General features: G+C 40.9%; 4 protein-coding genes across 7 annotated transcripts; all 4 read left to right on the forward strand.

Annotated features, from left to right (window-relative positions):
- Positions 1-150: 150 nt before the first annotated feature.
- LOC111224688 (solute carrier organic anion transporter family member 1C1-like) lies at positions 151-11,417 on the forward strand. Of its 3 annotated transcripts, none has more exons than XM_022749273.1 (17): positions 151-269; positions 449-573; positions 1,257-1,418; positions 2,201-2,342; positions 2,478-2,610; positions 2,699-2,826; positions 4,659-4,805; positions 5,002-5,100; positions 6,092-6,325; positions 6,443-6,607; positions 7,489-7,684; positions 7,865-8,030; positions 8,388-8,572; positions 8,769-8,833; positions 9,049-9,166; positions 9,328-9,902; positions 10,056-11,417. In XM_022749273.1, exons 3-16 carry the CDS (start codon positions 1,317-1,319, stop codon positions 9,899-9,901), a joined length of 2,454 nt encoding a protein of 817 aa, XP_022604994.1. In that variant the 5' UTR covers positions 151-269; positions 449-573; positions 1,257-1,316; the 3' UTR covers position 9,902; positions 10,056-11,417. The 3 variants fall into 3 exon arrangements, with proteins under 3 accessions (XP_022604994.1, XP_022604995.1, XP_022604996.1); XM_022749274.1 differs by having other exon boundaries at positions 9,328-9,553; XM_022749275.1 differs by lacking the exon at positions 10,056-11,417 and having other exon boundaries at positions 9,049-9,228; positions 9,328-9,415.
- A 3,794-nt stretch (positions 11,418-15,211) lies between these two features.
- Positions 15,212-16,162, forward strand: iapp (islet amyloid polypeptide). The gene is made up of 3 exons (XM_022749772.1): positions 15,212-15,291; positions 15,750-15,890; positions 15,988-16,162. Exons 1-3 carry the CDS (start codon positions 15,212-15,214, stop codon positions 16,160-16,162), a joined length of 396 nt encoding a protein of 131 aa, XP_022605493.1.
- Positions 16,163-20,020: 3,858 nt separating this feature from the next.
- Positions 20,021-27,191, forward strand: pyroxd1 (pyridine nucleotide-disulphide oxidoreductase domain 1). 2 transcript variants are annotated; one of them, XM_022749430.1, is made up of 13 exons: positions 20,021-20,354; positions 20,489-20,569; positions 20,829-20,948; positions 21,432-21,560; positions 22,451-22,524; positions 22,783-22,979; positions 23,107-23,204; positions 23,361-23,463; positions 23,580-23,692; positions 24,129-24,251; positions 24,953-25,090; positions 25,286-25,375; positions 25,874-27,191. In XM_022749430.1, the coding sequence occupies exons 1-13, from the start codon at positions 20,277-20,279 to the stop codon at positions 26,030-26,032; spliced, it is 1,503 nt and encodes a 500-aa protein (XP_022605151.1). In that variant the 5' UTR covers positions 20,021-20,276; the 3' UTR covers positions 26,033-27,191. The 2 variants fall into 2 exon arrangements, with proteins under 2 accessions (XP_022605151.1, XP_022605150.1); XM_022749429.1 differs by having other exon boundaries at positions 23,577-23,692; positions 25,874-27,189.
- A 1,155-nt stretch (positions 27,192-28,346) lies between these two features.
- etnk1 (ethanolamine kinase 1) lies at positions 28,347-43,958 on the forward strand. The gene is made up of 8 exons (XM_022749145.1): positions 28,347-28,615; positions 30,145-30,404; positions 31,073-31,213; positions 33,023-33,165; positions 39,364-39,447; positions 39,539-39,699; positions 40,587-40,660; positions 40,924-43,958. The coding sequence occupies exons 1-8, from the start codon at positions 28,469-28,471 to the stop codon at positions 40,994-40,996; spliced, it is 1,083 nt and encodes a 360-aa protein (XP_022604866.1). The 5' UTR covers positions 28,347-28,468; the 3' UTR covers positions 40,997-43,958.
- The last annotated feature ends 27,326 nt before the right edge of the window (positions 43,959-71,284 follow it).

Consider the following 71,284-nt stretch of genomic DNA (forward strand, 5'->3'; position numbering starts at 1 on the left):
AAAACCAAAGGGCCTAGTTTAGAGTTACTAATCTGTCTCCCCCTCAGCCCCTCAGCCCTCCCCCCTGCTCTGTTGTTGCTGTCCCCCTTCTGGCTGGCATGTGTGTGGAATAAAAATGTGCGAGGCCTTTTGTCCCGCTGGTTCCAAGTAACAGCTCTGCCCTCGCACAGGAGAAAAGGAGTGTGGGGAGAACAGGTCTGTCTCCCGCTAAAAGAGGAGCAGAAGAGGAGAGGGGAGACTCCAGCCCCCTCGGCCTGGAGATGCACTAGGTATTTTATTAAACTTCCTCAGTAGTTGTTTTGCAATAGATTTTTCTATCTAGGCCAAATCTCTTGTTTACATGATGTATGCCACTGGCTTTGGCGGGGAGTATTAACCAGGCTAAACCTGATGTGGATAGTTGTAATTAGGAGGTGAAAATGTCTTTCTGTTGCCGCCTCCAACCCAGGACAAATGAAAACAGAGCTGTCATTGGAAGCCGGTTTTCTCTGTGATATGGACTCAACCTGAAGCTCGTCACGTTTCCTGAGCTGAGAGGACTGTGAAGAGAGGGCGCTGGTGGAGTTTACACAGGTGATGTCTGGTTCTGTAGGTCCCCTGTTTTCACTCACTTCACACACATGTGAGTCTGAACTGACAGGATTGGCTTTGCACTTGAGGAAAAGTGTTTTCAATGACTGAATGAGTACAAGAAAAACAAGTCGACGCATCATAATGTTTTTCTCATTTTTAATCATTACTGAAAATCTGAGGTTTAGGCTGTGATAGTTTACCAGGGTTATATTACGGATTGTGATAATTGTAAATATAGATGTCTGTTAGAAGTTAATCATTAATCAAATAACTGCCAATTCACATAAAAATAAATATATTTTCAAAAAGCAAAAAAAAAAAAATTGTTTGATGTATAGCACACTGTAAAAAACACTACATTACAAATAAAAGCCCTGCATTGAAAGAATCAAAAGTTAAATTAATCATTACTGTTATAGTGTTAAATATCATATTAATGAATAATTATGTGCTTATATAATAGTAGTTGGTCAAGGTGGTGCTAGGTATTTTAATTTCTAACAATGTTTACGTATATTCATCATATGTTTTGTACTGTAATATCTTTATCTAAAAAGTAACAAGTAACTCTAGCTGTGCTGAGGTAGAAGTATATGGTAGTGTAAAATGGAAATAAAAAAAAGAAAGTACAAGTAACTCAAAACTCTTTTGACTACATACTGTATTGTTTTACCTGCTTGCAGTGCCCTGGGGGGCTGGTACCTGTAGATACACCTGCACACAAACACTGAGGGAACAGCAGGATGGAAGAAGCAGCAGAGGACAGGGGCAAGATGACCAGCCAGCAGGCTCTGTGTGCCCCGGACCAGAAGACCAGCAAACGTGCTGGCATCTCCACTCTCAAAGTACTAAAGCCACCTGTATAGTCAACACTTCTCTGCTGGTTATGTGGATCTGTTTTTCCTCATTGGCTGAAATTCATTCTGAATTGTAAATTGCAATTGATGAACCCATCAGTTAAAAGCCTAAAAGGCAGCGTGGTGGTGCAGTTGTCAGCACTCTCTCCTGACGGCAGGAAGGTCCTGGGTTCAAACTTTGGCCCTGCTTGCGTTCGGTTATGGAGGTTTTAGTTTCTAGGTTAATCGGTGATTCTAAATGACCCATACTACTGTGTATACTGTGTATATGTGTCAGCCTTATGTTAGACTGAAAACCTGCCTACTTCTCACCAATGTGGGATTGATAGGCGCCAGTGCCCCCTTTGACCCTGCAGGCTGAGCTGGTAAAGGTGATGGATGTGTATTTGCTTAAAATATGAGACTCACATCTGTTTTGGGGGCAATTTGTAGAGATATGCTTTCCCAAAAAGTAGTCAGAATCAAGCCAAAATATATTGTTTATTATGTCCTTACGAATCAAAGCCATACAATGTAATACATCAAACTGTACATAGCAAAACCTGCAGGAGAACTGCAATAATCCCTGATGGGAATGAATTTAGTTATAAAGAACCTCCAGGGTGCCCACACGCACAGCAGTAAAGCAGTGGAGGCTGCAATGTAATAACATCTGTACCCACAGTCAGAGCTTTGAAGTAAAATCAGACCTTGTATAGTGCATAGTAGATTTACAGTGTAGTATTCAGGTGACAGTATGCTAATATTTCTCCTTCCTATTTGTTTTCTAGTTGTTTATTGTGGCGCTCTCCTTCGCCTATTTCTCCAAGGCCCTGACAGGAACCTACATGAAGAGCTCCATCACTCAGATTGAGAGACGTTTCGACCTCTCCAGCACCCACATTGGACTCATAGATGGCAGTTTTGAGATGGGTACCATGTAACTCTAACTCTAATCTTTGCTCACTTTTGTTCTCCACCTCCTTTTTTCAGTTTGACTCTGTAGCTGATGATTTTCTAAATGTTTTTTTTTCTCCCGTTCTTTTTGGGTCACCTTTTTGGAGGTAGGCAACTTGTTGTTCCTCGCTGTGGTCAGCCATTTTGGTGCAAAGCTGCATCGGCCCAGGCTCATTGCCATTGGCTGTTTCCTCATGGCGGTGGGGGCCTTTCTCACTGGCCTGACCCACTTCTTCATGGGACGGTACACTTAAACAAACACTCGACTCAAACAATAATGCTGAAAAAAAAAAATCCAATTGTTTAATTGTGGCACCGCTGTTTTTTCACAGCTATAAGTATGACACGATCATTCAGGTTTTCCAGAATGACAGCGTGAACATCGCTGCCTGTGTGGACCCTCTGAAAACACTGGAAGTACCGGAAATTCAGATAGAGCCTTCTTTAGAGGACAACAAAGGTAAGACTGTGGGCTAAATGTTGGGATAAAGTGAAGGCCTTCATCATGATTTCCAATAATTCTAATTGCTGTTTAATTATCTACATCTAATGCAAGAAAATACTCTCACACACTTATTTCTGTGCCATTTGGTGCAACTTTAGCTACCACAATCAGTTTGTAGTCTTGAAGGCATTTCTCAGTAGCAATGTTGGTCTGCTAGTCGGTCGACCACTTTGGTCTGTTTCAAATACTATTGGATAGATTACCATGAAATTTTGTGCCGACATTCATGGTCCCCAGAGGATGGATTATTTACTTTGGTTATCCCCTGACTTTCCCTCTAGTCAACAGGGACATACATACAAAGAGTCTTGGTTAAAACCCTTAACAACAGGCTTTGTTTAAACCATCCCTGGAATGCACTGATCCTGGTCTGACCTTCAAAGCCGTTCACCTCCTGTGCAGTGTACATACTGCTCGACAACTGGAACCGTTGAACGTAACAACCGCAAAGCAACACTCCCTGGGTGGCTGAGAAGTCAAAACTTCCAGAATTCAGCGTATTCACGGCCTCATGTCAATAGCGCTAGTGATCAGTCTGCAGAGCAAGCCAACAAGGGCTCATTTGGAAAAGAGAAAGAGAAAGGGAGAATAATATGTGAATATGTGTTATCATCAGGTCTTACAACGTCAAGGAGAAAGCAGACATCTCTAATATATATGGTAATAAATCCAACTTGGATGCACATCTGTTCAGAACTGTTTTGCTCCCATTAATTGTTCTTCCCTGAGATGAGCTTCAGTTGAAATGGTACTTCAGCCTGTCTGCTGCTGAGCCATAATTAATTCTTATTCTCACAAAAACATCTGAAAAGATGACTTCTTGTGACCGAGAGATGGAAAAGTGTACAAATCAGACCCACAAGTTAACACTTCAATTTGGTTGGATTATTCGTGCACGGAGGACAGATCTGGTGCTGGGTACACCAAGTCTCTCACTGAATGACAGAACTTGAGCTGCTTATATCCTAACTTGATCTGGGCACGGTAACTATCATCCGTTAACCTCAAGACCTTTCTCTTACTGTTTCACTTTTATTGCTTATATCCTCCTAGAAGTGAATGCATCACTGAATCTCTGCAGGGATGTAGATAAACTCATAAACACCAATATAACCATAAAACTTAGATGTATGACAGACTCCTTGGTATCCTGCTCCCCCAAAGGTCAGCAGCCTACCTAAGGTTCACATTCTTAACGTCCTTAAACCAAAGTTGCCAACATGCAATACAAATACAACCTTACAACATCTCATGCACCCACAGAATGCAACGTATTGATCCAGTTCAGCCATTCAAATGAGATGCATTTACAAAGAAATACAATATGGAAGTTGCATACAATTCGGTGGGATTCAATCCTAAAACCACGTCCTCTTAAAACGAATCAACACCAAACTGTATACCTGTATACTTCATACCTCTGGTTTAAGTTAGCCGGCATCATTTCCTCTTTCTGAAGGACACATGAGGGGAATAAAGAAAGTGGTCCTCTAAGTTTGATGTAGTTTTCTTTTTTTTAATTAAACCTTTAGATAAACATGCAACAAACATGCAGAATTTCCATATGAATCTGTGAATAATGCAGTCCACACACACTGAAGTGGTGGTTTGAAACAACTACATGTATAATATAAAAGCTTATGTGATGACAGAAGATTTCCCTGTTGGTATGTGACAGTTTAAGATTAAACATTGTTATTGATTAAATGACCACAACAATCGTAATTCACTAGATCTGTGTAACAGAACAAATATCATGAATCCTTAGTGTATGTGTCACTATGCAGCTTGTGTGAAAGAGTCTGGTTCCAATATGTGGATCTACGTGTTCCTGGGGAACGCTCTGCGGGGGATTGGAGAGACCCCAGTCACACCTCTGGGCATCGCCTACATCGATGACTTTGCTAAAGCTGAAAACTCACCATTCTACATAGGTAAGACATTATTGCTTATTAGGGGTTTCCAGTGGGATTTTGAAAGGGTCTGATATGTACAATATTCCCTCAACAAACTGATCATTCCTTAAAAATGACACATTAATGATATAAAAAGTTGCTATCAGACAAAGGTAAAGGTATTTTCTAGACCACATTGTACCAAATATTAATCTGATTGTTTTGTGATTGGCAGCATGTCTCCAGACCATTACTCTCCTGGGCCCCATGTTTGGTTTCCTCCTGGGCTCCTATTGTGCCAAACTATATGTTGACATTGGATATGTTGATATGGGTGAGTGTAATGTGTTTGTTACTTGAGATGAAAGAGAGGTGAGGTCTTGATGGCGCTAGCTTTTTTCTTCTGTAAACTGATGTCATTTAACATTTATTTCAGCACCAGCTGCTGTAGTGGATGTCGCTGTAAGAAATTGAAACTTTGTGATTTTAACAAAGTAAAATAACATTAACTGTGTGAGCACAGAAATAACTACAGTTCCCATAAAAAAACCTTCTAGCATAGCAGCACAGGTGCTTAATTCATTGCAAGCTTGGTTTCGTGACGTCCGGACTTCTGGTTAGCTGTAAAAGCTAACATAAGATTGATTAGCTAGCTAGCTGACCGACAGTCATCAGCTATAAAGGAGAAGCCTTCGGGACACTGAAAAGAAGGCCTAGTTACAAAAATAACTAAAGATTCATAGCGGTAAATGTGCCACCATTGTTGATTTAAGCCAGTATGCTCTATGCAAGAATGGAAAGCTTGACAAGTGTAGCAACAGTAACAAAGAGGGTAGTTCAATGGTTTTGTATTCAACATTGGTGTACTGGTTTGGACACCAAAGAACGCTTTTTGCCTCAAAAGTGTTTTTGACAGAAGAGACATGGTGACCCTGGCTGGAGCTTTGGTTCAGCCTAATTTAGACCAAGCCTACTGCTTATTGCGCAAAGGTTCGACATACTACCATAAACATTGGCTGCACACCTGTAAGAACCGGTTACACAGACCTCCCTGAGTGTCCTTGTGAGGAACTGTCTGGACTCTCATGGGTAGATAAGGTAAAATCTGTAATTTAGTTGTCACACAAGCTCAATCAGTCCACCTTAAATGCGCAGTGTGGCTACCAGACAGTGTCCCATCCCTACTAATTAAGACGAAATTACTCTTTCCCAAATAAATGTCTGGTGTCCAATATGGTCACTGAAGTGGCAGATTGAAATTACAACACATACACACACATGGGGCTTCCTGCTGCACTCACTTGAAAATTTTTCTTTTCTTGCAGAAAGTGTGACCATCACTCCTAAAGATGCCCGCTGGGTGGGTGCCTGGTGGATGGGCTTCCTGGTGTCCTCTGCTCTCCTGCTCATCTCCAGCATCCCATTCTGGTTCCTGCCCCGCTCACTGCCCAAGCAGGGGGGAGATGAGGGCAAACCAACACTAGTACAGGAGACCCTGGATGGGACAGATGATGCCCTCAACAACAACCACAACCTCAAGTTTACTGAAATTGCAAAAGGTGCAGTAGAGACAGTCTTCCTCTTCATGACAGAACACTGTTGACACATTTCCCTCTCAGTTTTAGAACAGATTTTTTTTTACTTTGCTTGTATTTTGACTGGATGTCTGTTTACAGGGTTCCTTCCGTCGCTGAAACGCCTGTTGGGAACTCCTGCCTACTTCTTGCTCCTGTGTGGCAGCGTCCTGAAGTTCAACTCCTTCATCGGCCTGTTCACCTTCAAAGCCAAATACATGGAACAACAGTTTGGACAGTCTGCATCCAGAGCCAACTTCCTTATAGGTGAGAAAAATGCACGTGTTGTTCCAACTGTGCTCTTCTCACACTTTGAGGTATACTGCACAATCATACATGGTCAGCTAATGGTAGGTAGAACTGTAACTGCATGTAGACTAGTTAAACTATCAGAACAGAAGAAAAATACAACATAATGGATAAAAAAGGAAACATGGATTTCTCATTTGATTCAAACCACAAAATTGTAACCCCAGACATGCGCCATCATTAAAAGTCTAAAACAATTGGGTGTTTGCCTAATTACTGTTATTACAGTGATAATTATGGTGGATTTACCACTTGTAATTCTTTGTAATCTTAGAAGCTATGGATTCTCCAGCTTGGGAATCAAAAACTCAAAGACATTACACAAGTTTGATTATGGTAAATATTCATGTGCATGCTAATACAGTGACTTCCTATTGGTGGATTACAGTGGATCAGGACTCAAACCAATCAAAAATGTGTTTTGGGATGTTAAGAAAGGGTGAACACTTCTCACTGGAGAGCCAAGAACTCATTAATTCACTCGAGGCTAAATGTCTGATTGTATTTAAAGCTCCCATATGTTACACATATACTCTATATATTTACCAAATCTGTGGCAGTGACTGTATAGTTGTGATGTCACAAAGTTACATCCCATGACGGCTCATTTTAAAAGTCCCATGTTTTACATTTTCCAGTGTTTTATTCATTGATATCCATAAAAAAAGATATTTGTGGTTTTAATACCAAAAACCATCTTTTTGATGAAGTTATAAAGGTCAAAAGTCATCTGAGAACTTGAGTCGGCCATGCCTGATGGCTCATGATGCTGTCAGACCTCATACACTCACATACAAACAGCCTCCCAGTGTCCAGACCCCTGTGAGTTTTTCTTCTAGGTGTGTTGAACCTGCCAGCGGTGGCAGTGGGGATCTTCCTGGGAGGGCTGCTGATGAAGAGGTACAAACTGAGTGTGGTGTCAGGAGCTCAGCTCTCCTTTGCCACGTCCTTCATGGCATACCTCCTCCTGCTGCTGCAGTTTGGCACCAAGTGTGACAACATTCCCGTGGCTGGCCTCACCATTTCATACAATGGGTGAGTGCTGAGACATGAGGGGTATATGGAGATGACTACAGCTTTAACAAACCAAAATAATGTAACATATGAATCTTCTAGCTTCAAAATAAATGTGCATTTATATTTTCTTCAATTGTTCTTTACTGTCAACCCTTTTTATTATTCTAATATGAAATGTAAATGATCTTCGGCCTGCAGGACGCCGAGTACATCATACGAAAGTGAAATGCTCTTCTCAGAGTGTAACAGAGACTGCTCATGTTCGGCAGAGGAGTGGGACCCTGTGTGCTCAGACAGCGGCATCACCTACATCTCTCCGTGTATGGCTGGCTGCCTCAGCTCCAGTGGATACGGCAAGAACACAGTAAGGCCACACACAAGAACGTACAAACATCGTGTCCACTGTAAACGTGCTATTCAGCGAGGTGTTGGAAGATATTTGGGACTGATGAGTTACTTGGTCACTCAGTATTTAGGGGTTTTACTTTACTTTATTTACTACATTCCAGTAAAGACTTCAATTTAATGACTGGGCACATCTATTATTTTATTGTATTTCTTTCTGTAAAGTGTACGAAATCAGTGAAAGGGAAAACAACTCTTCTAGTGTTATCCAAATGATGGTATAAGGTATATTGCTGGATGGTACTTTACTGAAGTGATTTTGTAGTGTTCTCCCACTACATTGCATTGCATTGTTTGTCCTTTTTTATTTTACCAGGTCTTTCACAACTGCAGCTGCGTGTCTGCCTCCTACCCAGCGGGCAGCAGCACATCAGTGAAGCTGGGCCAGTGTCCCCATGCCAAGGACTGCAGCCGCAGTTTCACTTCCTACATGGCTGTATCTGTCCTCAGCTCCTTCATCAACTCTCTGGGAGCCACACCTGGATACATGGTCATCATACGGTCTGTGTGCCTGAGAGGGAAATAATGACAGTTTTAAATAATTTTCTTATAATTTCAACCTCAGATCATTGTTTTGATGGGATTACAGTGACATAACAAATTCAATGCATATTGAAGACTCTTATTGTCGAAGGGAAAAAATAGTTTTCTATATAATGATTGATATAAGTGACCTTGTGTTGTTGTGTAATCGCAGGTGCATCTCACCAGAGCTCAAATCGCTCGCGCTGGGTATGCAGGCCTTGGTAACCAGGACTCTTGGTGAGCCTCACTATGCTCAGTTGCATGAAAAGTGCAATTCTTTGGTTTTAAACTGTGGATTTATTTTGGTTTTCAGTGTCAGTACTGCCTCTGTCACCTTTATTCTTGTGTGAGTGCAAAGTTTTGTATTAGTTTGGTATGTGTTTGAGGAACACAATATTTGTCTGTACTTCAGTGTTGTAACAGTACACATCTGGGTGATACTTTGTCTGTAGGTGGAATTCCTGCACCAGTGTATTTTGGGGCCCTGATTGATTCAACTTGCCTGAAGTGGTCGATCAAGAAGTGTGGGGGCAGGGGCGCATGTCGCATTTATGACTCTGAAATGTACAGGTACACCACGGACTACAAATGTGGAAATAGAACGTGATTGCTAATATGACTTTTGCTCAAAGGTGTGTGGTATTATTACTATTTCCACCACTTAAGTCACCATAACAATAAAGATTTCTGCCCTTTATTGCCTTCTGTTCATCTTTTGTCTCTATTTTCAGGATCATCTTCCTGGGTCTGATCACTTGTCTCAGCGGTTCCTCCTATTTCTTCATCATTGCCGTCATCGTTCTCCTCAGAAAACAGTTTCGAAAGCCAGAGCAGGAAACAGAGTCACAGCAACCGAAAGCTTCAAAGGAAATCGAACTTAAGGCCCCATCGAACCCCACTAAGGACCAGCCCAGCGCTCCTAAAACTCCCAAAGTGCCTCACGCCCCAAATGTTCAGGTAAGGACTGCGACAGAACTGGAGGAGGGGAGGGAGGTTTGTAAAAGAGAGCAGCCCGCCGAAGATGGCAAACTCATCTCCACAAGTAACACACAAGAGAAGCAACAGTCCGGTTCCCTGACACAGATCACTGTTGAGCTCTCTCCACCTCCTGCTGATGGAGCAACGTCAGAGCTGCACGAGCTGACGACAGAGGAGGAGGAGGAGGAGGAGGAGGAGGAGGAGGAGAGGAAAGATGAAGTCTGCACGGAGTCGAACGCGCAGGTGGATAAAGAGAAGCCGGACCCTCAGAACGAGCTAAAGGAGGAAACACATCACAGCAAAGAAACTGACGGCCAACAAAACTGAGGTGTTCATGTCAAACAAGGCCTCACGGGACTGCTGTAGAAATGTTTGGCCAAAAGTTGCATTTGCTTGGATTGTCGGGAGGGATTGCTTCTTCCTCTGGACTATGGCGTGCTCTATTCTCTAACAGTATTTTCTTTTTCTTCTTTCATTACAGGATAGAGCTGTTGCATCTTAAACCTATCACTTAGTCATGAAGAGACATTTTCCACAATTCAAAAATACTGACTCATGTGTGCACTGATTACACAGCATCACTGCAAGTCATAGAACATTAGTGTCAACCTATTGGCCAAAATAAATGTTTCCCTTTTTATGTCAGTAAATGATTCCTTGAATGTGTCATGCTACTGTTACATTAAATTTTACAGATCAGATGTGTGCACAGTCTCCTCTCAAAAACATTAATCAAATCAATGTTAACACAACATCATGCTATGGACAAAGTTTCTGTTTGGTCTCTTCCTCACAAGTGGCTTATGTGCTAAAAGTGAAAATTGAGAACAGAATTTTCAAATGTGTTATTTAAACCAGCAGTAATTCAGTTTTTTGGCCACTTGGTGGCAGCGGAACAAGATGCAAATACAATCCTGCAATATTCTCCCCTTATAAAGTTGAGGGGCAAACATGCTAGCAAAGAGTGGCTTATTTAAACCTTGAGCAGACACAGAGCAGCATTAGCATTCATTTGGAGTCGTGTTTCTTGGCACCTGATGATCACAAGTCAAATATTCACTCTCCTTTTAGCTCCTGAGTTTTAATCCCCAACAAACCCTGAAGAAAATATCTAGTCCTTTAGCTGCTAAATCCTGCACTATGTTCACCAGCTAGTTGTTAACTTTGTTTTTCTGCTGTTGGACAAGCAGTGTACAGTTTTATTGTTTGTTTATTTTTTTTGCTGAAAGCAGCTGCCTTTGAAAAGACACTGATTAGAGCTGTGAGAGTGAACCAAAACAGTACAGTTGTACGCTGTAAGACCAGAACAATGATATAAAAGGTGATATAAATCTCTGTAGAATGGACAGGAACTGCAGAGTTAGGTGATAATTCTCTGTGTGTTTGACACCTTTCACATCACACATGCTGTAATGTGAAAGGTGGAGCTTTCGCTCCTTTGTTGACATAAAAAAATATTGATTATAGCAGCTTTAAGTTTTGGTAAAAGGTTGTTTGTCTAGTTTGGAGATGGTATTAAAATTGACATTTATGTATACAATATCAAAGATTACTTTCATTTCTCTCTATTTGAATGCTTTCTTTCAACCAGTACTGTTACTGTGTGCACATATATGTATTCACATATATATATCTCATGAATATTACGCTGGAGGAAAAACTACATCACTTTTCACACACAACAATGAAACAAACCTCCAACCTTGATGGGCAAAGAGCTGTTCATTTCCATGCATTAATTAAACAACTGATATCTGTTTTCCCAGTACAGGTAGGTGTTGGTAATATTAACAGTTTATTTCTGTGTACTGTATTGATGCATTATGAGCCTGAGACAGTACAAAGTGGGTGTGTGTGTGAGTTCTTGTTTGGAGCTGGACACGTTCATAGTTCACTACAAACACTGTAAACCTCCAGGTGTGGATGCTCTCAATATGAACAGTAATCATTAGAGGCCACATCACCATTACCTTTACTGGCACTGGCTATTTATCTACTAACCATTCCCTGGTGACTTTTGATCCCTCTCATGTCCACTGCTAGAGGAATACTAATAAAGCCATGTTAAGCTTGTGTATTGGACCTTACAGCAGCACTGAATGCCAAAATGTGAACGGTAGCAAAGCCGCACCTGAAGTTCGAAACAAGAAAGTAACACAGTGTTTCTGATACTATAAAGATCACGTACATTCATTCAGATTTCTGTAAATTGAGGATAATTTGTGGTACATTGGAATGATTTGAACGACATGTTCCCCTTGACTATGACATACAAAAATAGATTATGTCCTACACGTCACCACCCACATTCTTCTTTCTCTTTTCTCCCCCTTACTTTCCTTTTTCTTCTCTTTCTTTGCACCTTGTCCTATTTTTCAAGATAACAATTCTAAACACCGCCCTCACATCCACTGGAGTTAAATATTTATATGTTGATTTCGTTTCTTTAAGTTAACCAGCATTTGCCAATGACATAAGTGCATTGATAAATCTGTGGCAAAAATTGATCATTTTTTGCCTGCAATAGTTGTTTGTTACGTGTTCATCAGCCTTGGAATAACTAATAACTAATAATCCTTGTAAAAGTAAAGAAGAATATCCTGTCAGCCTGTCTCCGTCTGTCTGTCATCTGAAGCTTACAGGAAACACAAGGAGGTGTTCACAGGACCTTGGTGGTTTTGGGGGTGTTGCATGTCCATTAGGACTGCACTGCATCTCTGCTAGCTCAAAGCTGTGGTGAAAACCACCTGCACTTACCAGCAGCCTGCAGTGGGATGATCTCTATGGGCACAGATCGTCAGAAACAATAATCACGACATTAAGAATCATACAATGTGATACATACATTATGAAAGTGATGGTTATGGTAGTCAATTTGAATACAGTGTGGTGGGGTTTTTTTTTCCTCGCACTCTCTAATTATTACATTTTTATGAGCACTTCTCTTTCCATGGTGATACATCTGCAGTATATCTCAAGTAAACAGTTCATTTTCTATTCAGTCCTGACAAAGCTCCGTTTCTGTTAAAAACACTTTACAGCAGAAGATTCTTCGAGCTAGAAACCAAGAGTTAAAGACCCTGGACCTATTTTGTCACTCAGCTTCTTAGTGTGAGTGATGAGGTTTCTGTGTTTGAGTTTTCGTCCTTGCCTTTCTCACAGATATAAAGTAGATGAGGCTTGGAAAGAGGTGACGCCATGTTTTTCAGTCAGAGTTTGGCAGCCTTTGAAGCAACGTCTGCTTACAGTCATGGGGTTGTTCGTTTTGTTCTTGAATATTTAAACCTGTGGTAACTCATTTTTCAGCCAATTGAGGGAAGACATATCTTTTATGTTGCTATGGCTTGTTAGCTGACAGCTGCCTATTTTTTTTTTACCTCCAGCAGATATGGAGCAACTTTAGCTTTTATCTGGAATTTGTTCACGACGACCTGTTGATTTTAAATCCAATATTCACTCTTTTTGGTCACTGCTAACTCCTGAGGGCCTGGTCATTTAGCTGCTAAACGCTCCACTATGTTCATCGCTTAGCCGCAAACTTTGTCTGTCCGATTTTAGCGGACAGCTGGTTTTTTAGAGCGTGTGACCTAAAATAGCAATAATGAGAGCGGTGAGAGTGAACTAAAACAGTAAAGTTGCAGACCTGAAAACCAAAACAATGAATTGAAAGACACTAGTTGTGAATCTCTGTAAGTTTGTCGCTATAAGTGACACCTTTTACATTATACATAGCCATTTGATCCATTGTTAATATAAAAATATTGATTATAGCAGCTTTAATGTTACAGAAAAATAATAAATATTTCAAATTAAGTTTTCAGGAAACTATTGCTGAGAGATATGATTGCTAATCCACATTTAAATTCACATTCCCAGGTCACATGCTCGTAAAGTGTTAAACTTCATTAATTAGTACTTTCTCAGTTATTTGTGACATGTCCCGTCAAAATGATGAGACCGCATTCATTATTAATGATAATTAATCTTCAAATTTATTATTCATCATTGATGAGGTCCAGAGGGAGGCACCAAGGCCAGAGCCTGATGACCTAAAACTTCATTATGTGTCTCAAGGTACATACGAAGACAGCTTCCCACTTTGACAGTGTTCCTCTCCCGGGTGTGGGTTTATGGCGGGTCAGTCCCATCACGGACAGTGATGACAATGATGACGAAGGTGATGATGAGGGAGGTGACGTACAGACGTGTGTATGTTTATGTGTGTCTTTTCTGTGAGTGTGCATGAGTTTAAGAGCACACATGGTACAGCGGAGGGTGTGTATGACATACATAAGATCCTCCGGGTCTTCCTTACACACCCCCACCCTTCCCATTCTGTGTAAATGAAAATGCAAAGCTATATTTGGAGAGAGATGATGTCACAAGTGGTTTGAGCGGAGAGCCTATAACTGTTGGAGTCGGTTTGTGTGACAGCGAGACAAACCCTGGACTGCTCCATTGACAGACTGGGATCTGCTGGCTACTGGCTAACACAGCACAAAGTAAGTACTCTTTCCCTTAAGGGCTTAGGTGTCTATCTCGCAGGACCTGTATCTGAGTCTTACATATACTATAAAAAATGGGGTGCTACAACAAAATGGACAGTGTTTCTAGTTTGGATAATAATAGTTGTCTTGTAGGTTTGAATGGAATATTTTCCTAGAGGTTTACCAAACCAATTATGTCTTCATCAAATGTCTGCATCACAGGGAAATGTTCACAACATGATGCAGAAGTAATTTGGGATTTTCTAATTAATCCATTAAAAAGGGGTTGTTATTCAGAAGTATGATGTGCAGAAACGTCAATAAATGCTGACAATTAGCATAATGGAGTGGAAAAAATATATGCATGGCTGCAATGCCAACTAACAGAAAATCATCTGGTAATTTTAAACACAAATGACCAAATATTCTCTGATTCCAGCTTCTCACTTGTGAGTATTTGCTGTTTCTCTTTGTCTTATATGATAATGAAGTAAAAATCTCTGGATTTGGGACTGTTGGATGGATAAAACAAGCATTTTGAAGATATCCCCTTGGCTTCTGAGGAATTGTGATTTTCATTTCATTTTATGACATTTTATAGACTTAAAGATTAAGTGATAAATTGCAAACATAAACAGCCAATTAATTGTTAATGAAAATAATAATCAGTTACAACCCTAGCTGTAACTTTTCAGCCATGCAACAGGAAATTAAAAAATGAACTGGTTAATGTTTGGTAGATGCTTGTATATTACTGCCACTGAATCACTGAGCATGGCTTCAAATTAGACTGTAGGTGAAATATAGGTTGTATAGATTTAACAATACATTTCTTTTTTTCTCACAATGGTGACTTGAAATACAGAATTTCTTCAAATAAGAACTAACTAATATCTTACTCTCTCATTATGTTTTAACCTTTGTATTTTATGCTTGGTTTTATGTGTTAATTCTAACATTAGGTATTGATTATGTACTGATGATGAGTTTCTGTGCTGCTGTTGTTTTGGTCAGATCTTTCTAGCTGAATAAAGGTTCATAAGGACTAACTGAAAAATACTGCATTCACTGTCTTGCCTTATAGTTCTCCGTAACAATAATTCAAACTTTGTTGCATCAACTGTGTTGATCCAGGTAATCGCCCTACACTATGTATCACCTGAAGGTGCCTGTGCTTCTTCTCATGCTGCTTGTGTTGCTGCACTGTGTCACCACTGCCCCAAGCAACAGGTAAATGAATATATTACAAGAAGCAATGATCTCTTTGGTGTAACTGGCGATATTTACAGTACATATATGTATTAAATTTTGCAAGTTTGATTAATAGTTGAACTACTGATCATGTCAGATCAGACACCAGTAGAATTTGTAGTTGCTCAAATGGTATTGTAACAACCAGAAAACCAATATAGCAGTTTAACCTGAGTTCAGCAGAAAAGCATCTGAATATTATGGATAGTGTGCGAGTAATAAGGGCTGTTCTGTATGAGGAGCAGTAGGTCACTGATGTATAACTCTGGAGGTGGAGGCCGATTGTGCTTGTCTGTATGAAAGTGCTTCATTGTGCATCTCGTGGGGAGCTAAGTGGCCACTTCTCCTTCTTGCTCTTGGCACTAGAGGATGTTCTGAAGAGGGTATCATCAGCTATCAGTGTGAAATGGTTGGGGCCTTTTCTCTCTGTGATTCAGGTACTTCAGTCCCAGCTCATCCAGCGAGCAGGAAAGTGCTCTCTTAGACAGCGAGGGCTGGTTAGCACCCGGGCTAGTCTCTAACCCATTCCTCAACCTCATGGGTACACGGCTGCAACGGGGGCTCACACCTATGGACAGGTAGCAGAACTTACATGACATGCAAAACATGCTATCATGGCTATGAATAGAGTGTCTAACATTGCTCACTTTGCGTGCTTTTCTCTTGTCTTCCCAGCCACAACATACAGAAGAGAAAGTGCAACACAGCCACCTGTGTCACCCAAAGGCTAGCAGACTTCTTGGTCCGCTCCAGTAACACTATTGGTACTGTCTACGCACCGACCAACGTGGGATCTGCCACCTACGGCAAGAGGGACCTACTGCAGCCTTCCAGCTATCTGCCTCTCTAGTACCGACTGTGGCAACTCCACCAGCACTCCCAGTGCTCTGATGATATAACCAGTCATCTTATGTAACAATGATTGTGAGATTGACGTTAATAATGACGACAGTGATGGTGATGATTAAGAAAAGAGTCTTCTTGTTCATTTTAAGAAACAGTGCCTTTAATTTAAACCATCAAAGTCAGTGTATGTTTTTCTGGATCTGTGTGTGCTGTGGCTCTGTTAATAATGTTCCACAATGTCATGATGTGAATATAGAAATACATAAAAGTAATTAATCAAACAATAAATAAATAAAAGAAAAACAGATGTAAAGCCATATGAAATAAATGTCATCATCTGTTGCTTTGATAATAAAATTGTAAAGAAAAAATATCCATGTGTTTTAAGCCACGTTATTGCATATCATGACAGCTGCATGTGGGAGCTGTGAGCTATTAACATCTGTTTGACGAGTTACATCACATGTAATACTTAAGGAGTTGTCCATTAAAACAATCACAAGTATTTTACTTTCGGTATCAGCTCCAAACTTGCTTATCCCTGTCCCACACATAGTTGAAAATAAAATGGTGATTCTTTTCAATCACTCTTTGTTTCACACAGCTTTACACAGCTTCATAATTTGTCTCTAAACATCCACTGAATCAGATTTAGAAGCTACGGTCAGTAACCAGATACTATAATGTCAATTGCAGGGAGTTGCCACGGCGCAGTAAAACTACATGTTTAGTGCTAGAAACCATTACTGAATGCTTGAGTCATTGCCTGGGAACGTACGACATTAATATTATTTCAAAGGGATAAGTTAGGGAAATATGCCTATGAGCAGTTGGTTAGCTTAGGTTAGCATAACAGCGGGAAACAGCTAGCCAGGAAGTTACAGGCGCCAGTCTGACACACGTTCAGCTCCTTTTTGTACAGCTTAAACAAAAGATAAAGGCTATAATGTGTGAGTTTAAGCGGTTGATTCTTTAAAGCAGCTATTTGTACATTTTGATATTACTACGTAGCCAGTATTAGCATTAACAGCTGTTTATTTACCAGTCTTGCCAAGAGCTTCAGCCAGTGTTGCGTGTACAACACAAGAGGTTATAATATGCTCTCTGAGAAGCACTATACTTCATGGTAGACTGGATGCTACACCATGGATGTATTATAATAATGTATAAAGATATAATGATACGTCCATGATGCTACACTCACTTGCTCATCAAATAATGTTCCTGTTCTCAAATTTTCCCCACCTGTATTGGCATACAGCAAAATACCTCCTATCTCTGTTTCGAATATTTTACTTTCCTCAGTAATAACTTTTACAGGATTCCCTTTAGACTGAAAGTGTGTGATTTATAGTCCCTAAAACTGCAAATCTTTTAGGGTTTCTTTATAAATGGCTGAATAATTAGTACTCAAAAATACCCTTATTCAATATCATTTACTATATAATCTCCTTCACCAGGACTGGGTAGGTGAGGTTTTGGCAGATTTAACCATCTAACGGCAATATTGCTAAACCCTGATTGGTGCACAGAAATATATGCCTATCACCCTTTTCCCAACTCCTGTTCTTCCCGCTTCAGCAGAAAAGCAAGGACAGAAACAGAAATACCTCTACTTCATTAAAACCATTAGCATTTACAGTCCAATACATATAGTCAGGTTAACTGTAATCCCAAATGTGATCACTAATGGAGGCTGTCAACTTCAAGAGTTCCAAGGTTCCTCTTACAGCTCCTGTATACGTGTAGTGTGCTGCAAGTAGCTAATCAATGCATTATGCAAACAATTTAATGGGCAATTTGTGACACTGGCTTGGATTTCAGTAGTAAGTAAAAATAGCTTGATTAATCTCAGAAGCAGCATGGTTTCAATAATATGGTCAAGCGGTCCATAAACTCTTGAAATGCATTCACAAAAACATAAATAAAATGAAAAATTATGTTGCATACATTGAATGCAGTCGATTTTAAAAAAACAAACACCATTTGCATCACCACCAACACCAAATTCCATTTCATGGCAGATTTGTGATCTCAGTGTATTCCACACAGTCATGTGTTGTCTTCCTGCAGGGGTTATTCAGGGTAACCTAATGAAAATCAAGAGGGGAAGTATGACGCACAGCATTAACCCACGTTTGATTACCAGTGACCCGATCGTCTCAGACACTGACATCAATACTCCCATGCATGGTTAACACTGGCATAAAAGGTTTTTCAAAAATAGAACAAGTGCAGGCTTTTGCTGATGAATCCAAAAACAATGCAGCCATTATCCGCCAAACACCCTGACAGAGAATGGGGATCGTGTCAAGATCTGTTGATTATTTCATTTAAAATCACAAATGGCACTGTACTTCAGGTGTTATCTGGTGGTGAGTTGTTTATCACTGCAGTAATGACGGTTGATGAATGTTTTGATGGAATTTTGAGGTCTGATTCATGACCCGGAGGCTGCGTAAATCTCTGACATTAAAGGTACCATTGTGATCCAAAAATAAACAAGAAGGTCATCCTGCCACCAAAATTCAAAACAAAGGACCTGTAACCTGCTCTCTCTGCTAAAAGGATTTACAGGCCTTTTAACACAGGGACTAACACTATAGACAACAATTAAGGTTAAAAATGTTTTGTGATGTTGACAGCAGCATGTAAATATCTTTTTACAGTATCTTACTCAAACATACTGTATATACTGTACATACACTCTGCCCATCCATGCATGCACATAAACAGCCTCTGTTTATACATTATCCATTCAGATTAGAAAACTGCATGTATTCAGCATATTTGGCCAATAAGGTTGATTCTGATTCTGTTTGCATTGGTTGTAACATCATTTTCAATTATTATTGACTAACACAGAAGGTTGTTTTTTTTTTTAATCGATGTGACAATTATGACATTTTAAATCTTGCTTTGATATGACATTAAAAAAAAGACTGGGCTTCTAAATACTCATAAGTTTATGTAAGTAGTGTGAGTACAGAGGGAAAAGACTAACTTTAACTAGCACTGCTGATATGTGAAAAACAATGTTGCCTTTTACATTATTAAAAATTAGGAGACGCACCAGCCTTGCACACGTGGGGCAGAAATTGAATGTTGGGAAGTCCAGTTTGTTCCGCAGTAGTGACAAATTAAATTAAATGTAGGGAAAATTTTGACAATTGTCCACTAAAAACCACATTACATTTTGAATGAGTTCATTCTTGACCTTGGAAACAATAGTTTGACTCTTACATAATATGTTGTAGCCTACATATTTATCTTTATATAACTGTAGCTACTGTTTTCTTGTTTTGTACCTATTCTAAATGAATTGAGGACTACAGTCAATACTTTTGTTTGATGTACTGCAAACTATGGTAATAAAATAATAATTAAAATACAACCACCACATATCTAATAGAGACATCTAATAGCCTACCTTTAGTCTTACCTAACACATTGACACACAATCAAAAGAGCATCAACATGAGGAGCAGGCAATGAAGCTACAGGGCTGTGCATTTACATCTTTAACCTACATGACTAACAACCCATTATAATAAGACAGAATAGGCTATTTATGGTATACCTTGCGGTTTGTTGGTGTGCACCTACTGTGGACAACATCACTGAGGGGAAAACCTTCGTATTAAATGTTTCCACTTCCCACCTGAATCATAGCTACTACCCTGTACGTGCCTTTTAGTCCAGAGTGAACTGACATATTAATTACACACCTCCACTTGTTATATTATCGTCACTATGGGATAGTCTTGTAAGTACTGACACTAAGTGTCAAAACAAACGTGCGTTGCGATTAATTAAACACTTGAAGCGCGGGACCCTCGGTGCATGCGCTTAAAAAACTTTTCCTGCTGCTTGCCGTAGTTATTTGTAAACACGGAAGTTACTTTACCACACTCCTCGGGCTCATGTGCTTTAGAAACATTTGGCCGGTTAGCCATCACAAGAATTTGCCATAAGTATTTTGACCCGTACCAGTAACTAGCTGGGTCTTAAATGTTTATCAGCGACAGAGTGACAGAGTGTTTTTGCCGTCGGAAAATGTACGGCACCTAGTGTTAGCGAAATAGCGTAACCAGTTAGCTTAGCATCGTGTAAAAAGAATGGCACATAAAGTGGAGAAAACGTTTAGGTTTGTGATCGTTGGAGGTGGTATCGCGGGTGTGACATGTGTTGAGCAGGTGAAAATTAGCTGATAAAGAATATGTTAGCTCTACATAAAAATAAATGTATTTATTAACCTAGATACAGAGGCTCTACTACTGTGATGCATGTAATGTAGCTACTTAACATAAATCTTAATCTTTGTTGACAGCTGTCATCCCAGATTCCTTCAGCTGAGGTGGCTCTGATCACAGCAGGTCCCCATATCAAGGCAGTGACCAACTATAAACAGGTTAGAGTGATGATGAAGGTGATATTGTGGCTTTGTTTTCCACTGAGTCTCACGCTCTGTATGCACTCATGTATTTGAAGTGAGCCACCAAATAATTAAAAATTGCCACACAGAGGAGCAAGAACTTGTTTTGCTTTTAATGGGAATGATATCTGTATTCATGTTCATTTGACAAACACTAGACTGTCTTTATCAAGTTGCTCTAAATGTGTGGCAGGAATCAAATCCTTCATCATTTTCCTTTGTCATTTTTGAGAAGGTGTCAAAGGTGCTGGAAGAGTTTGATGTAGAGGAGCGACCATCCAGTGTTTTGGAGGAGAAATTTCCCAACCTGACTGTCATCCACTCTGCTGTCAAATCACTTCACACACAATCACATGTAAGTAGCTGTTTTGCTGACGGTAATATAAATTGATAGACTGTAATGATGTGTATAAAGAAGGAGAATTGTATGTTAATTCTGCGTTTATAGAGAATGGCATACTATTTCTGGTTTGGTAATCTGGATATAATAAGTAATTTGGACTGCCTGTTAAAATACATACAGTGGGGTCCATAAGTCAGAGACCACTTTCTCAGACTTTTGGACCCCACTGTATGTAACAGCTGTAAGCGACTGAAGCAAAAGCCATATATGCTTTAATTCTCAATTAGCTGTTTGTGTGTCACTGTGACTGTGTACAGTGATTCCTTGCATTACATTTCAACACAGGCTTTTTGGTGACTACCATCTGTCTACTATTGCCACCTTGTGGACATGTGGTTACATCATGCAGTTTAAATACAATGTAATAGGTATGTAATTAAAACTTGGTGTTAAAATGAATCACTATTTCCCATGATTTCTACTTTCTCTTCTCAGTCTGTGGAAACTGCAGATGGCCGGGTTTTTGGTTATGAGAAGCTGTGTCTCTGCAGCGGGGGCAGACCAAAGCTCCTAACCCAGGAAAACCCTTATGTACTGGGGATACGGGACACAGACAGTGCCCAGGTACGACCCCATCCCTCTGGATGTTTGTGTTGTCATTGATATGGCGGTCCGAAATTCCTGAAGACACTGAACTATTAAGAATTTCTTACAGTAGCAAGAAACCATATACCCAAAGAAAAAGCACATCCTCCAATTATATTTTGTTTTTGAAATGTGTCATATACCAATTTTTTTCTTTCTTCGGGGAAACAGTCTCTCAAACTACAACAGACGGAGAAACTGCTACCTTGGGTTCTTTCAACCTTTTGTATTTAAATTTTAGCCAGATATGCACAGAATAAATAACTAGTGTACCAGACCCTTGCTTTGTGTACAAAGAGTGTATCCAGCTACTGCAGTTACAACAGTATCTTGGTAGTGGTAATGTTGTACTGGGCTGCATTATATTGAGAGGTGTTTCTAAAATTCATATATGTAAATTAGAAGAACAAAGATTTCAAAACACATCTCTATATAGTGTAGTTCATTACAACACCACCTTTAACTATGCCCAGACTACTAATTGAATTTACACATTCACGACAATGTCACCAAAAGCTGATCATACCTTTGATAAAGGTAGAATTTATTGCACAGCTCTTGTATGAAGTAGATTGTAAAGGTGTAACTAATATAGTGACTAGTGAGTTTAAATGTTCCAAAAGGCCTCACTTAGTGATGTCAGAAAAATCCTGGATCCTGGACATAAGATCTATTGTTTTTCCTTTCCTTTCCTTTCCTTCCCTGTTGCCTAACTTGCAGCCCGTATGCTAGTTTTTAAGATACTGTGTACTAATTTACAAACAAAACAGCCAAAAAAGTTGGACTGAAAACATAACCTTCAGGTCAGAGGTTTTAAAAAGATCTACTCTATATTGATGCTCATCAGATTTCTTGTGTTTGTTTTTCAGGAGTTTCAGAAACGGTTATCCAAAGCAAAGAGAATTGTTGTTGTTGGAAATGGTGGAATTGCCTTGGAATTAGTGTGAGTAAACTATAGCCAAAGAAAATTTCACTTAAGAAGGGTCACTGTTTAAGACAGTGTGGATTTTGCTCTTATTTCTTTGACTCATATTTTTTTTAATCAAAATTAAAATGTTTTTTTGACTGAAGAGCATTAAGCCTATACTGTATGAAACCCCTTCATATCATCTTACATGCCTGCTCAATGAGATTATTATTATATGAGATTATTTACACTGTCCAGTCATTCATTCAGTGGTAATAAATGTGCACTGTGCAGGTATGAGGTGGAAGGCTGTGAGGTGATCTGGGCTGTGAAGGACAAGGCCATAGGAAATACGTTTTTTGATGCAGGAGCGGCCCAGTTCCTCATCCCGTCACTGGAGGCTGACAAACCGGAGAGAGCTGCTCCCTGTAAGAGGCCTCGCTACACCACAGAGGAACCAGCAGCTGGAGCGTCACAGACCTTCACTGCAGGTCTTCATCTTGGAGTTTATTTCATCTTCTCTTATGCTGCAGTGGAATCTGTCCCTGGATCATCATGCTCTCATTTTATTTTAATGCAGACATAACTGAGCTGTGCAATGTGTCTGTCCACTCCCAGATAGAAATTCTCGAGGGCGCAATTCTGGTCCTACAGAGCCTGGTAGTGCCCTCGGTCCAGACTGGCATGAAGGAATAGCTCTCCGAGGAGCGGAACAGGTGAGATAGTGCGTGCACCGTTGTTACCTTAAGCATGGAGGTCAGCTTGAGAAGTCTTGTTTGTGTTAGAAATACCTGCTGCCAGGAAATCTGTATCTGTGTTGACCTTCCGTTCCTGTTCTCCTGAGTCTCTTCTCTCATCTGGCGTGTGCTCAGGTGTCCCGCAGAGTTTCAGTGGAATACCAGTGTGAGGTGGAAAAGATCTTCACCTCGGAGGAGCTGCTCGATTCCCAACAGCAAACACTCAGACCTGAGAATGGTGAGAGCTAGATTTGCTGCTCGGACTTGTCGTCTAATTTTTCATTTTCTCCCTTCGTTTTTTTTTTTTTTTTCCTCCACCTTTTCATTCCTTAAACTTTTCTTCCCTCTCAGTAGGATCCTGGCCAGTTTACATCCAGCTGACCAATGGCAAGACATTTGGCTGTGATTTTGTTGTCAGCGCCACTGGTGTCGTGCCAAACACTGAGCCATTTCTCCATGGCAACAATGTAAGAAAACTCATCCACATGCAAAATAACCGATTACTGTGAGTCTGCCGGGGGGTGATCAAACATTGGGAGCATAGTTATTTTGAATTAGATGCATTACTGCTAAATATACAGTGACATGTCTGACCAGCAGATATCAAGATGCACCAGTGCCATGTAAAGATAATCCCTGTCCACCTCTGCTAGTGATGGTTGAACTCAAAGAGTAAACCGTTGGTAAATAGTAAAACAGACGCAGTCATGTAAAATTCTCAGCAATTGGGCTTTAGAGCCTCTAGATGTCACTGAAGGACAGGTGAGCTTTCATCACTGTGGCCTTCAGCCTCTGCTAAGATTTTCCACCATAAAACCACATTATCAAAATTAGCAGAACAGAAAATATGAATCATTTATTGGCCTTTAATAATGATCATTACTTTTGTTTGTATGTGGGAAGTTTGCACGAGCAGATGATGGCGGCCTGCGGGTAGATGACCACATGATGACATCAGAGTTGGACGTCTATGCTGCAGGAGATGTGTGCACTGCATGCTGGGAACACAGCCCGCTGTGGCAGCAGGTAAACTAACTGACAAATCGTTGCATTAATCTGGAGAGAACGCCATTTTCTCCTCTGGCTTTGCATCTTTAGAAACTGTATTACAAAGGAGAACATAGGGAGGGGCAACTGGCTTCAGACAAGATTATATCAACTTCCACGTCTGATCAGTTTCAATTATTTCACCAAAGCAATGATTATGTGCTTCATCAGTTCTCACATACTGCTCACAATTCACTTTGAATTCAATTTTGTTTAATTTAATTTTCTTACATAAGTATAACAGCTCTACAAATGTAACTTACTAAAAGCAAGTAATAATAATAACCATCCTCAATAATTAAATACATGAGCTGTTAACCATTTACTAAAGCTGAAGGACAAACTTGTGATCCTTGACACCAGTTAATGAGTCTGTCCTTGAATTTACACACAGCAGGATAAGGTATTGGTATAGAAACACACTTCTGAACATATGGTATACGAAATTATAACTTATTTTGTCCTGTCAACAACTGGGCCTGATGTGTTCTGTGTGCAATCAGAAGAGACTCAAAAGTACATTTCATGTACTGCGTGTCCTTCTGTCAGTGACAGACTGGTCAGGGAGTTAGAAGGGTGCATTTGGAAGCTGAAAGGCGTAAAAAAGTGTTATTTTTCTGTCATGAATTTAAAGCTTACATTGCGTGTGCGCGTGTGTGCATGTGTGTGTGCGTGCGCAGATGCGCCTGTGGACCCAGGCCCGTCAGATGGGCTGGTACGCAGGCCGCTGCATGGCGGCACACGTCCTGTCGGAACCAATAGAACTGGACTTCTGCTTCGAGCTCTTCTCACATATCACCAAATTCTTCAACTACAAGGTGCGTGACGTTTTACTGCAGACGAGTGATGTTTAATAACTAGTGTGTTAATCATCTACCATGCAAATTATAATTGTTTTCCATTACTTCCAAGAATCCTCAAGGTCATTTCACAGTGCCACATAGTGTTCTCTGTCTCTCTGTGCTTACTCACACTGCATTTAAACAACTTCCTGTCTTCTGGTCATTCCACAGGTGGTTCTGCTGGGAAAGTTTAATGGGCAGGGGCTGGGGCCTGACCACGAGCTGCTGGTGCGCTGCACCAAAGGCCGGGAGTATGTCAAGGTGATACTTGACAGAATACAGAATACTTTACAGAATGAGAATTAGAGCAGAATTAAAGATTTCAACAATGTCATTCTATTTTTACTGGTGGCTCATAACCCAAAACTGATTCACTCAGATGTACAAAACATTTGTTATTCTGCACACAAACTTAGTGACTGTGATTTATTTGTAGACAGTATCAAAACCTCAAGTGCTTTGGACGCTGTAAGCCATTCTCGTAGTGCCAGTGGCATCTGGAAAATATGCCATGTGATGCATTTTTTAAATGTTTGTCAGTGTGTGAAGGGGACTGTTCTTCTATGTGTGTATGATCTAATGCCAGATTTGAGTCCAGAGCAAAGGAACTTCAGACTTTTGATCAGTTGGTAATTTGCTAAAATTGTGGAGATAAAAGAGAAGATGTCTTTGCTTGTACATCACCAGCAGGGGCAATCCTTCCTTCTAATTTAGCTTAGCTTGGTTTTCTCACATATTACTCCTCGATTTTTGTTCCAGGTCGTTCTCAGCGGAGGTAGGATGGTGGGAGCGGTGCTGATCGGCGAAACAGACCTGGAGGAGACCTTTGAGAACCTAATCCTCAACCAGATGGATCTGACACCGTACGGAGAGGAGCTGCTCAACCCCAACATTGATATAGAGGACTACTTTGACTGAGCACCGGACCTATGATTGGGACTTTGGAGAACGTCCAGCAGTACAACCTCAAAAAGTCATGCAAGGTAGACAGCATTGATGAGGAAATCATGCCTGAAGGTGATGTCTAAAGGCATGGGGAGGAGTCCTGCATTCTATCATGTTCAAGCTAATGGATGTGGTAGATATTTTTTTGGCGATGACAAGAACATAGAGAGGTTATCTTTGTCCATACACACCTTTAAATTTAAGACTATGTATTTGTTTTAAATTAAATTATTTTCAAAACCAAGTATGCTAAAGTAGTACTTGAGTGTTATGTTTAGAAAAGGCTTTTTTCATTTACGTTTAGCATGAATGCAAATCTATCACTTGACATTGTAAGAGTTCTGGGTGAATATGAAAAACAATAACCGCCAACATGACCCACTGTTTTGATAGGCAAACATTTTTTTTACGCAGAACATTATGGGAAATTTTCAGTGATACTTGCTAGTAAAAAAAAAAAAAGGAAAAGCCTTGTTGCTATGTTGTCTTTGTGACTCAAATTTCAACCTAAACAGCAACTACAGCTCCTCCTGTGCCTCAGAAGGCATTACAACAATAGATTCTCAGGCTGGTATAATGCTGTCTATTGTTCCTAGGATATGTTGCTCTTGGGGATGTTGCTATTTGAAAATCCACTTTTGTGAGGACAAGAAACTTTAGAAGTGAAGTGGAAAAAGTTATGTACACAAGGGGAATTTATAAAAGAAGCAAACCTCCCATTTCTACTTATTGATTTTTATTTGATAGATTTGTGTTTTTTGGGTCAGTGGTTCACCTACAAGAACCTGCCCACTTTAATTTAGCTGCTGACATTGTCTTGTAAACGTTGATATGGCAGCCTTGTGTTTTTACTCACTGAGCATTATGTAAAATGTGTGTAAGGCAACAATAACTGTGTGACAAGCCTCCAAGCCATGAGGGGTGAATGGGGACATGTTCCAATTCTTTTTCCTAATTTACAAATGGGGAAACAAGTCATGATTCTCCAGAAGAGACTTATGAGAAATACGAGTAATAAATGGGAATTAAAAAGCACTCATTTTCCTTAAGAGCTGCTGATAAAGTCTCCCTCTGTGAGAGAGATGACCGTCTCCATTCAGCTAAACTGGAGCTGCACCAGTGGCAACCAGGAAATGGCTTGCTGGCTGGCTGAATGCACTGGGGGGTTGCACCGTTTACAGGGTGAGTCAACACTGAACTGACCGGCACATGTATGAAGATAAATTTCAAATCCCTGTTAGCTACGGAGTCTTTCAGAATAGAGGGCAGGACAGTTGGTGCAATGAGATCCCATGCACTGTTTTATATGTAGTATGTTACAAAGCAAAAAGTCAGATCTGGTATGAATTGTAGAAAGCACTTTGCACAAAATGTCTTACAGTCAAGATGGAAATACACCATGGGTGTCACCATTGATATAATGTGTTTATATATTTAGAGGGGCTAAGCCTCTTGCATGGGGGGGGGGGGGGGGGGGGGCATAGCTGTTCCTCAGCTAGTTTTGCAAGTTGTACTATTGTCTATATATAGGACAAACCATGGTGATGGTGATGAGCATACAAAACCAGAATTGCATGTTCTTCCACTGTCTGTCATTCAGTCCACATGTAACACAACAAAACCAAACAAATGTTCGGGTTTAAATTGAGAAGAGTACAGGGTAGGCTTTTCCAATATGTTGCTATTAAATATTCAAGGCTGTGGACTCGTATCAATCAACGGCTAATAGAAACGGAAACAGCAAAATCAGCAACTTTCTCCTTTTTACTTAATAACTAGCACACCACTTGTGTGCCTTTGAGACCACAAAGCCGGATTAATTTGAGTTAAGGTGGATTTGCCCTCCCTGCGTTGGACTACTGGCCTTCACTGCAGTGACATTTAAAACGCTCAGACTTGACACAAAGCTCATTTCATTCAAGTAGGTTACGGACGTGACGCCAGCAGCATAGTGAGCTACGTCTGCATTAAGTGTGCGCTTGTATGTATTCACCAAGGACCACCGACTTGAATTGCTATTGAGAAGTTTGAGTAACAGCTTTGAATTGACGTCGTATATCTTATGACTTTGTGTGTTTGTTTGTTGGTAGTGTTAAGCATTAATATTACGAAACATATTTAAAAATTACTGTACACATACGGATATTTTTAACGATTAAGCTCCGCCGACGGTGCACTTTGACAGAATTAACACGCGCTTCTAGTGAGTCATTCGACTACCAGCATGCATCGGGTGAACTTTTTTTTTCATGTGGGTGGGATTTTTTGAGAGGCGTTGCCGCACACCGAGCACTTCAGGATTATATACCCGCAGCAAGGCACGCATTTTCATACATTGCGCATTTTACTGCTGCGTACATCACTGCAATTTTCAGAGTTTGCGATATTCCGAAAAATAAAGATTTAACCATGGCCAACTACATTCACGTACCGGACGAGGCTCCAGCTGTGCCCAAAATAGACGTGACAGTTGACGAGAGCGACTACAGACCCGGTGCACTGAAACTGATCAAGGCGCTGAGACCGAGCTGGAAGCCATCCGAGGTCAAAATTAAGGTACCGTTTATAGTATTATTTTTTTAATTTTACTGTTATTTTACTGTCTGTTTTTGTATGATATGTCTTCACATTTCTCGTGCTCAAATTTTCATTTCTTCGTAGTTAAAGTTGTTTAGCAGGCAAGGTGCTTCCATTTTAAAACTCAAGTTAGCTAAAAGTAACGTTAATTCATTCCATGAGCTAATGTCAGCCGAAACTAGCTAGCATAATGACATCACAGACAGCTCAAATGCTACGTTAATGTCACTATTAAACTGCTGTTGACATCCTCAGACAAATGGTAGATAATTTCCTCGACGTGTTACGGCTCAGGAGATGCTGCTGTAATCTTTCCCCGTTAGGGTTAATGTTTTGCCTTTGTAAATAGTATCTGCGTCAGCTCAGGTCATGATCAAACAGAGGGAGTCTCTTGCCGCTTTTGGCGCAGTCAAGCCCGCTCCCTCTGCGTTACTTGAGCGGCGTTATAGTTAACTTCAGTCTTATGTAATCCGTCTGAACGCTGTACCGGACACGAACTGTTCGAGACTTGCATGGAGGTGGTTAAACGCAGATAGAGGAGAGGTGGTACCTGTCAGTTTAGATTTTAAATTATCATCATGCTGCGCCCCAATGTACAAGTTTCAGGAATTTAAGAAATTGGCAGGGTGTTTAGTATAGGCTAGAAATCTCTTGTCTATTCTTGTAAACTCATGGAAGAAACAGATGACAAATGGAGCATGACTAAAGAGTATTTGCATTTACTTTTTGCAAAAGTGACTTAATATAATCCTACAGGTTTCCAGTTTGATCTGCCAAGGCAGAGAGGATTATTATTATTTTTTTATAAAACAAACAGAAAAGGGAACATTATTTCTAAACATTACATTATTTTTATCGTAGACAAACACTGTAAGACATGCACTCTGACATTACAGCTTGGCTAGATATACTGAAAGTGAATTATTCTCCTTTGCAATTACAGACTGTGGTTGTGGGGGTGTGGCTCTGCTTGGTAAACACAGCGAGCCTGAGAGCTGATCACATGCTCTGCCACCCTTGCCTATATTCATCAATGAGTGCAAAGTGGGAACTCAGCAAATGCCAGTCATTGCTTCCTCAGGCAAAATAAAATTCCCCACAATCCTGTCGTTCTCAGTCAATCCCTTCTAGAGTGAACAATTAGAGATGGTATGTTGGCACAATGCCCACCCTCTACCCCCCCCCCAAAAACAAAAATGCTCCCAGTTTCACAACAGAGACAGTTAGACAGTGAGCGTAAATCACCCCAGACAGGCCCAAATTGTTTTATGGCGACATTAATTCCTCTTCTGTCTTCTGTTATTTGCCAGACCCTTGCTCCCCTCAGAACTTATGTAACACTCAGAATAATGTAGGTGTTCAGACACAGCACTTAAATAGCATAATGTGGAGGATGGTCCTACTCTCATTTAACCGTAGGCATCAAGCTTGGTTGTTAAAGCATCGGATGAATCATGATTTTTCCCTGATTCACCTGTTTTTTCTCTTTCATCTATTTGTCTCCACAGTTTTTCACAGATGGAATAACCAATAAGTTGCTGGGCTGCTATGTGGGTGCAGTTATGCAGGATGTGGTTCTGGTCCGTATTTACGGCAACAAAACAGAACTGTTGGTCGACCGGGAAAATGAGGTGAAAAGCTTCAGAGTACTACACGCACACCGCTGTGCCCCGCGCCTCTACTGTACCTTCAACAACGGCCTGTGTTATGAATTTCTACAAGGAACTGCCCTGGAGCCTGAACACATTCGCAGCCAACCTGTTTTTAGGTAAAGCTCCTTTGTTATGCAGTCAAATGTCTTGAGGAGTGTTTTCAGAAAGACACCTGACTTGAGAATTAGGTTTGTCACCTGTGACTGCCCAGAAGCTAATCATGAATACTTGACAGACACACACACACACACACACACACACACACACACATTCACTAGCCTCTAACTTGCTTTATACTGCATTTATTTGCATATTTTAGGTGGCCAAGACTTGAAGGGCCAATCCTGTTTCTTTTTTTTCCTTTCTCCTCTCCATCCTTTCTTTCTCTTCTTTCCCTTTTTTCTTTCCTTCTCCATATGCACTCAATTGCACTGCTGCCGGATACACAGCATGGAACAATCCTCATAATGGTGGCGCAGTAGAAGCTGTCAAAATTCATTAAAAATCAGTCGTAGTCATACCTATGGCCCAGTTAAAAAGAAGCCTTCATTGACTGCAACCTAGTGGAAATTATTGTCCAAGATTTTATTATATGACTTATGATTAACTCTTTTATGCTTTCACCTAAATTGTCATTTACCTGATCAATTGAGCAATTTTTGTGTCAGATTTGAACTTTCTTTTATCCCTTTATGGCTAAACTGCAAGACTGGATCCTGGTTGCATATTGTTGCTTAATGCTCTAATTCAAATCCCCCCATTTTCTGTCTCTTCTACCTTCCAGGCTCATTGCCAGGCAGCTGGCCAAGTACCATGCCATCCATGCCCATAATGGCTGGGTGCCCCAGTCTGACATGTGGCTAAAGATGGGCAAGTACTTTGCTCTCATCCCCAAGTACTTCGAGGACCCTGAGCAGAACGCCAGGTGAGACCTTGTCGTAGATCAGACTTACTGAAGTCTGCTAGAACCTCAGATGTGGCTGGTTAATTGTCACAGTTTTTCCCTGATGCCCTTAAAATGTTTCAGTATATCTTAATGCCTAATCCAGCTTCACTTTCTAAGTCTAAGCCTAGAAGTAAAATGTATGGAGCATAACCATTTAGACTGCCTAAAAACAGTATAATAGTATCATACTCGAATTCAATACTAATTTAAAAGACTAAATAAAGAGGAAAACACAAAGCAATGACCAAAGTGTGCTGATTTAAAACATGAATTCAGAGTATAAAGAGACTTGTCATCGATGTGCCCCATAAAGTAAGCATGTAATAAATGTAGCTATGTAGTTTTTTTTTAGACCTTTTACAGTCTTTTTTAGAAGGCAGATTAATAAACAACTGAGCTGTAATTATGCTGTTTGGAGACATATGGCTTTTTCACTTGTATGTTTGTGTTCTCAGTCATCTTCACCTGGAACTATGACTCCCAACCTCCCTTATCAGTGAGTCACAAATATGCCAACCAACCACAAGGTGCAATTGCACAACACAAGAGTATTGATTATCAGTTCTACATGTCTCACATGACTGAGGAGGGTGGAATTTCTTTCACAATATCAGCAGGAGTGACTTCACTTTGCAACTCTGTCATTCCTAAGAGATAACACCAGAGTATATGAAAGGTTCTCTCTAAATGTGAAACTTAAAAAGAGAACATGGAACGGGTTGTAAGTATTACATTTAGTCAGCACCGTAACTCTTTATTTCTTAAACTTAAAGCCTTGTATTAATCTTGTATTATCTAAAATTGTTATTACATGAATTAACCATTAATATCTCCATCTAAATATTTAGGTTACCTAAGTTTCAGATTGTGTCAACATTGACACAAAAGAAAACAGGTGTGCTGCATCACTGGCAAACTGAGTTATGATTATCATGCATCTCTTACATGCTTTGGATACTTTGGCACCATTGAGTCTTGATTGTTTGAAAATTATATAACAACTACCTTCATCGATTTTGGCACCCAAAATGAATCCAAAACAAACATTGACTTTTACAGTCATAATAATTTTTTTATTTCTACAGAGGCCACACTAATATTAACATTGTAAGAGAAACGCTGATAAAGACTCAGGAAAGACTGCGACACTCACAGTATCTCAGAGTTCTTGTGTGTTGAAGTCAAAAATTAATAGGTGGAGTTCTTGTGACCACAAGGACTGAATCTTGGTCTTTCCATTTTGTGTTGCACCTGATCAGGTCCTACAAAATGATAGTTAGCTGTGTAGTAATTGTCTTGTACAATAAAATGTTAGCACAGCATATTCTGACAAATGAATTTATCAACTAAACTAAACTGTTTATGTGAAACACAGCTGTTGTCATGTTGTCAAGCTAGGCATAGTTGAGAAATGTGAGTGTGTGTGTGTGTGTGTGTACTTGCACTTAAGTAAATTAAATTTTACATCAACAGTAGGTCTACACCAGATCCTGTGGATTCATTTTGTGCTTTCACTTAGACTGTGCAATTATGAGTGAATCACTTTTACCTTTTCTCCTATTACTGTCCCATAAATTGTTTTGCACAGTGCTGGCTTATGTAAACTACATGTGGTTCCTTTTCTTCTCCTTGTTTTGCTTAATTTCAGTTTCTATCTTCATCCTTGCTTCTATTTCTAACTCTACTTCCTCATACTGACTTTACCTCCATCTGTCTTTTCATTTATATGCTTAATGCGCCTACCTTTTCTCAGTATTCTCATCATCTTTGACTCTCTTCCCCCTCCAGGTTGAGCATGGAGGTGCCCAGCCCACGGTGCCTCCGAGAAGAGCTGCTGTGGCTGCAGAAGAGCTTGTCGGTGCTGGGCTCCCCCGTAGTTCTCTGCCACAACGACCTGCTCTGCAAAAATATCATCTACAACCAGGTGGAGGGTGAGTATAAACCACACAAGTGTAGTCATAGGCATTACTGTATGACTGATTTGTGTTGTAGTGTGATCTGCATTGGTCCCTACGCTCAGGTAGGATTGTATTACCTGCACTTCCTCAACCCTAGTCACATGCTTCACTCATTGTCAGTGTTTGCGTTGGGCTGCAGAATTAGAACAGTCAGACGAGACAATCCAGTTGCTATTGCTCTAGGTGAAATCCTTATTTGAAACAAGGCAAACACAGCAAACATACAGTGGTATGTTAGGACTAAATTGTGTTTGACTTCCTCCAATAAATTTAGTCAAATCCTACTGTTTTTGTGAATTAACACCTCATCCATCACAGATTTCAGTTATTGCACCTTAAATCCTGGCCTTTGTGATGTTAATAAATGAGTGCACAATGAAGCCTGTTTCTAATTAGGATTTCATAGTTATTCCTAAATTTAGTCTGATCTGTCGTTCTAATTTTGTGCTAAAAATTTGGAACGAAAACCCACTTTTATCAGCCTCAACAAACAATGCCATTACTTCATACCACATTACCAAGTCTCAGTTTTATTGACAGCACATGTGTTTGGTGCTTTAGCAATATTGCTGTATTTTGATGGTATGAATGTCAAGCGACATGTCGTCAGGCAAACTTATTAGCTTACTTTTGCACTGAGTGACTTTATCATAGAGGTCAATGGGAGTGTACCAGTCAGTGAAACTGTTCTAAGCATTGTCTTAGCAGAGGAATGGTGGGGTAATTGGGCGAGAAAGAATAAACAAAGGGGGGAGGACAGTAGAGATTATTTCATGTATGTGGGAGGTGGGGTGGGGGTTGTTTAAGAGCTGTCAGCCCCCTCGTCGGTTTGCGATGAGGGGCGGGGCCATTCTCACAGCTCCTTGTGTCTAGCCTTTCTCCCCTAGGATTGACAGCTGAGGGTGTGGCTGCCCTGCGCCGCCCTGCCCTGGGGAGGCAATGGAGAGAGACAAACCTCACGCACAGTCGGCTCTGAGGGCCCACACGTAGTCTGCCCACTGCTCAGGCTAATCGGGATGAGTTCATGGCAGCAGTAGGAGCCACGTACCTATTTATTACCCTCCAATGCTACTCGGCCACCAGTTCCCTCTGACATCTTATTGCTAGGCTACTTTCAATACTGACTTTTAAACAACTGTTTTTTTATGTGCACTTGCTTTAAGTCACTCTGAGCGCCAGACAAATGCCTAAAATATAAAGCTACTTTCCATCACTGCTCCTCACGCCACCATTTCCATGTCAAAGCACCGAGATCGATGACTGGGCAGATCACAGAAGTGCAAGCATACATTATGTCCAATGAAGAGATCAAAACCAACAATGAATTTATCTGGTTTACAAGTATTGCCTGTGTCAACAAAGCCCGTTATATACTTTATATGTAGAAAGAAACAGTATGTGAACCCTTTGGAATTATCTTCATTTATGTATAAATTTGTCCATATGGTCATATCTTTATCCAAGTTAGAATTATGAACAAACGCTGTATTTTAACTAATGACACACAAACCATTGTATTGGTCTTGTCCATACTGAAAAATTCACAGTGTAGGTTGTAAAAAGTATGTGAACCCCTTGGCTAACGACATTAACAAAAGGTAACTGGGGGCAGGAGTTATCAAACCTGGAGTCCAGTCAATGAAACAACATTGGAGGTGTGGGTTAAAGCTGCTTTGACTTATAAAAAACACTCAAATATTTTGAGTTTGCTGTTCACAAGAAACATCTGATTTGAACCAGGCCTCATATAAAAGATTTCAGAAGACTTAGGGTGAAGAATAGTTGATTTCCATAAAGCTGGAAATGGTTACAAAGTCCCCTCAAAGAGTTTAGATATTAATCAGTCAGATGATTCAGTTCTGTGCCTACTCTCCATAGAAGTGGGCGTTTATCTAAGATGACTCCAAAAGCACAATGCAGAATGATCGGTTAGGTAAAAATAATGTCCAGAGTAACAGCTAAAAGGTTGGAGCTGGTTAACATCTCTGTTCATGAGTCGACTATATGCAAATCATGGAGCATGGTCTCCTGTCATGGACACCACAGAAGAGTCTGTTGCTCTCCAAAAAAAAAACATGACTCCACCTGAAGTTTGTCAAAGAGCAGCTTGACACTCTACAATACTACTTGGACAATGTTTTGTGGACTGATGAAACTTGAATTGTTGTGGAAGAACATGCAGCACTATGTATAGTGTGAATTGGGCTCTGCACACCAACATGACAACATCATCCCAAAGTAGGGTGGAGGGAGCATCATGATTTGGGGCTTTGCTACCTCTGGGTCTGGACCGCTCGCCATAATCGTCAGGAAAATATTTTCACAAGATTGTCAAGGTCTCTTACAGGATGATATCAGGGTGGCTGTCCACCTGCTGAAGCTCAGTAGAAGCTGGGTGTTGCAGCTGAGGAATGACCCTAAACATCAGAAAGTAAATCTCCTACAGAATGACTTAAGACAAAGAGAATCCACCTGTTGGAGTAACCCAGTCAGAGCCCAGACCTTAATCCTGTAGAGATGTTGTGGAATGACCTCAAGAGAGCCGCTCACACCTGACATCCTAAGAAAATGGCTGAGCTGAAGCCGCTCAGTAGAAAGACGGTACCAAGATTCCTCCTGAACATTGTGCAGGTCTGATCAGCAGCTACCAGAAGCTCTTGTTTGAGGTGAATGTTTAATGGGTGTGTTCAATAAAGACACGCAAGATTATAATTGTTGGCGTGATAGTAGCTTAAGCACATTGTGTCTGGCTACACTTGTGACTTGGATGAAGATCGGATCACATTTTGTCATGAATCAATGCAGACAACCAGCCAGGTCATTCCAAAAAGTTCACATACTTTTTCTTGCCCCTGTAATTCGTCTCTGCAGAGCTCCAGTGTTTCCTATGAGGAGCTATCAAAAACACACCAGCCATACAATTTCACTGGGTGTTATGTTCAGTTACATTATGAATGCACACAATGTAGACTATTTTGAGTCAATATCACACTGAGTATTGAGTATACTGTCCTGCTACTATGAATACTCATTAGTCCACCAAACGTGTATTGGGCTGCAGCTGAAAATAGTCCTCAATAAAGTGTTTACTCCTGCTTGAGTAACATTTGTTAAAAACTAGCGTGCAGGAAATTAATCTTTTTTTAAATTGAAAGAAGACATATGTGATCATGTTTTTGGAAATTTTCAGAAGTGATGAATGGGCTTGGGGCTGGTAGCAGCAGACAGTATGGGGAAGTTGGAAAGCACTTAGAGACAGACTAATACATTGTTGGATTTAGTCTTTTCATAGGATTTGTTGAGAACACCAATAATACAGAATATCATCAGCCTTATCCTCTACAGCTGAAACATGCTTCTGAAAAAAAGGGGGGGGGACCTCTTTGCCCTAAACATGCAGGCAAGGAGTGTCTGTGGTTCTGCATATCAAACAAGTGCTGGGCCAGTGCCCACTGTGTAACTCCCTGTATGTACTGGATGTATTCCTGTACATCCAGTATTAAAAATGGAGCATTGTTCAGAGGGCAGATGTTGCTATAATAGTCAGTTGGTTTATAGGGTAGATCTCTTGCATAGACATGTAAAAATCTGTGCAGGGAATTCATGCATGTTTGCACACTTGCAGAATCATGTTTCATGCTTCAATAAGTAAGACAAAAGGTTATCAGTACTTCTGTTTGAAAATACTATTGATTAAGAGCCAGAATGGAAAGGAATTTTCCTTTATCCCAGTCACTCCAGTCTAATGATATATGTCTTAACATTGCAAACGCGACTAGACCACACCTACAAATGACAAACACAATGGAACGGACACCCCTATAAAGTCCAGGGACTTGATCTCCAAGCAATAATTACTACATTTCTGCCTGCGCCGACTCAAGCTGTCTGAACCGTCGTGCTAGTAATCCCTGTCTTACACTGCACTTAGAGCCTTTTGTTGAACTGAAAAACAAGAGTAGGCATGAAAAGAAACCCAACATCTACCACGCTGCTTCCTGTCACTTCTGCTCAGCTGTAGTTGCGGAGTTGAAACCGCTTGTCTGCCAAACATGACAGAAGGGAAACCACCACTTCCTGTGTTGATAAAACTGTTAATATAAGTGGTGGACACTCTCTTTACCTAAGATTCTGTTAAAAAAAATACTGTCAGCAAGTGCTGCATTGCTTTTCTTCTCTCTCTTTGTCTCCCTTTGTCTCTCAACCTCCGTCACAGGCTTAGTTCCCCTGCCCTTTTCACTTTACTTAGATGTTTGCACAAAAAAAAAAAAAAAAAAAATTTGCACACATTTCTCTTGGTCCCAAGAGCCACAAAATCTCCAGTTCAGCAGCCAACAGGAAGCCTCTTAAAAATTCTGTCATTTGCAAAAGCAGCAGAGGTGTCATGCTATTGGGTTCACAGCAGACCAATGGGAAGGGAGCATTGGAGGGGAGTGTTGTGAGAAGGGGAAGTGAGGTTGCATGTATGATGGGGGGGGGAATGGGAGTTTGGCTGCAGGGCCTGATATTTCGACACTGTGCGTGCGAGCAGGAATGGATAAAAGACAAAATGTGTCAGTGAGAGAGTGAGCATGTGTGAAAGATGTGTTTGCCCCAACCTTTTCATCTGCTGCACAGGGGGCTATAGCCACTGCCCGGAGGTGTTCAGTTGTGTCCCGCTAGGACCTACACGCCGGCTGGTAACCCACCTCAAAGTGTCTTTCTTGTAGTCCAGCAACACCTCAAAAAACATATGTTCCATTTGTTAGGGCAAAGAAATTAGCTAAGGCCAAAACAAAGCAAAACATTAAGAGCAGAGACATTAAATTAAATATATTGTTGTTCTTTCTTTTTTTTGGATTTTGGTTAATGTCACAGTCACAACCGGGCTTGTAAAAGTAAGGGTTTGTATTTTGAGGGCAGCCACTTCATGACTGAATGCTTCCCTCTGTGTTCACTATTAATGCAGGCATCTCATGTTTTCATTGACCTACAAACGCAGAGAGACACCAACACATTCTTCTAACCACAGATTTAAAGTTATGATCGGCTTTAATCTTCAGTTATTTTCACCCATATTTCATGGGCACTAAAAGACTCTTTTGTAGTTGCTGTGAGTGTATTTTACAAACTTTATCAAAGAGCTAAAACTCCTGTTGGCTCTCAGTTACTCTGTTAGCATGGGGTACATTGTTTGCTGTAAGTCAACAAAGTTGTGTGAACATTTATTGAAGAGTGTGTTGCTGTACATGTGTTTTGGCTGAGTGCAATTTTCTAAAATCCACTTGAGTGTCTTTGTATTTTACTGTCTTCCTTCCTTCCTTCATCTCTTGCTTTTTTTTCATTTTAGTCTTTTTTTTTCCATCTCTTCAAAATTTTAACTGACCTTTTTTCTTTTATTCTGTGCATGTATCCAAAACAAACACTCTGTGAAAACGCAGCTGTATTGCTTTACCCCCTAGACTTTTGTATGTGTTCCATGTCTTGCATCAGGCTTTGCACATTATCATCTCTGCTAATGTATCCCGGCTGCCTGTTTTGTGGTTTCTTTGAAAAAGCCTGATAACTCAGTTACCAGTACATCTACTCTGATAACTAAGATACAATTGGAGACTGATCGCTCAAAGTCCCTGAGGATGTTCAAGCTATCTATCTTTTCTCATTTGTTTTTCTTCCCTTGTAGTTATTAGGTATACCTATTTTGTAAATAGCAAAGGCAACACAAAGGCATGGAATTTCCCATATTTACTTAATGGGAGTTTTTATTCTGAATATTTTGAGGGGAAACACACATTAATCAGCAGTACTGTAAATGTGTCCAGCTGTGACTTCCCTAAATCTTAACAGCCTTTGTTTTTTTATTTATTTATTTTTTTGTAGGAAGTGTTGGCTAAAATTATTTTCAGAAGAATACCTCTTTAGTCTAAATGTGTCTCTCTTTAATTCTCCTTATCTCATTTTTTCTGTGCTAAAGTCTTCTTCTGTCTACTTTCCCTCAAAATGCAAACTCGTACTCCTTGCCCCAAAATCGGCTATAACTAGCCAGCCAGTCCATTCAGACAGGAAATAACAAGAAAGTTACAGTTTGAAATGAAAGGCCTTGACATTCTGAGTTATCAAAGGGAAAACACAACATAATCATTTCATCTGCTTCCTGTGTCTCTGTCTAAACAACGCTCCTTCTCTTTCCAGGCAATGTAAAGTTCATTGACTACGAATATGCTGGGTACAATTACCAAGCCTACGACATTGGGAACCATTTCAATGAGTTCGCTGGTAAGTGAACTTCCTGGTATACATACAAAGATGCATATATGAAATGTTCACTGAGATGTCAGTCTTTTAATTGGGTGTTTATTTGTCCCAGGCCTGAATGAGGTGGATTATAGTCACTACCCAGAGCGGGCCTTTCAGCTGCAGTGGCTCCGCTCCTACTTGGAGGCCTATAAGGAGTACAAAGGCCAGGGCAGTGACGTGACTGATACAGAGGTGGAGATTCTTTATGTCCAAGTCAACCGATTTGCCCTGGTAAGCATTTGAGCACATGTAATTTAAACCACAGTTGACTTAGTAAAACAGGCTAGCCTGGTCAAGTCTCGCATTTGTAAGAAAAAGATGGTCAGGGTCTCTGATTGGCAGATAGCAGGTAGTTGACTTTTAGGCTGCATGACTGTGAGTAAAAGAATTGTCCTGGTTACGTCTGATAACCTTGTGTCTTCTGTTTGCCTAAACATTTCTCCACAATGTACTTTCAGGGTAGTGAAGGCTGTTAAGAAACAGTTGACTCTTTTCTCAGCGGTTAAAAGTTAGTTAACAATCCAGTTATATATTAGTCTTGACATACACCGTGTGGTCAAGGACAAGTATTGCTCTATGCTGTCTTAGTAGTTCTAACTACTGTACTGTGCCCGTTTCAATAACATAGAGCTGAAAATTGAACACTTGTAGGAGGAAATGCCCGGGGGCTTGTTGTGAGTTGATTTTCCATGCCCTGCTTCCTCAGGTGTTGGGCCAGCAAACACTGATTATAGTGCGATGTGGGTTAAACAGATTGCTGAGTGATGTGGGCTTTAACATGCGCTACCTGGTCTGAATATGAGATAAGGATATTTGTGAGGTGCTCACGATGCAGTCAGTATAACGGAGACAGTTTGTAACCCTCGTGAGGCTCCGCGCTCTCCCCTGAGCAGCGTTGCTTTGTTTACTGTCAAGAGGAAAAGAGGGCAGAGTGGAGGATGGGCAAGTGAAGCAATTGTGTTTCTGTGTCGGCTATTTGTTGTAGTTGCCATAGGGCTTCTGCTGGCTCAGTACATGCTCGTTGGGTGATTACAAATGACATTTACTTTACTGACAGCGAGTACATGTTAATCCTTTGTGTCTCCCTGTTGCTCTCTCCCTCTCTCCTCTGCGTCTAGGCATCTCATTTCATCTGGGGTCTCTGGGCTCTGATTCAGGCCAAGTTCTCCACCATCGACTTTGACTTCTTGGGGTATGTTGCCATCTTGAAATAAACCAGCAAGCACACTTAATCATGAGCTATTTTATTCTGCTCTTGGCAGCAGATTTCAGGCATTTAATCATTTGTTTAAGAACAAAATGTCATCCAGATTAATATTGTTTGTGTCATCTCAGTTCACAGTGTGTCTAAGCGGTCTGATATTCTTGCACTGATATCCATCTATCTAACATGTCACATACATTTTTTTTATCTTATTGCTGACACTGCTCCTCTGTCTGTGTCTCAACTCTCAGATATGCAGTCCTGCGCTTCAACCAGTACTTCAAGATGAAACCAGAGGCAGTTGCACTGAACTTACCCGAGTAAAAGCCCCCACCCCCTCATTCTCTCTTCCTCCTGCTCTTCCTCCCCTCCAACCCGCTCTGCACCTCACATGCTGACAGCCGAGCGCCCTCTAGAGGTGTGTGTAGGGAAGAGCCAGACTGAGAGTCTGTCCTGTTCAGTGCCTACAGGTCCCCTCTCTACTGTCCTTATCTCTAGAGATTGAATGGAACACAATCATAACCATCATCTACAGTCACGCCTGTTTTAACCAGGAGTTAGCTCAAATTTGTAGTGTGGGTGTGTATGAAGGACTGACTTGAGACCTGCTATAATGTGAAGTTCACATGGCTAAATTTATTGTGGTCATTTCAGTTATTCTAATATCAATTAGGATATTAACATGATATCAGCATATGTATCTGTAAGCAGCTTTTCTCATTGTTGAATCACTAAAAACAGTAAGACGGAGGTGGAATGTCACCTCATTCACAACCATTACATTGCAACCACCTACATGACAGACAGGTTGCCCAAACACTAATCTGATTGTCTGGAAACACCTTTCGCATATGCATGGGTAAAGGGAAAAACCCTTTGGGCCATTGTAGCCAATGACCAAATTTATGACATACAGTACAAAGCTTGCTTTGTTTGCAAAGGAACCAAGATTTTAAAAAAAGAAACAAATGCCAAGTTGGAAAGGCCAGTGCTACCCCCTAATCCCATGTGATATGAGCCTCACCACAAAAAGGAAAAAGGAAAAAAAAACTTGTTGCCTGTCTTGTGACTCTTGATTTCACCCTTATTTTCTCCAGTATACTGTGCATGGGTGGTGCGCCAAAACAGCCATGTAGTTATTGTTGCTGTGTAGTTTGGTGAGGGTTTGTGTTTTGGCTTTCTATACTGAAGGTAGAAACACCAAGTTGTAGGAGAGCATCTTATGTTTACATCTAACCTCTCCCTGGAGTTAAATAGTTGTATATCACTGAACAGCCATTTGACTTGAGAGAGATTTTCACTGTAAATGAGGTTTCAGGTTTGTTTTGACACTTGGTTTTCGTCTGATTCATAACTGGGGATAAAAATACATCTCACTGTAATTTGAACATTCCATGTTCATAATGTTAGACAGGACATTTGGTTGTAGGTCACATGATAAGTCAGTAGTGTTAGGGACTTTCATTCACTGTGACATCGACTGTAAGCCATGCTGTACTAGATAAGACCAAACCATTACATTGTCTGCTCCATTTCAGGGAATGTTTGGGAATCATCTTTAATATTACAAAACACTACTGTTCAGTCCTGATGAACTAAGGTCTGATCATTTTATTTACTTGTAGATCAGTCTTCATTCACAAATGTGTGTTATTAAGATAAGTGTGATACGGCCTTGCTTGACTGTCAGATTGCTGAGCCACTGTTGGCATTCATCACTTTAAGCGCCCAATGTTGAAATGAAGGTCTGTGGAAAGTGTGGAAATTTGGAAAAAAAAGAAAGTGAAGTTGGTCATCTCAAATAGGTGATCTGTGTTGAGATAAAAAAAAATTAAAAAAAATTAATGAAAGCTGTTAGTGGGACTTGAAGAGCAAGAGCACCATCTGTTGGAGAGAAAAAACAATGGCTGCTGTCAGTCGTCATTCTTAATATTCACCTTCAAGACCTTCATGTTAAATGTAACTCTTTTTTTAAAAAAAAGAAAAAAGAAAAAAAAAGAAAAAGTTTTAGGAGGCCCTTTAAAAACTAAAAAAAGTTCATCTCTTGGTTACTTTAACAAGCCTACACCAAAGTGCTGACATCTGTTTGTTTGCTTTGTACATAATGCACACATTTTCCATGTAGCACTCAGAGTATTAGAGTGACAATTATATAGACTTCTTAAAAATGACTGTTTTTATACTTATTTAAATGGCAATGTTGAGGTTGAGGTCTTTGAGAGTATGTGGATGTTTGCGGGTGCAGTAACACATGACACCTGGGCAAATAAAGTGTATTCAAAAAAGAATTAAAAAAATTGAATTGGCAAAAGAACATTACATGTTAAATGTGATGTAACAAGTTTTCTTGTTTACTCAAAAACAAATTTTCTGATTACATATTTGCCCAGGTTCCCTCTTCTGTACCAAGGTTGCAAAGCTCTGTGAAGAGACTTGACAGACAAGGCTGGATTGTCCAATCATGTATACACTCCTGCACAGTACTGGCTAAGGAGACATTGATGTGTTAGTCTGCCTGTGGCCTGTGAAATCTCCTACTTTGTACTTTACAGTTTTGAAGTTTGAAGATTAGCCTGTTACTTCTCTTCTGTCTAATTTAGTGCTGTGTCTTCAGGCTGGTGAATTAAGATGGAAGAATTAAGAAGACCTAAAAATGTGTGTATGTTGGGTTATAACATGTGAAAATCTTTCATAAAAGTGTACTTGATGGCTGGTTTGATTAAGTAACTGAAGATGTGCTGGAGGAACACATTATGGTTCTGTGGAAGATTGTTTTCTGTTTGGTGTCCATTCAGTACACCGTCACACCACGTTTACACATAACATGTACATGCATTAACGCAGTTGGTTATATTTGACTGCCACATAATCAGAATAGTAGAAATGCTAAAAATTATACTGCTGAAATATTTCTTATAGGCTTTATTTCCCCATCCATCTGAAAGAAATGAATGCATTTTCACTGTATATCAAAGGTCATCTCAGTTCTGATTATAACATGAACCAGCACTACATTTCCTAAGTGTTTGTATTTAACATTGTAAAAAAAAGTGTATCTTTAAATCTCTCTGGCCACTGTAGCATATGTTTATATGTACAGTAAACAAATGTAATAATATCTTTGCTTGTTTTGAAATAATGTGAATGAATGTACATAAAAGGAGTTTTTTTTTTCTAAAAGTTACATTAAAGTTAATAGTTGCCTGGGGTAAGAGGTGAAATTTAAAAAATGACATTTCCAATACTGTAAACATGCTTTAAAAAAAATAAAGTATATTTACCCTTATCTCTGTCTTCTTTCATCTTGTGTCTCTTTTGGTGTTTTAACAGGAAGTTCAGGGACAAACAAATTTCTTAAACATCAACATAATTGGTAAATCAAATGTATGAATTTTAACCAAAGTAGCCCTTTCTTGAATTTTATTTAAAAGATTTCACATAAATTTTATTTAAAAGATTTCACATAAATTAAGTGACAACAAAAATTGTTGTCACTTTTGTCAATTTTTGTTGTCACATAAATTAAGTGACAACAAAAATTGTGAAGAAGTTTCTATTATGTGACATAATAGAAACTTCTTACTTGAATGTCTTGGTTGCTCCCGTTTTCATTCAGTTTAACTGAGTTAAACAGCGCCCCCTGGGCTGACGGGTGATAAACATCAGCTAGTTTGTGGTCAAAGATGGAACTGCACCTTTACTGAAGTCTACCCAAAGCAAGAAAAGTTTAACATAATAGTAAAAATAATAATTGCCTCCTTTGCTGATAAACTGTGAGGGAACCAAACGGCACCCTTTGAGACAACACGGAAGTACCAAAAACTGTTAAAATGGCCAACTTTACAGCAGAAATAAACATGTTTACAAAAACGTTTTTGGTCTCTACGACTAATTTCCTCCTCCATGATGACTGTATGGGGGGGCGATAACGATAACGGAGCGGCCCACTCTGAACTTTAAACTGCTCTTCAGAAACCTATGGGTGACGTCACGGAGGCTGTAGTGAACATGTCTCTGGAATTGCGACACGAGTAGTAAATGGCCTCACAACAAACAATAGAGTGTCAACATAATTTAAATGAAACAACCTGGAGGGTTAGCTTGTTCCCCAGTATTGCTAATCTGCTCAGCTACCATGTTTTGCTGGAAGCAATGTCAGAGGAGATGAGGAGTTCTGTCAACAATCAAAGGAAGTAAGTGACCATAAAAGCAAAACATGCAGTGGGACGTTACCACACGGATACTTAATGAAAAAAAGAAGAATGGGTTTAAACATCATAAAACGTGAGTCAAATACACCCAATGCCTGTCTGTCTCTTTGCTAGCTGGTTTCTGTCCAGGTGTTTAAATGTCTCTCTGTTGCTGTGTATAGGCCTACCTCCTTGTGCTGTTGTTTGAATTATTAGCTCTTTTCACTTGTTCAGTACATCTGCTATTTATCTGTGAGATTTGCTTAATTCTGTGCTTTTAAGCTTTAATAAGTAAATAGAATATTTTTCTTATTGTTTTCCATCTTTTACACGCCATACTCTTAAGTCATGTATGTATTGATACTTCTTGAGGTGATCATGCATATAAATCTCTGATTGAGTTTATTGTTTAGTTGTTTAATTATTCAGTATGATCTTTACCTATATCAGAGTACAAGCTTTGCAGTTTATGTACTTTTGTATGGTAAGAAAATACGTGAAAATGCATAAATAATGTATCGTATCCATAGTTTCTTTTTAATGTGAACAAAGTCTGTCTTTCTAAAAAAGATATACCAGTTGAATGTCATATGGTTTGTTATATGACACCATAATAGAGCGCTGGTTTAGCAGTGCCCCTGCATAGCAATGCACCAGACCACTGTTTTACTGTAGATATGGGTGCAGTGCATGTGACAAAATAACAGGTTCAGATATTTAATGCTGCCAAAATGTTGCTATGAAGTTTCTTTGTGTCTGAGAATACCCTTTTCATCAGAATCACCTGGCCTAGGACTGAGAAAGGTATTGTTTTGAGGACAAGTTGTTTGCCGAGTTGTAACCAGTCATGACCACAAGATGGCAGTACAACCTACAGAAAGAGATTATTATGTGCACAGGTCCCCAGACCTGGCAGGAAACTCACCACAGGGTACAAAAATAATCCTATTCGACATTTATTATTTGTGATATTAATGCTTATTAACAGAGATTTCTATATTTAAAATAAAGGCAGCTTATTAATATGCCGTGTATTGAACCCCCCCTATTCAAAGCAAATAAAATACTGAATTTACTGAAGAAAACATCACATTGAAATAGGCTTTGCGACATTGAGCTCTCGGCCAGTTTTCCTTTGTAAAGGACCAAATTTGGTTTTACAGCCTGGATGTAAAAAGTAAAGCCGAAATAAAGGACCTATGGCATCAATTCAAGTGACTAGGTGAGCTCTAGGGGGCTCGAGCCTGATGTCAGACAAAACATAATTTGTTAGATCTATCACTCACTGAAAACCACTGTGAGATGGGATCGTGTGATATGTTAGTTTGCCTATGTGCTTTAAAAGTGCAGTAAGTAAATAACAAGTACATAGACAGGCTTTAGCAGTGCATATGTTTACAGTGTGCCATCCCAAGGGTTAAATTAGAAAGCCATTCATGCCTCACACCCCCAAAACCAAACAAGTAATTTCTTACCATTCTCTAGGAGCAAATCAGGCCCGCCTTTCGTCTCCCTAATGCGAGCACTGTCTTATACAGTCGAACAATTACAACAGTGCATTATCCAACTCACTGACTGTAATTCAATTAACTTCCTCCCCCTGGCTTCATCCACCCGGATAATACACACATTAATTAACAACGGGATCCAATATCGGCTGTTCTGTGCCTCCACTTATTTTCATTTCCCATAAAAAGGTCAAAGCAGCCACTTCCAACTGAAGACAATTGGTAGAAGTGTGTAGTAATGGATTACACTTATATATCACCAGGGCTCAGGGTGTGTGTGTGTGTGTGTGTGTGTGTGTGTGTGTGTGTGTGTGTGTGTGTGACGGGGAGCAGTGTTGAAGTTTGCCTGTTGGTAGTCACAGGCTGGGGCCAAGAGGAGAAGTGCTGACACAGCTGTAATGCACATCCATCAGAGGTGTCATTTCACTAAACTCATAAGGTGAAATCCCTGTGGAGTGGCAGCAAACATTTCAGGAGGGCAGAACAATCTCATTGGTCTAATTTATCTGCAGACAGAACAGACTCTGGCTAGTTAAACCTAAATGGATAGACTCTGATTTATTTCTTCATCTTTTCTTTGGGTTTAAAAACACTACACTGAAGCCTAGAAAACAGTGGCAAGGCACTAAGTGAGGTGGAAGCCACTGTGAAGACGACTATGCTCTTCAACTTACAGCATCTAACCACATGCCCAATACCTTATTTGGATGTGTTAGGCTACTTGGGATCTAAGGGCGAAGTAGCCATACTTTTAAGAAGGTAAGCTAGTAATCCACGATATTTAAATAAATCTGATGAGATGCAGGGTCCTGTGGTGGCCCATGCCTTGCAGAATTACAAATAAATCCAGCATCCTTTGGTTCTGCCGGGGCCAGGACCACAGCAGCACCCTGCTGAGACTCCAGGCCTGCCTCCTCCATGTGTTGTACCATGCAAATCTCTATTAAGCTGAACACGATTCTGACAGCTGGAGGGCAAGAAAGACATTGGACATGAAGAGATATCAAATCAGGCTAATAAAAGAAAGCAATTGATAATTAAACAAGGATGCAGATTAGAACCTGACTGAAAAATTAGCAGGGCCGAAATATTGTCCGATGTTAATTCATGGCAAAAACATTGGTATCCATACATGTCAGCTAATAAATAATAAAGAAGCTGAGGAAAGTAATCATCTTATGATATGCAGCAGAGAACCTTTAATTGAAATGATAGTTTTACATAGAAAATTTGTCATCAGCGCTCAGAAAACCGCACACCCTGATGGCATTTTCATTGTTGTGGGAGACTTGAACCACTGTCACAGTCTATGAGATTGTGCTAACATAGTATTACCAGCATGTGAATATCCCCAGAATCCCCTGGATCATGTATACAGCAACCTTTGGGATGACTACAAAGCTGCCCCCCTGCAGCCACTTTGGAATCTCAGACTAAATCTCTCTCTTCCTGCACCCAGTCTCCAGAAAAAGAGTCAAGCAGACTACCCCAGTCAGTAAACAAGTCAAAATGTGGTCCCCACATACTGAGAGTATTATGCAGGACTGGTTCGTACACAAGGACTGGGATGTGTCTAAAGCTGCAGCTACACAAGAGGATTCTTCTATAAATGTGGAGGAGTACGCTGAATGTGTGACAGGTTACATCAGTACCTGCATTAACATTATGGTACCCACCCTACAGGTCAGAAAGTTTCCAACCCTGAAGCTCTGCCAAGCTTCACAGTAGAGTACGACACATGCATCTTGTGTTTAAGTCAGGCAATGAGGTGAAATACGAAACAGCAAAGTACAGACAGTGTGAAAGAATTAGAGAGGACGGGAGCTGGAAGGCTACAACTCTCCTGCTAATACCAGATGTACAGATCAGAGACTATAAGGGCACGGAAATAAACAACCATCTCCCTACCTGAACAGCTTCATAAATTTTATTCCCACTTTGACACCACCACCACCTCCAACAGTGAAACACAGAGGAGGCTCTCACACTCAGAACATGCAAGAACCCCCACTAACTGTCTCATCGGCTGTAGTACATAAAGTCCTGAGGAGAGTTAACCCCTGCAAGCCCTCGAGACATCTGCTACAGAACCTGCTGATGTTTTCACCTCCATCTTTAGCCTGTCCCTTGCACAGGCCTGCTTTAAAACCACCACCATCATCCCATTCCCCAAAAGGAGCCCAGTCATTTATCTGAACGACTACAGGCACTCACTCCAATCATAATGAAGTGCTTTGAGAGAGTGGTTCTGGCCCACATCCAGGGTAATACACCTGAGTCACTGGTCACCCCTGCAGTATGAGTACCGCCCCAGCAGACCCACTGAAGACACCATCTCCGCACATTCAGTATGTATCCCTCTCCTACCTGGAACACAAAGATTCTTACGTCAGAATGCTCTTCACTGATTACAGCTCAGCCTTTAATACAGTCCTCCCACACAATCTCAGAAACAAACTGTACAACCTTGGCCTGAACCCTGCACTCTGCGACTGGCTAGTGTTAGATTTCATCACTGGCAGACCGAATTAGAAATCTAACCTCAAACAACGTGATAATGAACATTGGCACCCCGCAAGGATGTGTTCTCAGCCCCATGCTCTGCACACTTTTCATCTACGACTGTGACGCCACGCACAAGGACAACACTATCCTGAAATTTGCTGACGACACCACAGTCATTGGTCTGATGACTGGGGGCGACGAAACAGCGTACAGGAGAGAGGTGGCAGGCCTGGTGACCAAGGAGATGATAGTGGACATGAGGAACCGCCGCCAGCCCGTGAGTCTGAGGGGGAGAGGGTCAACAACTTTGAATTCCTGGGCGTTCACGTCAGTGATGACCTCACCTGGACATGTAACAACTAACCACAGAAGAAGCTTCACCCAACAAGAGCCAATCCTTGTAAGCAGGCCTGTGTCTGTGGGGTGGCCAAGAGTGCACTCGCCACCTGTGAAGTCCAATTGGCCGTCGCAGGTACAGGACCACAATCCAGAGTTATGACTGGCTGATGATCACACCTGTCCATTATATATCAAACAAGCCTGACATGAGAGAAAGACAAAGGGAAGAAGAGAGACAGGAACACCACATACAAACACCCACACCCCACTACAATCACATACAAGAGCAGAGAGCAAAGCAGAACAATGGCAGGGTGTGGGGGGTAGAAACGGGGTCAGGGCACTCTCGTTCATCCCCATTCAACGCGCCAACCTAATTACTAGAGGAGAGGGAAACAGTAATTAGCAGCGAGTCTCACCTCGTTAATCACAAAGGGCTCCTTCGCTCTATTTATATCTGATTAATGGCTTGCTTAAGCACAGCGAGATATTTATGTTTCTGTTAATTGTCTGCAGCTTGTATCCCCTCCGCACACCCCCAACTGACACACACAATATACACCCGTAGACACACCTCCACTACACCTACCTCATCTCATTACAGACTACTACTTACTGTTTTGGTCAAACAGTCAAAGCTGTTAAAAGACTGTAATTTATCTCGTAACTGATTTGTTTCTTCGTCATAATTAGCCAATTTAGCCTGGATCCCTTGTCTGCCATTACTCTGCTTCAGGCGAGGGGGAAACCTTTTTTTCTCACCTTTTATTTCTTGTTTTGAGTATTTTGGTGAGTCTCAGTGAACTTAACTGCACTTAAGTGGGCGAAGAGGCACAGCAGAATAATGAAGCGGTGCAGGAGTGGTGGAAAGCGTTTTGGTGTTTTTGCACTGGCATTGCTTGTCTGATCAGAATATGTCGAGAGAGCAAGGTGCTCTTGGCCTACAAATTATTGAATATTTTCAACATTAAGCTGTCCTTGCCTCAGTTTGTGCATTACTACTGTTTTACCACCCAAAATATGAACACCTTATTATGCACAAATAACTGATAATAGGAAATACGATAAATATAGATAAGTAAATCTGACAAGAAACTTACAGTTTTGTAAGAACAAGAAAACCAAATAGATGTCACCCTCCCCCTGGTTTCCACCTGGAGGAATGAAGTCACATTGGGAAACTGGATAAAATCTGGACTGAATATTTATGGTTCTGGCAGGATAGATGAGTCTTTGAGGATGTTGGAACTGCTCAAAACTGTGAGAAGTTGTGAGAAATATACCTGCCAGTATTCCCAGGCAACTGGAAGTATCCCAGGAACTAAAAGGTTCCTTTAGCGCATTGGTGGCTGCGTTTCCACAGCAGTCTAAAGGTCGCTCCATCAGTTGTCAAATTTCTTCTGATTATTTTAGTTAGTTAGAAACTTTACTGTCCACATCATGGACAATGATCTTCACCACATAGCATTAAAAACAAGACAACTGATAATACAGGACAAACAGTGAAGACAGAGAAGCAACAAACACATAAATACAGTAAAAATAAAAATCAGAGAAGGGCTAGATTTTTGTGAAATTCAGAGTAGGGGTATGCATTCATTCATCATCCTAATTGCATTTGACAAGGACTTGTACACATTTTTTGTAGCTCTTCCTTACAGTATCTATAGCACCTCCCTGAGGGTAAAAGCTTAAAGTGTGGTAAACCATCACTTCTAATGTGCTGTAAAATGCTGCAGAAAAACACCAGCATACTTGACCCGTCAGCATCGCACCCCAGATGTTCCTGGACATCAGACAGCACTAACCCCGAGCAGGGAATTTTAGGCGGTAAGAACTAAATATAAACCATGGTTCCTTTGGTGGAAACCAGGTTAAGTTCCCCAAAAAGCACCTTGGGAAAGTTCCTGAGGTGGAAATGGCCTATGAAAATTAGGACTCCGTGACAGGAGTGACAGTAACCAGGTGATTTATCTATTTACTTGTGATTGAGTTTCTTTTTATGGCGACTTTTGACTCATGACTCCTGAACCTGCAGGGTTTAGCGAACCGTAGCACAGAACAGACTTTTAACAAATAGTAAAAGAGGTAATGAGATGTGTACTACACCCACTAACAATGTAGTCGTCTTTTGTAAACGTACACGCTTTGCTCCATGCACCACTGATTCGCCCAAATAAGCTCCTCAGTGTCATCCACCTGCCTCGCATGTCTTTGAGCAGTGGGAGGAAACAGAAAAAAAAGCGGGGGCTGGGATTTAAACCACGAGTTGAGGTGATATTAACCACCGAGCTCTCATGCCCAGTTGTGCCTCGAAGGGAATCAAAACCTTGCTCCTCACCACAACCCTGAGTGAAAGCCTGCACAGAGTGATGGAGCACAGATGAAGGGTTTGGCAGATCTCTGTGGTGTTTGAGAGGAACTGTCTTCTCTATCTTGTCCTGTGTGTCTCTGTCTGACTGGCTGTGACAGGTGTAAAAGCTCACGGAGAGACACAAATGGAAAAACAGTACGAAACATCTGTTAATAGACGAGCCTCTGATGGGAGCGCTGTGTGTTTTTCCCTCCTCTTCTCTCTCTCTGTTTCCTGCTATCTATCCAACATTCCAGCACAGCTTTGCCAAGCTCAGTCGCTCGTTGTGATGGGAAGGGAGGCATAATGGGAGAGGATCAAAGAGCTAAACGAAGGGCTAAAGATACTGAAGCAGATTAGCAGTGCTTCCAACAATGCCGACAGCTGCTCATAACCACGCTGGGCCTAAAGATATTGTTTCAGATTAGCTGCAGCGCTACAATGCCCAGGCAGCTGCCGTCTGCTGCCCATAATACAATAGGAGAGGGAGGATCAGCGCGCACTCTGAAAAACATGTGTTATCATCACAAAGGGATTGTCAGCTTCAAACGCCTTACATCCCTCCGCCATCCCTCAGGATCAAACAGGCTGTTGGCTGGCAGTTATCACAGAGCTCTCTTCTAGTCTAGTCACATCCCTATTCTCCACTCTTCAGTCTTCTTCCCTTGCTCTTTCTCTCTCCTCTCTTTTCGCCCCCTCTCGCTCTCTCTTTCTCAGCAGGGCCTAATCTCAATCATTGTTATCCTCGAAGCCATCGTTGTTCATAATATGCTCCTGACATCGCTGACGGACAAATAATCAAGACAATCCCTTTTGTCTGGAGTTTGTCTGTGTCTCCCTCTCCCTCCCTTTCAAAATGATCAACAACACAGGATCTTATTGTGGAGCTCTTGATATATCTCAAAGCGAGACATTGTCTGCCTGAATTCTCTGACAACCTCAGAGCCATACTCAGCATCATAAAGAGCGAAATGTCTGAAACAGATAGGGGGGCGCTTTGTTCGTTATTGTAATGGATGAACTCTCTAACTCAATCCACCGTGTCCTAAACAGGCTGGAGCTGAATGCATTTGCTGATATGAATGTGTCATATTATGAGGCAACAATTACAAGAATTAGATGAGAATTGTGTTTGGCAAAAAAAAAAAAAAGAAAAAAAAAGAATAACAGTAATCACATTCCTTCACACAGGAGATCTTTTTCATCGCAGCTCTCCCCACGCTGATTGTTTTTGCCTCTCCTCAGTCAGGAGTGATTTCCCAAGCCACACAGACACATAAAAATGAAGAAAGAGAAACAATAGAAATTTTATTATACTTAAATCATCTTTAATTTTTCATTTTCACCTGACTTTGTGACACTTAAATTGACTAATTCCTCAGTAGACTTAAAGTTGAGAGAGCTGAGCTGAGAGACAGGCAGATTCTTTCTTAGATATGACAATTTATCTTTATTTAAAACGTGTCATATCTTATTATTTATGGTCTTTTAACTCCTACTGTCATGCGCATCATAAGCTGCTTCGGACTTTAGAAAGAGAAGCATTTGTAGCAGCCGGATTTGCCGCCGATGCTGTGGTAAATAAACACGAAGTTCAGTGTGTGCCTGTATGCATCCAAAATACATAACCGCATTGTACAGACATTTGTTGTATTATTCCCCCTTGGAGAAATCTGAAGGATTTTGAGTTAATACATACATGTGTTTGGTTTGTCTGAGAGACTATAGTGCACCAATGAAAACATTTTATGCTTGAAATGTTCAGGGCAAATACGAATGTGCTTGTTTAAGTCGTGCAATTTATTTCAAGTTTCAATTTATTTTTCATTTTTCAAATTTTGTTGAATGTATGTCTATTTATTGTCCCAGCGTTTTGTCATGTCTCCATCCCGGCAAATTATAATGAACACAGAGATGGTCAAATACCTGAAAAAGTGAAATATGATTATTTTATAACCAATATATTTTTAAAAAAAAATGTTGACTTTAACAATTAATAAGAGGAAATAACTGTACTTTTGAGCAAAAAAACTGAAAATACATAAAACCTGAAATACAAGCTACAGTTTAACACCTTACATCCAGAAAACCCAGGCAAAACTAATTTTCTCTTATTGCTTTGCTTTATTAAATCTATACTGATCAGGTGTAGATAAGGATGGGTGGGATGTAAATGAAGATGAAAGGCAGTTTTTAAAGTGTTTAAAACACTGCGTATTTCAGTGGTTTTTCAATATCAGAAAAATGTCCCTCATGTACGCTCAGCAGGGGACAAGATACATACTTGAGATGTATACTAGTGTGATTCATCAAGCACAGTTTTACTTCATAGTTGAAGCTGATCCTTCATCAGTTTTGGCTAAAAACATTGACGAAATCATTTTTTTTCTTTGCCAAACCACATAATGTCTGTTATTCATGGTGTGTTTGATGCTGGAATTGGAGGTGATGCCTCATCTGCGGAGTTAATCATCTACTTGGAAGAGAGGAGCAGGGAGAGGAGAGAGCGAATGCCTCTCTTGAGTCCGTCAGCGAGGGGTCCGTCGAGTTTGTCTCGGCGCCGGGGTTTCTCCCTTCCTCCAGTAGATGCCAGCAGTGAACCATTTAAAACGCCGCCACGTCTCTCCCCCTCTAAATTGAGGGTGCTCTGCATCTAACTGCTTTGGAGTTGGAGATGGTACAGATGGCTGGCCTAAACGCAACACTTATCCAGACATTTCACTGTTCGCAGAATGATATCAAAGTCAACTCAAAATGGAGGCTGTGCCATCAACTTGAAACAAATTCTAACACTTCCAACAAAATTGTATTGTGAGTAAAGTCGCTGCGGATTTGGTCAGTGTTCAGCACAGATGTCCCCCCTGTGTGTGTTTGCGTTAAATAAAAACTAGTGCTCACATCCTCTTAAAAATTCAGCTGTGGATTTTCAGGGATAAATGCTCACAGTTATAATGTTTTAATCCAGATTGGATTCAGACACATTTATTTATTTCAGAGCGTGAGAGTTTAAAAAATGCTTTAAAAAAAAATATAGAAAAAAACAGCACTAGGACAAAAACAAACGCCCTAAATTATGATAAATGTGGTAGAAACAGCAACATGTATTTGATTTTGTCTTTTGGGCGCTGAAGAAATGTCAACCTGATTATTAACATTTAGATAATTTTGCACCTAAATTTAATAAAGTACTTACTATAAAATACTCTTTTTATTAGCCTGCCCTTTGTTCTCATCTTGACACGGACCGCAGTCACACAAGCTCAGATCAAAGTCGTCAAATTTCCCACACGGGCTTGCAGACCTGCTGTCATTTTGATGTTACAGTACAAACGTCACATCGCATTAATACGCGTAAATTAAAGAATACAAATTTATCCCCTCAATATTGTTTCCAGTGCAGCGAAAAGATGTGTCAGAGGAGAGGAAATACATCTTTGTAAATGTGATATTACATTTGTGTAACTAAAGTTATCGAGGAGAGCGCGATTTTTATCTTCTTACAGCCCGTTTGCCCCCTTCCTCATCTTCTTTCTCTGCTCTGCTTTTTACTCTGATCTACTAGTTTTCGTTAGTTTCTCATTGCACATAGTTTTTAGGACTAAATATCTGTGAAAACACTCGCAGTACCTGCTGCTCACTCAACATGTTAACAGCTGGTTTTAGGAGTAATACCTTCTCTGAATATGTGTTCTTGTGTGTGAGGTCATATGTGTGTGTGTGTGTGTGTGTGTGTGTGTGTGTGTGTGTGACCACTGTTTGAGCTCCAACAATAGGTTATCTGTGCCTATTTCTAGAGGGTGGGGCCCTGGAGACCTGGCCTCCCCGTGTGATTGGCTGGCTCGCCGCTGTGAGAAGTTTACTTTGGAGGGTGCTGTATGCTGGATTTTTTCGCTTCCAATTAAATGTGGAATGCAGCACTCTCGAAGGCCATTTGAAGTGTGTTGTGTTTGTATCTGTGTGTGTTTGTGTGCGCGCGCGCGTGTGTGTGTGTGTTTCTTTGTCTCCGTACCCTCCTCTTTCATTTCCACACACAGGCGTCTTTCAGCGGAGACGAGACAACCTCCCGAGCAGGTAAGATGGGACCTGAAACCTGCGCGGTTATTTTTCCACATCGACCTTCATGTCAGTTTGATTCCATCTGTGTTTGGTGTCGTGACCTTAGGAGGAGATGAGGAGGTTACAAATACAACAGTATTATTTCTCGCAATGTCAAAATCTTCTCATCCAGTGAGGAATAACACTTTCTGTAAATGCGTGTGTGTGTTCCCTGTGAGTCATAAAAGACTTCTGGCTCCTTGTTTACTGTTTGTCAGAGGTGTCTTTTGTCTGGATGTGATTAGTGCCAGCCTTTTCCTCGTCCATATATGCACAGGAGAAGATGCGGCCTGCTTTCAAAGGGCCCATTCGGACAGAAGACTATTGTCGTGGGCGGCACGGCGAAAAGAAAAAGATGTCACTGATTGCTCCAGCGCTCAGTTTTTCAAGAGAACTTGTGCACCGTGCAAACGCAGAAAAACACAAGAACACAAATATTAGCACCCGGACTCAAATGTGAAAAGGGAGGTGGAAATAAAAGAGAATTTGAACTTAATGAACATGCATTAGTGGCATAGAAGTGCTTTCATCAGACTCCTTTTCAAACGTGTTTTCACATCCCCTCAGATGCAACATCACAGCACCAGTGAATCTGACAGAGAGGCGAGAAAGTCTTTATTTAGACTCAAATGGGTCTCATCTGAAATAATGAATATGTCCTTGAGAAAAACAAAGAGCCCCACAAAACGGGCTACTCTTCTACAGAGGCAACGGAGATGGCAGATAATTGTTTTCAAGTCTGGCACTGCTCTACAAATGAGTTTGTTCTGTTCTGCGGGCGGCTAACTGTGTCTTTCCTTCCTTTCATTTCTCTCTCCTTTTCACACACACATACACACACACACACACACACACACACACACACACACACACACACACACACACACTTTTTGATTTTCCTCTCTTTGCCTTTGTTTTCTTGTTATCTGGCCTCCATATTTACCCTCTCCTTGGCTCTCTCAATGCCCTCTCTTTCACTTTCTTTCGTCTCAATCTTTCTTTTCTCCCTCTCTGTTCTCTCAGTTCCACATTCTTTGGCACAGCAGGCATTTTACATCTTTGCTTTACTCGTTGTTCCCTTTCTTTGTTTTGTTTGCTCACTGAGCGCTAACAACAGAGGAATTCTCCATTTTGCTGTGTGTTGTTCACAACAAATAGTTTACCTTGACTTCAGCAGCCTTGTCCTGCTGTATTCTCCTCAGTTATTAGTGATCCACAACATTAAAGATTCCCACCAAACACTGTGGAGTCCAGCTCTTACCCATTGTTGACAGTTTCCTTCACACAAAAAAATAGTTTTTGAAGTTATTTGTCCCATGGGAATCAACCCGTAAACAAGAGTGATGAACACGGAGCATTTCTATAGGCAATAATAAGTTCTTAAACAATTACAAAATGGCTGCCTAGACAGTTACAGGACGCCAATTTGCTTTCATACATAAACAGTTAGGGAATAGTTAACTTATTTTTTCACTCTCAAGTACCTGCTTCCTGTCTATCATAACTATCTCTGTGAAAGATACCAAACACAGTTAAGATTTAGATTTCCCATACAGGCAAACTGCTGTTTAAAAGCTCCAGCTAATCTAAATTCCCCACGGCAAGTTGCAATGATTGCGGTTGCATAACAAACTTTAACCATTAAGTGCTGGGTCTCCATAATTACAACCAAAAGTGAGTCAAAAGGTAAGAGACAAAGAGCGATGACAGCAGGTGCAGCATAGTGTGTGTGTGTGTGTGTGTGTGTGTGTGTGTGTGTGTGTGAATGATGCCTGGTTCCAGACCTCTGAAGTTCCCGCCACATCTCTGATTTGTTCAGAAATTCAAATAAGTTTGGTTTTGTGTGTATTTATGGCTGTTTTCCTGAAATAGTTGAAGAGTCAGAGCCTTAAGAATGGGGACAACATCCTCCTCTGTAGCTTCATTCAAAGTTGTCCAACCTGTTAACATATGGAAATTACAAATTACAAATTTCATTGGTCATTAAGTTAACTGCTTGTAGCAAACGCAAAAGCAGCTTCTGTGTCCTTTTCTTAATTTTTTTGTTGTCTGAACGAGAAGTTCATTTTAGAAGTAGCTCAGTTTCTACTGAGTCAGTAAAAAGACGAGAAAAGATCAAAGTCCATTTGAGTCGGAAGCCATTTGAGTTCAAATTTAGGCTAACGTGGCTGTATGTCATGGTTACAAAAATTAACACGCAGATTCTGTTGACAGTGGCGTACCTTTGTCGCCATGGTTACAGTAAAAAATGGTCATGGCTTGGTTAGGTTTGGGCACAAAAACGACTTCGTTTCAGTAAAAGATTGGGGTTTGGATTAAGAAATCTACTTCCTTAACATCGATGACGATCGTTGTCGTCATGGTTACAACAATTACAATGTGGTTTGCTTTGATAAACAGGTATGGATAAAAAAAACAACATAAACTGCTACGTTCACATGAGAATTGAACACCAATATTCCTGTGTTTTGTTGACCCAGCCTCCTCCTAATGCAGACTTTGTCGCTCTGTATATTCTACGTCGGACTTCTTCCTTTGCTCACTTACTTTGGCCGCTAGATGTCGCCTAACAACACAGCGGTACTATGGGTCATGATACCCTGCTGCACAGACGACCTATAGGCTTGATTTTTACATTCTCAAATACTTTGCGAACGCAACTCAAATCTGTGTGCACACTTAAGGAGGCAGATGCTCCGAAGTCCCTGCTTCCTCTCTAATGGCCATGTATAGATATCGCTGCCAGTATTTAACCATATCATGTCAAACAAAAGCTGAACTATTCCTTCAGCTTCCGCATTGGAGTATTTTTGAGAAAGTACTGTACTTCCTTCCTTCCTTCCGTCCTTCCTTCCTTCCCTCCTTCCCTTCTTGTTCTCTTGAGTTTTCTATTCCCAGGGTTCCACTCTGGGGAGCCCACTGTCCCTTGAGAACCTTACTAAGCCCTCTCTGGCTGGGTAATAATGGCTTTCCAACGTCGCCTATTTAGACTGCAAGTTTCCATTAAATCCCACTATGTCATTACAGTTCATATTCTTAATTATGCAGCAAATGTCCCCAAGGGAATATGATGGAGGCCACTACTCCACAATCTGTCCATATGGCACTTAATTAAAAGTTTTCTTAAGAATAAATTGCATTCAATTCAATTAAAACTGTAATGTCATACCAAAATAATGGGCATAGCCTCCTACAACGTGCTGCTCAGAACACACACAAAAAATCTTTTCTGTTTTTTTTTTTTTTTTTTTTTTTGCAATGTTTGCAATGGGAAAAGTGCATATCTCCCTTCCAAAAAAGCCCCCTAGTAGAAAATATGCAAAAAGCAAATATCACCAAAGCCTCCTACATGCCACCGAGCCCCAGGCAACAACCGCGCTTGAACACTCGAGCTATTTCTAGATTCCACTCTTGGAATTCACACCATGACAAATGAACCATTGGAGTTTGGAATTCCTATTTATCTGCTGCGCACAGAGGCACTTGATTTGGGTGTGAAGAATAAAGGAATTATACGGACAAAAAAACAGACGACTTAAAGGATAAATGATAAAAAATAAATAAATAGATTGTGTGTGTGTTTTTCCTCTGGAGCCAGAGTTGTTTGTTCATCTGATTGAGGGCGTTTAGGTGGGCGTGTCCTTATCATCTGGATGCTCTGATCTCACCAAAGCAAGACAATTTCAAATAAGCAGCATCTGATATTAAACATCCCCTGCCACAGACACACTTCCACCAAGCCCTGCAGGATTATTTCCAAGAAAAGACATTTCCTTTTGAACAATAAATGATATCTTTTTATTTTTTTCATCCACCCAGCTCTGTGCCACATTGAGTTCAGAGCTGACACACACCTCAAATAATCGCGCCTTTGCCTCAACCAGCAACTTCCTAACCTTCCGCCTGCAGCTCCTAGCGCCATTTTCGCAGACGACAAACATTGATTAGTAGATTGGGAAACAGGGAAAAGAAAAGTCCATTTGGTAAAGTAGGCTGCTGTTCTCCGCGCCCCATCTGTTGGGTGTGAGATGCTGACTTCATCTGTTGACGACGCGGCGGTGGCTAGGGAACCAGGGATGAGTTGATTTCCCTCTTTCGCTGGTTGAGCAGTGAAGGGCCCTAAAGCGTAAACAAAGTGTTTTTCTTGTTCTAAACACAGAGTCTTGGCTCGGCTCAGGCTTGGACTTGGCTGCTATGTGGGTGTGTGTGCGTATGTGTGTGTGTGTGTGTGTGTGTGTATGTGTGTGTGTGTGTGTGTGACTCTGCTGCTCACTCAACCTTACTCTAAAGGCCTGTTTGGTGCCCTCAACACAAACGCCCCCCAACCAGCAGCCTACAGGTGATTAGCACGCACATACACATAAAACTTCCACACCTAGCCATGGTCAACCACACCCAGATATCCCACAACCCTCCCCTGCACACACATACACACACACACACAGACAAACACCGTGCTGTATCTGAGTAATCATACCACTGAATGTCAACGTGCTGAAAGCTGCCTCTGAATGGAAACCCGCTTAAAAAGATTGGAAGGTTGAGGGTCAGATCGTTTTGTTCCAATCACTACATGCTGCTATTTTTCATTTGCTGCCTACACACAAAATACTCTGGCTCACAGGAAGGAACACTGGGTTTCAGATCAATCATACAATCACATCAATCCACATCTTAGGTACATACAAACATGCCATTCTATCACTGCAACCTTTCGCTCTGATATAACAGGGAGGAGAGGCTATTACAGGCGACACCGAGGTGGAAGATGATAGATTGTCGGAGTTATGCGGCCTCGACCTGCCCTCTCCCCTCTGGAAATTGGGGGTTTTAAAGAGATACCTGGACAAAGCATTTATTTCAAATGGCCACAAATATTTCAACTGCTAGAGGTATAATTGATTTAACTTGCTGGCCAGTGCTCCTCAAACGGGCAGAAGACGAAAGGAAAACCAGAGGGAGACAGAAAGCGATTGCACGAGAGACAAAGAATGACAGAGAGAGAAAGAAAGAGCATAAATGAATTCATCCTTTTCCCCGCGCAGCAGCCTCCATGTACGATAACTCACAATGTGGGCTTGAGTGAAAACATTTGCTGTCAACAGCCAGTTTCACTGTACTAAGCCAGTCTAACAGATGTGCACTCACCCAAAGACTTGTGCAGCTGCTACTGCTCCTGCTCCTGTGTGTGTTTTCTCATTTCTGTGAGACACAGTGTGTGTGTGTGTGTGTGTGTGTGTAAGCCTGCTTATTTGTGTGTGTGTTTATGGCTATGTTTACACACAGTTCAGCAGGGTTTATAGGCATGAGGGTATGTGCGTTTTCTTAAAAATAAAAAAAAAATAAAAAGCACCATAAATAAACAAAAAAAACCCTAAATCTGTTCTCGTTAGATTTGATGTTGATTGCATTACCATATGAACAAATTCTTGGCTATTGTCCTGGTCCCCTGGGCTGACTCAGGCTCAGTTTTGGATCATGCTGGGCTGGCCTCCGGATCCCCTCTGCCCTGGGAGAGGCATTCAACAGACCAGGGGCATCCTGCGGCCCAGTTTAGCCTCTAGTTCTGGTTCACTCTGGTTAGATATCTATGTTACTCTCTTGCATCTGAAGCTGTCACTTCGGGCTCTGGGAAATAATAATAATGGACAATTGTCACTATTTTCTAACATTTCATAGACAGAATGATTAATCGATCATCTCCAAACAGAAATGATACATCTAAAAAAAAAAAAAAAAATTTGTATCAAACTAAAAGGTTTAATGAAAAGTGTGCTCCAAGTTTTTTAAGAGGCAGCCCCGCTGGCAAACTTATCTCCTAAATAATGAGAACACAGACACTAAAATCATCCATCTGTTGCTGTTAGATCGTTCACTCTGCTGCTATTGATCATAATATTACCTCAAAAGTGTGGGAAAGGGGAATGCTGAGCTGCATTTAAAATTCACTGCCAAGTCTGGTAGATTGAAGAAGAAGATTGTTTAAACTTACGCAAAATGTCATAGAAAATTTTACTTTAAAGAAATACTTTTTCCTGCTTTCTAGTGAGTGTTTTTTTGCGCTGCATTCAGCTAAATTACCTGCAACTGGATGACGCTTCGTAATTCCCGACATGAAATATGAAAAAAGCTAACCTGATTAAAAGTATTTTAGAAATGATGATTTAACAAATGTGATCATGGTGTTTGTTTGCCTGTGTTTTTTTGTTGTTTTTTTTTTTTTTTTTGCTCCTATGAGTCATGTGCATAGGTGTCACGTTATCACAAGGCAGCCGTTTAAGTAAACGTACTTTCATCAGCTCACCAGACTGTCTCTGTAAGAACCGTACAACTGTGCAACTATCGGAAGACACTGTTGAGACACTGTTGCTGAATGCACAGAAAAACAGCCACACACACACACACGCACACACAAACACCGCTTTGCATGTGTGCGCGCATATGCATGACTGACACACACTTGTACGCATACACACACATACCACTCTTTCTTCTTGTCTCATTGGCAGGCTCATATCCCATCTGCTCTCCAGGGGGGCGGACAGAGAGATAGTTGTCATTGTGGAACATCTCTCAACAGACACACACACACACACACACACACACACACACACACACACACACACACACACACACACACACACACCCCTCGATACCAAACTCACTTACACACACCCACACACACACACACGAACGCACCCCATGAACCCCCATACATTCACTTTCAAGCATCTTGAGTCCGGCTACATTCTTCTCTGCTAATTGACTGTCATAACGGCTGGAGAGATTAACTTCAGCCCAATCCCTGCAAGATAAAGGATAAAGACATGGGGGCCAAACTGGGCTGGGATGAGGGTGTGGTGGCGGTGGTGGTGGTGGAACTGGGTGGAGGGGGCTAATACCACCACATCTCCTATTTGTTATTGATATTTACAGGCTGTCTTGTCCCTCCCCGCCAGCCACTGCCCCTCCTCTGCTCGTCACCCATAAGGATTAGCGTTAATGGCAGGCTTATGGAGTAAGCGAGCCCCTGTCAAACCCATGTCCCCTCTTTGCCATCTCCCAGATTAGCTGACGCTTTGTGATGGGCTCTCTCTGCAAGACACAAGCCTCCAAGTGTAAGGAAAAGGAGGGAACTTTGTCTAAACTTCTCTTAAAGTGGGAAAAAAGAGCTTGTGGTGAATTTTTTTTTTTTTTTTTTGTCGGCAATGAGATGATGGTGCATGCTGGGTGGTATAAGCACATATGAAGTGTTTTTTTTTTTCTATTCTGATACAAAGTGATTGACTGAAAAGGCTTAAAATAAATCATGGTACTGTTTTTTTTTAATATGACATTGACTGGATCATCTGGATTTAAGAGAGTATATGTCAATATGCAATATTCAGAGAGAGAGAGATCAGCTAATGAAACCTGAAAATACTGAAGAGCAACTTGAGTATATGCAATGCAACATATTCACTTAAACCTGATAATGACGTTCTTTGTTTTCTTCATGTTTCTAGCATCTAATCTTAGTCTACACTGTACAGATCTATATGCAGTAATTGACACAATGATTGGAAAATATCGGGCACAAAGTAAAACCATAAACCAAACTCAGTATAGACGCACACAAATGGGAAAGTGCTTAAAAAGAAAAAACGTGATTCCTCCCAACCCCAGCATTTTTAGAGGGTGGGGGAGTCATTTACTCTCCTGGCATTTTTGCATATTTAGGCAGCAGCATATTTTATTCTGTTCTCTTTAAGTTGAATAGGGATTTCTTTATTGTATGTGGGTCTAGTAACTACACACAATGTCATGACGTATGTGTTGCTTGTCCATTGGATATATAGTGTGATATAATAAGCACTTTAAAGAATGTGCAGTAATATGGAAAGGGAGAATTGTTTGGTTACATAGATACCCTATATTTTCCTTTACCTTTTCCTTCTGTGAAAATTCTGTTAAGTTTCTCCTTTTTCTTCTCTTCCTCTCCTCACACCTGATCTGCTCCTCCTCACCTCACTTTCCCTTTTTTCATTACGTTTCCCTCTGCTGCTTTTCAACCACCCTTTCTCCTTTGCTTCTCTTCCTTTCTCCCACTCCTCCTTTCTTCCTGTGCCTTTCTCTCTTCCTCCATCTCTCTCTCTCCATCCTGGCCTCTCCTCCTCTCCTTCCTTCCTCTGCTCCGCCTCTCCTCCCTCCATCCTGGCTGTGCGGATGACAGCCATGCTCTCATGGCATCTGTCTGCTGCTCCCCAGCTTGTCTGTGTGTGATCAGCTCCTCTCCAGCTCTCCTCCACACTTTATCTCCTCGTCTTAGTGCTCCCTTTTTTCACAGACCGCCGCTCAGCTGCCTCGCTGCCAACTCACTGTCGCTGTTAACTCACATACCATCTTATGTATTGCCAAAGCAGATTGTGTTTGGAGGGCAAGCAATTAAGGGGGAGGCAAGCGCAAAACTGTAATGTAATTTTGGCTGCGATATTTACGGGGGAGAAGGGATGGGGAGGGGGGGGAGGGACAAAAAAGCACCGAGGAGGGCTTAAGCGGGTCGGACATTGCGGAGTCAACACCGTCGAGAATAATGATTTTGAGCTGAGATTTAGTGGGACGGAATCTGGCACTTCCCTAATTACGAGAGGCCAAATGTCAAGCCTGCTCGCTGTCAGCTTGGTGGCGGGCGGTGCTGTTTTCTCTCTGTCTCTCGCTCTCACTCCTTCCCTCTGTTTCTTTCTCTCGCTCTCTCCCTCTCTCTCTCTCTCTCTCTCTCTCTCTCTCTCCTCTTTTCTGCAAGTTTCTGCATGTTTTATGAATCTCATTAAAAGTCATTAAAAGTGTGGTGAGATTTTCACAGCCTCCGCTCCGTGGCCCTGTAGTCCTCTTTCTATCTGTCACAGATCTGAGGGGAAGAGAAACAGAAAAGAGAGATGGGGGGGGGGGGGAATTTAAGGAGACATTTAAGGTAAACAAGAAAAGAAAAAGAAAAAGGGAGAAACACTCAGAGGCACTGTATCTAAGTGGCTGAGCTACCTCACCAAAAGGTCTAATTTTTACAGGCCTGTAGCATTATCACCACTTTTCAAGAAGCTAGCACTCTAATAAAATAACAGAATGTGAGAATGTGAACAAACACCTTGTAGGAGGGGTGTTTTCAGACAATTTGGCCTATTTGGCGAGCAACATCTTTCAGAATGCCGTTCTTTTCAATGAAAACTATTCTGCATCAACGGCTCCCATTTTGTGATGCCAGATACAACAAGGGGTCGAAGTCAAGGTCTCTCTGCGTTGCTGAGTGGGAGAAACTTCAGATCCTGCTTACAAGCCATTACAAAGACCTGCTGTTTTTCCTCGTCTCACGGCAGGTTGGGTCGGGGTGAGAGGTCCGACCCTTGCACATACGGTACATTCTTTAAGGCCTTTCGGCTGAGTCTCGGCCAAGATGTTCGGCTGTGAAAAGAATGAGCTTCCATCCCATTCAGGAGAGACACATGGATGGAGGGGTGGGAGGTGAGAACAGGCAATGTAAAGCGATGGGGAGAGATGAAAGAGTGTGTGTGCGTGAACAAGGGAGAAAGGGAAGGAGAGATGGCACTAAAAGCAGTTGGTCTGACATATAGTGTTCTAGCCGCTACGTTGTCGGTCATGCTCCCAATTACATCAGTTCAATAGACCGGCTGAAATCACATTGGCCCCCTGTGTTTGTGCTCTCCTGCTGCAGTGTCTCCTTCAGACGCACAAACACACTTTTACACCTACACACATGCAGAAAAAGCCTCCTACCTCCACACAAACACACACACACACACAAAGGCACACATTGTTGCAGACTGTGTGGCTAATTGAAGGTGTGCATGTGGAGCACATGCGAAAGGTTGTAAAAGTAGTTGTGTAACAGCAAGGTGACTTGGCTCGCCACACCAGCATACCAGGACTCTACAGATGGCCCTGTGCTGCTGAGGTGGTGACTGCCGGTGTGTGTGTGTGTGTGTGTGTGTGTGTGTGTATGCGCAAGGGAGATAGAGCGTCGCGAAGCCTCGGGCATCGGCGGGGGCCTCATGTGACTTGGCGGAGGGAAGCGAGCGAAGAAGAGGCCTGCGTGGGTGGGAACCGGCAGAGGTATGAAATGCTTTGGAGAGCTTGTGGGGGGTTGTCAGAGGGGCAAGACGTCAGTCAGAGGGGCAGGTGGGAGTTGAGGAGGTGGTAGCGGTGGGGTGATAGGGTTCCATCGGGCGTCCAAGAAGAATACCAAAGGTAGGGAAGCAGTGTGGTGGGGTGGAAAAGGTGTAAAGGTAGGTATCAGTCATCTGTGAAGCACTTACCATACCATAGACCAATTATTAAATAATTGTATGCTGCTCGTACTTAGTCCTTACTACAGCGGACTCATTCCCTCTCTCTCTCCCCAACTTTCCTGTCACTCTCTCACTGTAACTATAATAAAGGCAAAAAAAAAAGCCTGGAAAAAAAAGTGTTAGCATGTGACCTACTGGCTTTCAAGTCTGACACTCTTTCATAATGTTAGTGAAGATTTAGTGACCAGTTTCACACAGGTAAGCTTAACATCAAAATATTTGTGTGTTATTTTTTTGAATTTTGAGGCAGCCAGATGTGAATAGGAAGCAACAGCGAAAGTGTAACTTCACTGCTCTGTTACAAAAGTAAAAACCTCATTCAAAATCACAATGATTTTCAATGAAATTTACCAAATATCCAGCTTTGGAACATAACCTTGCTCGACAATAGTGTGTTGCTCACCTCACTGGTCTTGATATTTCCACTTTCTTTTGAACACCATTTCCCACAAGCTCGATACTGGTGCGGATTAAATGTCACCACCTTGACAGACTGAAGGCCCTGCCAGGACTGGAAGTGGCACAGCCAAATTTATCCATGTGTCTCAATAGAATATGCGAAGACTCAGTGACATAGTGACTACTGACAGTTGTTAAACTGGCAAGCTACCTGTTACATGCTAGCCAGGTGAGGACATGCTTGTGCTTGTCCGTCACAACAGTTGTCCAAAGATCTGTCGTTGTTCCTTGTAGTTGTTACATTTACTCCACCTTGTTTTTTTTTCATGATTGTGCATCATTTCATTCATTAAAGAGTTTTATTGAAAGCAGTCCTGTCCTAGCAAGCTAGCCAACTAGTTAGTAACTTGTTAGCTTGCTTTCTAATGGGACAATAAATTCACAGTTTATTTGGACAAAGTATTTGTACCATCTCACAAACCATTTCTCTTCAGTGGAGCAGCTTGTTCTCTGTGAGAGGAGTTTAAATAAAAGTGGATGGTGCGACCCAGATAATAACACTATCATGGTTGCCATGACAAACATTTTATATTTGAGATTTTGTTTGGACTTTTGTCATTTTCTGTTTTATTTTGTAGTTAGTTTCCTTGTGTGTCTCTTGATGTTTTGACTTCCTGTCCTTGTCCCGCTTCCCTCCTTGTTGATTGTCTGCCCCGCCCTAATGAGTTTCACCTGTGTTCAATCACCCTTGCCTCCCTTGTGTCTATTTAGTCTCTGTGTTCCCCTTTGTCTTTGTCAGTTTGTCTTGTTTTCATGGCTCATGTGCCTGTGTTTCCACTGTATTTGGATTTTCTTTTTTTTTTGCTTGTTTTGCTCCTGCTTTTCTCTCCTGATTAGTTTCCTTAGTGTTTCAGTTTTGTTCCTGGGTTTTGCCTCCATTTTGGATTTTGGGTTCTGTAGGTAGTCACCAACCTCCTATTTTGTGGTCTGCATTTGGGTTCAGTTTTCCCTCGAATGTGACAAAGCCATATTAGCTTGTCAAGACAGCTCGCTACTGGCTAACTTGCATGCAAGAAAATCAGCATACATTTACTTTTCCATGAGCAAATTCACTGATGGCAAATATTCCATTGGCATTAACTGATTCTGTTGTGATATTACTTTTTTAAATTGTGCTGTGACAAGCTTTTAAGAAAGGTACGGACAAACAGTTAGGACGACTAAGTTTTCTTAAAGTTTACATTCATTGCTTAAGTTTTGGTAAAACATGTTGCAGCGAACATCTCAGTATTTTTATATCTTTTTCAGAAAGAATGAGTCATGGCATTGAGTTGCACAATCTAACAGATCAGTGGCTAACCCAAGTGATGTCAAAATCAGCTCTCTACACCACAAGTTACCAATAATTGCAAGACCTTTCAGCGGATATCACACTATAGCATCGAGGAGTGGTAAAATAGAGACTGAAATGGCAACTGATGAAAAAGAAAATGAGAAAAATGAAGAAAGTGGGAGGGAGTGCAAGGTTTAAAAAAGGAGAACAGAGCTAACAGCCTGCACATTAGGGGCACTGTAGGCAACAATGGACACACTGGGGTCTGAGATGTGTGAATTTGTTCTGTTTTTTTCCTTCTCCAACAGCGATTTGTGGGTTTTCTGGATGAACTGAATGCATGCATCTGAGGTGAGTGTTGGATAATAGGCAGAATAATAAGGCAACAATAATGGGCTCTAGTGGCCTGCAGAAAGCGAATATACACTAAAGGTACATTTTTCATTTTTTTGTCTCAAGCAATAGAAAATATATTCCTACTGGAGCCTAATAGGTGCTTTAATTCAGGGTGAAGCAAGTACACCTAAATAGAAGTACAGTATAGCTGGATTTTCCAGGGTCCATTAAGTGCCAGGTGAACCACTTTTCTGGTTACAACCCACTAGTTGACTTACATGTCACACACTTAGGTTTAGAAGGAAGTTTAGAGCAATTGACAGCAGGGAAGAAGTGAAAGACACAGATCTCATGGGAAGAATGAATTAAATGCATTGCCATTGTTTGCTGCTATGTTTGAACAGGAAATTACTTTATACAACCAGAAACAACCATGATTTGGGAATGTAAATTTATTTGAGGGAATACAAAGGAATAGCATGGAACTTATCCGCATTAAAATGTCTAAAAATTACTACACCTATGTTGTTGCATTGTTTCCAGCAATTTTCAAACCTAAAGAAATCTGTCATTTTAATCAAAGCAACAGTCCATTTAATTTGGTAGCCTGTCAATGATGTCATATCCCCTAGGGGGTGAGAGAGAAGGGATGACATGCAGCAAAGGGCTGTGGGTTGGACCCCAACCCAGCCCGCTTCAATAAGGTCTGAGACCTAATGGTACACACTCTACCGGGTGAGCCACTTATCTAGTTTTTTTTTTTTTTTTTTTTGTGGGGGGGGGGGGGCTTTTTATGGCTTTTATTGAATAGCACAGTAGAGAGAGACAGGAAATGGGGAAGCAGAGAGAGGGGGAATGACATGCAGTAAAGGGCCGTCCGATGCGGGATTCGAACCGGGGCCGACTGCAGCGAGGACTGTAGCCTCTACATATGGGGCACCTGCTCAACCCACTGCACCCTTAATGCCCCCTGCTTATCTAGTTTTAAGCCATGTTTTCACAATGCAATTTTTTAGAACTTTTATGGTCATTTTTAACATAATCTTTTAGGTGGATGAAGGATTTTAGTCATTGGACATCTGGATCTTAAGTTATCAGAGAAACAAGCTGAGCAAATGTTAGCAGCAGATAGGCTCCCTGCCCCACTGAGATGTCTTGTGTCCACCAAACGGCTTCAGAGAAGCACAGATTTTTAATGTGAAACTGTCTTATTTAGTGTTTTTTGCCAGATTTAATCACCAGATCTGTTCGCTTTGGGGCGGACGAGACCCCTGCGGATAATTTGGCTCCCTATAGAAACCTACTGTATCATAAGTTATCAGAGAAACAAGCTAAGTAAATGTTGGTTGCAGCACGGCTCGCAGGCCCTCTGGGATGTTTTTTAACATGAAATTGCTTTATTCAGTGTTTTTTATTGGTTTTAATCACCTGGCCTGTAGCTCTCTATACACACTATACCCACACATGGTACCATTAATTGGAAGACCTTTCAGCAGATAACAGACTATAGCATGGAGTGATAAAATAGAGGCACAAATGGCAGCTGTTTTTTTTTTTTTTTTTTTTTTTTAAATGGGGGGTGGGGGGTGAAGAGGTAAAAGTTGGAGAGTAAGGCTTAAAAGGAGGACAGAGCTAACAGCCTGCACATTAGGGGCACTGTAGGCAACAATGGACATACTGGAGTCTGAGAGGTGTGAATGTTTAATTATTTCCTCCAACTGCGATTCATTGGTCTTTCTGGGCGAACAGAATGCATGCATCTGAGGTGAGTGTGTTGGATAATAGGCGGAATAATAAGGCAACAGAGGTATAGCTGGATTTTCCAGGGCCCATTGTTGTTGAGTGCCAGGTGAACCACTTTTCTGGTTACAACCCACCAGTTGACTTACATGTTGCACACTTAGGTTTAGGAGGAAGTTTAGAGCAATTGAAAACAGGGAAGAAGTGAAAGACACAGATGTCATGGGAAGATTAAATTAAACGTTTGAAAAGAAAATTACGTGATACAACCCAAGAAGGGAAACAATGATTTGAGAGAAATCTATGGAGATAGATTTGTTTCAATATTATTTGTATGAACAGATTGACAATCGATGGGTAAATGTGGAATCTGTAAATATAAAAACCCCCTTCCACAAATACAAATAAATTTGCAAATTCCCAAGAACATCTTGCAAATATAAAACGGATTTGCAAATACACAAACAAATTCCACAAATTATCTGTGAATACATTCAATTAATTTACAGATAAATGAAAAGCATTTGTGAATATCTTCCTAACATTTTCAACTTTCAAACAGAAATTTGTGAATCAATTTTCTATTTGTGAAGCAAAAAAGCATTTGTGGATCTCAATTCTACACTTGTGGATTTCAATTTTAGAGAGTTTTCAAACAAACTTTCCGCCAGTCTGAACCAAAATCGACTTGTATCACTCGGCCACTTTCGGAAAACGTGATCACCTGCTGACAACACATCACGCTTTTCAAAGTAAGATCACGTAGTCTTCTATGTGTTCTTTTTTTTTTTTTCTCCAAATAATCGGCGACAAGTAACGTACATTACGTGTTATGATCTTCCTTGAAGGACTCTGTTTGGACTTTTTTATTATTTATGTTTGAACACTTTTTTTGGACCTTAAGTTTGGACTCTTTGGTTTGGACTTTAGGTTTATTTCCTGTTTTATTTTGAAAATACTTACCTTGTATTTCTTGTGATAGTTTACTTCTTGTCTTTGTCCTGTTCCCTCCGTTGTGATTGTCTGCCCCACCCTAATGTGTTTCACCTGTGTTTTGTTCCAGTGTTCCTCTGTTGTATCCTATCCATTTTGGATTTTGAGTTCTCTGCATTTTCACAGTTTTTGTAAGTTTGTTTTTTCTTCATTTATTAAATCACCTTTTCAAATGGTCTGCATTTGGGTCCTTAAAACTACATAACCTGACAGAATGAACTGACCTTAAAAATGGACCCAGCAGCCACAGCCTCTGCTATTCTCAAGTTAGCTTTCCAGCCAGCTAGCAGAGAACCTAGAGACTCCAGGCACTTTTGCACATTGGCTGACCTCCTGTCAGACTGAGACCTGGAGGACCCTGAGCCATCTCCTTTTTGGGGAACCCGGCTAGTGTTTCCTTGGATGTATCTAGGAGTCGGAGCCCCTGGAAAACAACGCAGGTCATGTCGATGCTACTCAGAGCCTCTGCTGTCCTGTGACC

The sequence above is a fragment of the Seriola dumerili genome, unplaced genomic scaffold (assembly GCF_002260705.1).
Source record: "Seriola dumerili isolate Sdu_G_001 unplaced genomic scaffold, Sdu_1.0 BDQW01000138.1, whole genome shotgun sequence".
NCBI lineage: Eukaryota > Metazoa > Chordata > Actinopteri > Carangiformes > Carangidae > Seriola > Seriola dumerili.

Coding starts and splice junctions, on each gene's coding strand:
- pyroxd1 (XM_022749429.1), top strand. CDS start 20,277: ATGGCACATAAAGTGGAGAAAACGTTTAGGTTTGTGATCGTTGGAGGT. Junction 22,980..23,106: donor GTCACAGACCTTCACTGCAG/GTCTTCATCTTG, acceptor GTCCACTCCCAG/ATAGAAATTCTCGAGGGCGC. Junction 23,693..24,128: donor CATTTCTCCATGGCAACAAT/GTAAGAAAACTC, acceptor GTATGTGGGAAG/TTTGCACGAGCAGATGATGG.
- etnk1 (XM_022749145.1), top strand. CDS start 28,469: ATGGCCAACTACATTCACGTACCGGACGAGGCTCCAGCTGTGCCCAAA. Junction 28,616..30,144: donor CATCCGAGGTCAAAATTAAG/GTACCGTTTATA, acceptor TTGTCTCCACAG/TTTTTCACAGATGGAATAAC. Junction 40,661..40,923: donor ATCGACTTTGACTTCTTGGG/GTATGTTGCCAT, acceptor CTCAACTCTCAG/ATATGCAGTCCTGCGCTTCA.
- iapp (XM_022749772.1), top strand. CDS start 15,212: ATGTATCACCTGAAGGTGCCTGTGCTTCTTCTCATGCTGCTTGTGTTG. Junction 15,292..15,749: donor ACCACTGCCCCAAGCAACAG/GTAAATGAATAT, acceptor TCTGTGATTCAG/GTACTTCAGTCCCAGCTCAT. Junction 15,891..15,987: donor GGGCTCACACCTATGGACAG/GTAGCAGAACTT, acceptor TTGTCTTCCCAG/CCACAACATACAGAAGAGAA.
- LOC111224688 (XM_022749273.1), top strand. CDS start 1,317: ATGGAAGAAGCAGCAGAGGACAGGGGCAAGATGACCAGCCAGCAGGCT. Junction 2,827..4,658: donor TTCTTTAGAGGACAACAAAG/GTAAGACTGTGG, acceptor GTCACTATGCAG/CTTGTGTGAAAGAGTCTGGT. Junction 8,031..8,387: donor GTGGATACGGCAAGAACACA/GTAAGGCCACAC, acceptor TTATTTTACCAG/GTCTTTCACAACTGCAGCTG.